We start from the raw sequence: 72,089 nt of genomic DNA on the forward strand, positions 1-72,089 counted from the left end.
GCAGGGATCTCCCCCATCACAGGAGCAAAAGAGATCAGGTCTTGAGTCAGCTACCTAGTGTTTGCATGAATCAGTTCCACCCCCACATATTTATTCATTAATCTCAGAAAATTATTTTTAAACAGTAGTTATTCAGAACGCTTAAGTATTAATCAACAGCCTGAAAATGTCACTGGTTTAAAAGTCCTGCACCTTTGAAACTTAAATACCCGATGCAGAAAAACAAGAGGACTCATGGGGTAAGTCAGTGGACATCTCAATTTACCTGGAAGTGAAAAGGAAGTTATTTTCCCCTCAGTGGGGTTCGGGTAATTATTTACTTGTAATACACATTTCTGTTAACATTTCTTGGGCGTGTCTCAAGAACCCAGCATGTTCCCAGGGCTAGGATGGTGTCAAATGACACATGCATTATCGTTGTTATCTATCCTGAGAAGATCCTTCAGTCGAGAAGCAGAGATGAAAAACCAGCGGTGAGGTGATGCCAAGTTTTGCTTTCAAATGCTTAGAGAAATGGTTGAGCAGGTTAAGCAGTTTTACACCAGGTTCTGGGAGAGAATGGGTAGGAAAGTTTATAATGAGCCTGAAACATAACGAGTGGAAGGAAGGTGTTATTCCTTTGAAAGAACAATGCAGATTGGAGTGTTTTTATGAATATGCAGCTGGTGGGTATTCCTTATTTGCTGATGGAAATTGGCAGTTTCATGCTGAACTAAATTCAAACTTATATGGCCCTTCATTTGAGTTTTGTGCACGTGTATCACAGAATACTATCAGCCCACAGGGGTCTTCGCTTACTGGACAGCAGCTCCAGAAACAAGAGAGAGAGAAAAAAAATGCAAAACAGATACTCAGATTATATAAAATGACTTTATTTCTAATTTTAGATCTGATACATTACAAATACATTTATACTCTGATATCAGCTTATGTAGCTTTAAAATCACAGCATGACTAGCAAAAAAAGAAATCGACTACCACCCATATATACTTTTATAAATATAGGAAAATCATTTACTGTGTCTGTACATAAACTAGACATCTGAATGGTATGTACTTTGACAAAATGTGAAATTACTGGATGGATAATAAAAAGCAGATGTCATTTATAGTCATTGCACCATTATTCTTGATCATCTACAATTATTTATTCAATTTGTGATTCTGCAGGTGAATAAACAGCCCATGTAATAATCTGAAGCATTAGAGCAATTCAATTCACATTAAAAGGCCAACTGGTTACATCCAAGACTTTCTAAAGTAAATTCCCCCTCTCCCCCCCCCAGCTTCTTTTTATATTAACTATTGAGTTTAAGTGTTGTGAAGTTGAAAGCTCATTAATGAGATAGTCAGCTCCAGGTAAACACATTCATGAACTGAGTGCAGAATTCCAAACGAATGAAGACTCCCCAATTAATGCTCAACCATAAAACATGAAGTAGCTATGTAATGGTGGCGTGCGTTAGGGCATCAACATGGAGCAACTGGGCAATGTAGGTTCATTCCGAGGCCAGGACTTCCTGACGTCTGACATTTTAGCGCAAGGAAACTGAGCAGAGGCCAGGATCCTCCACACAGAGGGCAGGAAGCAATGGCCAAGCGGAGGAAAGATGCTTATTGCTGGGGTGCTTCATGTGGCTGCTCACAGCTTGGCTAATGGTAGAGGCCTGGGAGCAGGTCACAACCCACCCTCAGGCGAATCAGTTACAGGTGGCGTGGAGCTTGGAGGGCAGGAGGAAATAAAGGATTCATAACGACACAAAATTACAAAATCCTGATTCAAGCATAAGATCCTCCAAACAACTCCGGTCAGTGAATACAATAGAATTCATGGTCACATTTTAGATATCCAAATAGTTTCACAACAACTGCTTTAGGGAAAATTGACTCAGCTGAGTTTTCTGCAGATGCTTAACATTCAGATTCCCATTTCAAATTGTAAAATTCTTTTGATATCCTCAACATATTTAGTTGCAGCTTCACAAGACGACTCTTTGAGTCACAAGCATCACTAGGGGCAAGCTACCTGCAGAACGCTGCCAGCAGGGGGCAGGGTGGGTGGAGGCAGAGCTTGCGTGTCCCGTCAATTTACCCCATAGATTTGGCACATAGACTAAAACACTTGTACTGTGGTTCAAAAGTATCGTTTGCACGTTGGAAATTTCTGCTTACACATCACTGTATTGAGACACTACTTAATCATGTGCCTGAGTCTGTTCCGGATCCTTTTTTTTTAAGCCCAGGCCGAACAATGGCTCCTGTAGTGGTTTATAGACAGTTAAGCGTCTGCACCGTTACAGTGGACACAGCAGTTTTCACAATGCCCATTTAATCCTTTCCCACATAGAAGTGGAAAGTGGAGAAGGTCCAAATGTTCTCTTACAAGGCATCACCTGTTCCCTCAAGGTTACTTGAGCTATGTCAGGTCTAACATGGTCTAATCAAGTAGGTTACCCCACCACCATTTTTCCATACACTTTAAAACCTTAAAATTGCTTCAGAAGCTTCTGAGTCATATTTGACTCGAGACACCAACTCTGTTTCTCCCTCCACAGATGCTGTCAGATCTGCTGAGTATTTTCATCATTGTTTTTTTTTCCAGAAGCTTCTGTTGTGTCTGGGATATGGCATTTTCCTACACATGCATATGGTTCTAGAAGAAAGTTCTGTTCAGGAAAGGAGGGAAGGGGCAGCAGGGAAATAAGGGAAGGCAGCATCACCTCTGCCCAAACATGGTTACAGGAGATCCAGGATAGCTTTAGTCAGGGATGCACACCCTTGCACATTTGTAACTTGGGATAAGGTCAGTGTTGTAAGGAATGGACATGCAGAGGCCCAGGCCGATGACCTCCTCCACTTCACTGATACCATCCCTCACTTCTCCTGAAATGGGACAAAATGGTGTCTTGATTTTTCTCTCTTGTATTTGGACTGCACATTGAACTCTGGTGGACCTCCTTAGTGACTCCAGTAACCCCAGAGAGTTATGGAGGCTAGATCCCTGAAAGTATTTAAAGAGGTATTTTTGAAATATCGGGGAGTTGAGGGCTATGAGGAGCTGGCACAAAAAAGGAGTTGAGGCCTGGGGCAGATCAGCCATGATCTTACTGAATGGCGGGGCAGGCTTGAGGGGCCAAATGGCCTACTCCTGCTCCTATTTCTTTTGTTATGTGCAGGCTACCAGAGAGGTAAAACCTACAGAAGCTGAACCTTGCCTTTGCTGAGTTTCAAGAAAATACCAAGCAAAGTTGTGCTGTCCTCAAGGGATTTAGTTTCCAAAGTGCATCTACCTAATCCATTGTCTCCTTGCATACTAGGAATTCAACCTGCTGCTGAATATATATTAATTTGTGCTCCATGGAGGATTTAAAAGTAGAGCATTTCATATAAAAGTACACAGAAAATAACATCTAAATTTACATGTATGTTTGAACCAAAACAGTACACATGCCTTTTTGTGACTCTGATGTCGAACATGCACTTTTTGTAACCTAAACCGTATGGAAAAAAAACCTCAGGAAAACAGAGCTGTGGGGTAGGGTGGGGTTCAGGTTTGGAGGTGGGAGCATGTAGGCAGACATCGAATTTTATAGGCACGGTGGAGGAAGATCACTTGTTTCTGGCTCAAGATCTTTTATAGGAGATTGGCACACCTTTGACTATCCCAGGCCTACAGTTTGCCTTACTCCAAGTATTAAAGGAGTGAACTGTTACAGGGCAAAGGCAGTCAAATTGGTCATCCATAGCTGTGGCTTTGAGGAATACAAATGGAACCCTAAATCCTATCCGAGTGTCAAGTTCCCTGGTGAGCAGGTCCTACGTTCATCAGAGCTCAACTGGACTGAGGCTGCTGACTTCTCATTATTACCAGGGAGAACAATCTTGTTGGCACAGAATGAAAATTAATTTTTAAAACGTTTGCTATGAAACAATACACACCGTGTGGGACAGCACACGTCTAATCTCCAACACATTATCAACCCTAACAGCGAGGCTATGACCAGTGAATCGCTTTCTTACAAAGATGAGAGTTTAAAGTTTTAAAAAGCCTCGATACTTCCAACAACTTAACAGGGAAAGGAGGAAAGAGAGGGAAATCCCATGTGCAAATTCCAACAATCCCTCTTTTTAAGCTATTAATAAAAACAATGAAAGCCAAATGTACAACACATAACACTCTCATGGTCTACGTCAATGTTACAGGACATGTTGCTAAAAGCAAACTATTCTTTCAAGATCCACATTAATGTATGATTTTCTATTCACCCTCACTGGGTTTTTAACTATTTTGTATTTAAACAAAGAATTAAAATGAGTTCAAGTACATGAAGTAAAAATGACTGCAGAGAGGCTGTGACTGTAAAAAGGCACTTGGGTTTCACGTCAGTAAAATACTGAAAAGCAATGTCAATGATGCATGAAGTATGGGTGATGCTTCATTTTCTAGCACAGAGAATATTGTTTGGAGACAAATGAGGGTGATTACCATTCACTTTTAGTGTTTAAATGGGAAGGGGGCGGGAGGGGAAGAAAATAAATTCCACAATGCTCTGAACTAAGCCTTCGACGGTCATTTTTCATTCCACTCACTCCTGACGTGTTTTCATTTCGCCTCTGCTTTTCACAGCCACCTCACTTGTTCCTGAAGGAGAAAAGAATATCAATTAAAAATAAATTTTTAGCAAAGCTCTGGATGTGTTGGAAACATAGAACCGATTTCACTTAGACGAATACCCAATAACTGAAGACAGTTGAACGTATAGTAGAGAAAATGTGTGTTTCCATCTGTGGCCATTATATTCAAACAACAGAATCTGTTTATTCTAAACTTAAGAACATGACTGAAATTACTGCTGAGTAATGTGATACTTAGATTGGTCTAGAAAGTGCTTACGCATTTAATGAAAAAAGGTAAATCCTTTAAGGACAAACTTTTTATTTATTCATTCACGGGATGTGGGCATCACTGGCAAGGCCAACACATTTACTGCCCATCTCAGATTGTCCTTAAGAAAGTGATGGTGAACCACATTCTTGAATACAACCAAGTAGCTTGCTAGGCCATTTCAGAGGATAGTTAAGAGTCAACCACATTGCTGTGGGCCTGGAGTCACATATTAAACAGACCATACAACAACATTAGATTTGCTTCTCTAAAGGCATTAGTGAGTCATTTCATATTCACTATTACCGATTCTAGCTTTTTGTTTCAGATTTAATTGAATTACTGAATCGAAATTCCCCGTGCTGTAGTGGAATTTGAACTAGTGGCTCAGGGTCATTGGTCCAGGCCTCTGGACTACTAAACCAATAACATAGCCATTATTTTAACATACTCCTATAATATTGCCAGGATCACAGTTTTGGGATCTGGAGTTCTAACTGTCTAACCCTATCAGGTAGTTCTTATTACATTGCAGTTAGCACCTTTAGAAAACAAAATCAATTTGTGAAATTGCTGAGAAGAATCATTCCTGTGGCTGGAAAATACGGTGAGATCGTAATGAAGCAAACAGCTTCTATTATTTCATCAATGATTTCCCCCTCCTGGTTAGGTCTCCTGACAAACATCACCCCTCCCACCCAACTTGCAAATCTGCCCCCACAACCCCCTCACCAAAACTGAATTGGAGCTCTGCTCCATCCCCACAAATTCCTCTTGTTAGCTGGGGATACATAACAGCAGCCCAGCTCGATCACCCTAAACAGTCACCACATACCACCAGCTGTGATCATAAGCAAATGAGGAAATTCTAACTTCCTTGCTTCAAAACTCAATGTTAATGAAAATATACCAGTAACAATGTAAACTTCAATATGCTAGTGTAGAGATACAATGTAAACAGGCTTTAAAAATCATTTATGATTCCTTGTTGGTTTAGTAAGTGGCCTGGTACTGAACCCTATAGAACAGAAAGACGTCTAGGTTTCGTTTTCACCATGTTAAGAACGCAAGGTTTTATATGATGACTATGTTTTGGGTCAGTCTCTTTAATTCAGGGTAAAACAAAGGAGTGAAGGTGGTCATGTGATCTGCTTAGAATTCTGCCCAACAAGATGTTATGAGGACAGGGAGGTCCAGGTTGTGACTTACTGAGAGCAAAGTGTAAAACATTCACACCTGAAAATAAAGGCAAAAGTAGCTGGGCTGACTGTGGATAGACTTTCAGTCTCTAAGATTTAGACAGAAAAGGAGAGACAGAAGACTGGTGTGGTCAGCAGGGAGAAGTTGAGAGTTCTCATGAGCTATCTGGGCAGAATGCGAGAGGAACGACAGTCTCTGGTTGAAGAGATGCATCTTGTGGCAATCTAAAGACTCAGAGAGTTGCCCTGGCAAGGCCGGGCGGAAAAAAATCACCACAGTGGATTTTATTGCCAGTAGTTGGTTTGGAAATTCTCTGAAAACTGAGGGAAGTGCTTTTCAACAGTCACTCACAAAGTGGGGAGACATGAACCCATTGGAAGCTGGGAGCGGCTTTGGAATATTCCATATAAAGCGTATAATCCTGTGGACAGTGCTTTGGTTCTAATGCCTATGTATGTGGTGTGGGTTATTGGTTGTGTTAAAGCATTAACGAAGATCAACTTTTCTGTGGTTTAGAGTTGCTTAATAGGTAATGTTTTGTTGATGTTTTTAGTTGGTTGGTAGGTACAGTAAAAGTCTTCAAACTTGAAAATTTTGTTATGTGATTCCTTTAAGTTTGTCATTGGGAACTGAATTCTCTTCTTTAAAGTTATTGGTCTCTACAGGGATCGTAACAACTGCTCTCAACTAAATAGTGACTAGAGTCTTATAACTGATCCCTGGATTAGAAAGGGAGAAAACAGAGAAGGTTCCTGCTCCATATCAGTTTCCAGTAACACCTTTTAGAAAAAGCTCATATGTGGTCACCAGAACACACAGCAATGGGGTTAGGTTTGATGTCCAACACCATGGGAAGAGTGGCAGAGAGGTGATCAGTGGCTTGCCGTGCCCGAGGATCTGGAGTCCAGTTAAGAGTCAGTACCTTCTGAAGGAAGAAAGCATTTTCACACAGCAAAATTTGAAAGTTTCATATGCCATTGTACCCCTTACCCCATCTTAGGGGCGCCCACTCCAGAAGGTTTGAAAGACAAGCTCACATACATTATTTTATTTGACAGGGGAGATAAAAAGTATAAATCTTACCTTTCTATTCTGTTCCGAACACTGGCATTATCTCATCTATGGCCCTTTTGCGCCTGCATTAAGCCAACATTTTCATAGATCCGGCCACCCTCATCTTTCATTCTGTATCAGAAGACAGTGTTGAGTAAAATGTGTTCACTACTGAATGTTTATAAATCACCACTATAACAAGACTTTGCTGCTCCACTCCCTGCTATAGCTTCAACACAAACATTTATGACCCATCTCCCTCTGAACAAAGGAATCACTTACTCCACACCCCAACACTAAAATAATTATCTGTCAGCTCCAGCCTTGCCTGGATTGGTAGCAACAGATTAGTCGTAATTGTGGTGGGTACCTGCACTGCATTCAGGAGTGCACTTTATCCCAGAGAAAACAATTACATAATCACTAGTAACACAGCACGGCATAATCATCACATACAGCAGATATCATCTGTAACATGTGGCATCCTTTGGAGAAAACTGTGTGCTCCCCTGCGAGTGGGGGAAATTTAAAACAGAAGAATGTCACAAGAGCAGCTAACATTTTGATTGCTTCTTTCGCTGCACCATACATTTGGGAATTCCTCATTCAATTTCACCATGTGGTTACAAACTGGAAAGCTAACTCATTACCACCATATCACAAGATAAACCATTAATGCATTCCTGACCGCCGGTGATATTAATCTTCATTCTGTACTCCTGTGGTATTAAACGCAAAGCCATTTTGCACAGTAATATTTCAAAGTAGCCATCTTAAAACCATTGTGGCACTGAATCACTGAATAATTATAGCAATAGTATTTACTTTGTACAGGTGTTATTATCACAGTTCTCATAACAATAACACTGTTTTAGTTTGGGATTATCTTACTTATTTCTTAAGAGCTACAGCATGTTGCTAGGAAGAGAACACAACCAGGTATCATTTCTAATCATTCTCAAACAATATTGCACTGTGTTAACAAATGAAATTATGATACCAAACATTTCTATTAAAAAAGCAATCCAATTTCACTCCAAACATTTTCCCTAAATTGATCATTATGAGATTAATCCAGTGAGTAAATTCTGCACCACAATTTGCTACTTTACACTGACTTTACCCCAACTCACATCAGTGAGTCTATCAGCAGGAAAGTGCTGTTTATGTGATGGGAATTTCTCATCTCATGAGAACTCTCATTATGAGCAATGAATTAGTACAGTCCCTGTAGAGTCATAGGATTATTTGCATGTTTGAACTGCATACAAGCTATTACCCTTCACCCACATGCTACGGGAAATCAACCTAAATAAGGCATTTAAAACCAAGTACAGGACCTAAAGTAATCAAATAAAAGCTGTCTCACCCCAAGTGATACAGTAGTCTAGTGATATTTGAGTTCCAATAAATTACATGTACTGCAGCATCATTACTCACCCCCAGCACCATGTCCACTTTCAGTGCAGGCAACGATTTTAAAGCTTAAACAAACCTAAAATCAATTTCTATTTTAATACATGCCAAGGATATAAAGGGTCAAAATTTGCTGTAATAGGGCACCTGCTGGAATCTGCCATTTGTCAGACTTGCCACGGCACGTTTCAGCTTTAAATATTTTTGCCCACAAGGCTGCTGGAAGTGTGAGCTGATAATGGTGCAAAGGAAATAGGAAATCTAGAACTTCAACCAACAGGGTGTCTCCCTAACCAATGAGATTTAAGGATTGGGGTATAAACACAGGAAAGACTGAGGAGGAGGGTGAACTCAACAATCAATCAATCAGTTACAGAAAGAGAAAGAGAGGGAAAGAAAGATTGGATTGGGAGAAAGAAAGACAATAAAGAAAAAAAAATTAATGACATTTTTACAATCCTCCCGAAAAATTCAAAATCTGAAGGAATGAGACTCCACACTTGTTAGTTTATTTTTAGTGCCAAAGATGTTACTTGGCTGCTAATAACACTTATCATGTTATTAAAAAGGATAATTACTTATAAGGACCAAACCTAGGTTTCTACTGCAAGTTTAATGGGCAAATAAAACAAGTTTCAGAAAAAAAAACAAGGTTGAGAGCAAGATGTTGTTTTCACAAAGCTAACAGTTCAGCAGTACAACTCAGCAGCGACTTTTAGATATTCACAATTGACTCTGCATCTGCTCCTTGCCTGAAGGTGCTATACCATTTACTCATAAACAACAGTGAGAGCCATTAACCATGCTGTTATTTTGACAGATATTATGGCCCAATATATTTCATTGTGTGAGATTTGAATGGGCATGAATGGTAGAACCAACAGGTCCCCAGTGTTTCATCCCCATTAAATAATAAGACTGTTATAATCAGAGATGGATTGGTGGGGCTCATAGAAGCACACATACTTCCAGTTTTGAGAAAGGCCAGATACAGATACCAGTGCTAAGCAGCCTAATGGCAGTGACAATCACACATTAATACTTGGGTTTTGCAGCTGTGGAGACTTGTTCTAACTTATCTGCTAACATTACTTGAATGAAGTAATTACTGGTCACAGGTATTCCTCACCTACAGCACCAAAGACTTTTGTTTACATATGCTGTGATGAACAAACCAAATCCCTCAGGCTCTTCCAAAATGAACAGCAAGGTCTTGGTGTCTGGTTGCCCATCTCTAAACTCAGTTCAGCATAAAGCTCCTTTCCAGAATTACATAAATCCACTGATACCATCTTAGGTTTCTGCCTCTCTCAATCAAATACTGCAGGTAAGATCACTTCAATCAAAATCATTCACTTCTACTGTGTGCCTTTTATATATTCCATTGTCCAACTTTCTTTTCATTTACTGCACCTTTCTTACAATTTACAGGTTACGTTTCAGGTGTCTCTCATTTAAAACATTTCTCTTTTCTTTCTCCCATTTATAATCTTACTGATGCAACATACAATTACTTTAGTGGAGACTTGAACTGAACTTGTCCATTGCAAGAGAGCCCTTCACTGTTTACAGGCGATGTGGTGCATTCCTTTGAAATGTGTGATCTTAATGCTTATACCTCGGGGGGTGGGGGGAGCCCATAAGGTGAGGGGAAGTTTTGTCTACAATGAGACTATAATCTACAATCAGCTATGAGACCAGTTTGGGCAACAGCAATGGTCTTTGGAAGCTAGGACAGAAAATCTTTAGGATTGTGCCAACATTTGCAGATGGTCTTCACTCAGAAATATTTCAATATCATTGGTTTAAATTGATTGGATTTACATATACTTATCTATGTGCTACCAGGCTACTAGAGTACCAGGCATTCAGCATTGAAAACAACGCAGACTAAGGCTATAGTCTGACTTTTACACTCTCCTGCCAGAGATGGGGAGGGCCCATAAAATTCCATCGGATGTCCTTCCCACCACCCGCCCTGATCTGTCCACAATTTTACAATGGGATGGGCGAAGCCTAGGCTGCCTCACCCTCCCTTGCTCCAACTGAAGCCCTTAAGTGGGCAGTCAATGATCACTTAAAGGTAATTTCGCGCCCAACCTCAATTTTCAGGCTGGCGGGAAGAGTTCAGGAGAGTGAAGAACTCTCCTTTAATGGCCTCCATTCTACATCGGCAACCCCCATATCTGCTTGCCGTCCCCCTATGGGTGCTCCCTCCCTGCCGGCCTCTTTATCAAGACCCCCACACTCTTCCCACACCCCTTGGGCCTCACCTCCCCAACTCAATCAGATCGGCCAGCAGCTCTCAAAGGTGGGACCGTCCTCCCGAATGAGGGATGCAAGTCCTGTCTCCGGCCAATTGGGTGCGTTATTGCAGGGGATGCATTCCCCGCTGACTCTTTCAGTGGCAGGGTGAGAAACTCTGCTATCTGAAAAACCCCGCCCATAGAATAAAGCTCCTTTTGTTTTGTCTCAACTTCATAAGAGCACCTCTTACTACACCATGTGACATTACGTTTCTCCAACTTTCATTGTGGCTTGTGACCTCAAAGTCATTTCCCTATGGGTTCCTGCAGCCAGTACAAAGGAAACATTTCCATCTCATTAGCCTGTGCTGCATTCAAACTCAAGTCAGCGTTAAAATAAACCATCTGCTTCAACCACTAGTCAATTTTATTTAACTAGTGGGAGCAAAGAGTTAAGACAGCATGAATCACACCCTTACAGCAAGATTGGAAGTATTGCAAAATCATGCAAAATGGATATACTTACTCTGTACACGCTGGATTGGGTGTGCAGGGTGGGAAAGGACTCTGATCTCCTCCACACGTCAGGTCTGATAAGGAATATTTGATGTTTGTGTATTCACGGCCTTTTATCTTGCTTTTCTGAAAGAGTCAAGGACCTCATTAGAATGCTTATGCCTGACACAAGAATTCATTCAAATACAGAAATTCAAATTCAAATTATTTTGGGGAAAAAAAATCATTCTGATCTTTTTCCTTAAAAAAAAAACTGAACAAGCCTCTCCTCCCTTTGCTCACAAACCCACAGTGTACTCTACACACTCCCTGCCACACAATTATGGAGTGGAGCACCTCAAATATACTAAACCCACCTTAGAAACAGGGGTAGGCCATTTAGTTAGTACCTGTTCCACAATTCAATTAAATCATGGCTGATCTGTGCTTCAATGCCCCAGAGTGCAACATGATATATGTAGAAAAATTGAATATCATTGCACTAGAATGGCCATTTTGAAATGTTCTTTTAGATATTTTATGAATAAGGTATATATTTCTACAAAAAAAAAACATGGCTGATCTGTGATTGACTCCATATAACCAACTTTGTTCTATATCCCTTAACACCTCTGGTTAACAAAGAGCTATCTATCTCAGATTTAAAATTAACAATTGATCCAGCATCAATTGCTGCTTGCATAGTTCCAAACCTCTGCTACCCTGTGTGTAGAAGTGTTTCCTAACTTCACTCCTGAAAGGCCTGGCTCTAATTTTTAAGACTATGCCCCCAGGTCCTAGACTCCCCAACCAATGGAAATGGTTTCTCTTTATCTATCAGCTTTCTGTAATATCTTGAACTTATCAAATCACCTCTTAACTTTCAAATTCCAGAGAACACGACCTTATTTTGGGTAATCTTCCCTCGTAATTTAACCTTTGGAATCCAGGTATTAATCTGATAAATCTACCCTGCAAAGCCTCCAAGGCCAATATATCCTTCTCAAGGTACGGTGCCCAGAAATGTTCAGGCATGGCCTAAGACTTGTATAGCTATAGCACAACTTCTATCCCCTTGTATTCTGGTCCTCTGGATCGAAAGACCAACACTCTGTTAGCCTTGATTATTTTCTGTACCTTATCATGACAATTTAATGATCTATGTACCTGGACCTTCAAATTGCTTTGAGCCTCCACTGTTTCCTGCTGTTCACTATTTAGAAATTACCATGCTCTATTCTTGTTAGATTCAAAGTGGATGACTCATTTGCTTACATTTTCCAGTTTTATTTATTCATATAACCTATTAGTATCTCTCTGTAATGTTACCAATATGCTTCCATCTATACCACTTACAATACCACCTATCTCTGTCATCACCAAGCTTTAATATGTGGACTTTTATCCCTTATCTAGGTTGTTAATAAATACAGCTCTCGAGTCTCGTCTCTGGAGAACATCTCTGTGGAGGTACACACACTACCAGCCTAATGCCAGAGCACCCAGTCTTCATTAAAAAATACATTAAATGGCAAGTCTTACAGCCTATACCCATTAAGAGTTTAGAAGAATGAGAGGTGATCTTATTGAAACATATAAGATCTTGAGCGACTTGACAGGGTGGATTGCTGAAGACATTTCCCCCTTGTGAGGGGAGTCTGGAACTAGGTGGGGGGGCACAGCTTAAAAATTAAGGGTTTCCCAGTTAAGGCTGAGATGAGTAATTTTTTTCTTTCAGAAGGTCGTTAGTCTTTGGGATTCTCTTTCCCAGTGAGAATGGAGGCTGGGTCATTGAATATATTCAAGTCCAAGTTGGACAGATTTTTGATTGATAAGGGAGTCGGAGGATATGGGGACAGGCAGGAAAGTGGAGTTAAGGCCATAATCAGATTAGCCATGACCTCATTAAATGGCAAAATAATTTCGATGGGCGAAATGGCCTATTCCTGCTCTTATTACTTATGATCTTATCACAATTTCAGCACACAAGGCTCTATGCGGCTAACAAATAATTTGGATCTGTTATAAGGACAGGGGTGTGGAAATTTTTGCAATTTTTCTGTCTGGTGGGGAAGTCCAATATACCCTGTTGGCAAACCAAGAAGATAGCATTTACTGAGCTACCTGGCTATCACTCCAGATGCTACTGTCAATATAAAATGATTCCATTATTTTATCTACTCAATCTACAAAATCATAACAAATAATTAGAGTGGTTCTTTTGTGTGCTGTGGGCCATATATTGTTGTGCCCACCAATGTCTACAGGTGTGAGATGGAAAATAAACTCAGCTATTTCCTCTGTTGGATATTAGGTGCATCTTCCTTCGCCTTGACTCTGTGATCTCAGTTTAACACAGCCCTGTGTTTTTTTTTCATGATGTGGTTGCGCCAAAATGAGTCCATTAAATTTGTTTGCACTCAACAAGCTAATTCAGTATATATACCAGAGACGCCTATATAAAACCGCACATGAATTTGTAGTGTTCATTTCTTTTTTAACTCCTCTTCTCATAAAATCACTGACTCTTGCTGGGATACAGCTTCTAGATACTTCATTCAAGAGGCTATTACCCAGCCATGACAACGCAAGAAATTGGAAAAGTTGAGGCCACTCAGCCCTTCGAGCCAGTTCGACCATTCAATGTGATCCTGGCTGATCTTCTACCTCAATTGTACTCCTGCGCTATCCCCATATCCCTTGGCATCCAAAATCTATTGATCTCTTTCCTGAACATATTTTAACAATTGCACATCCACAGCCCTCTAGGTTAAAGAATTCTAAAGACCCACAACCCTTTGAATGAAGAAATTTCTCTTCATCCCAATCTTAAATGGCCAACCCCATATTTTGAGACTGTGACCACTCGTTCTTGACTCTTCAGTCAGGGGAAACATCCTCCTCACATCCGCCCTATCAAATATGAAAATCAGCCTGAACCATTCTTCACCACAGATCCATATGCACATTTCTCACCAGGAGTCACTGCAGAACAAACAGCAGCAGAAGCTCTGGCTGAATTTTCCTCTAATAGTTCAGGAATGCTGAAATATATTAACATAGGAACTAGGAGCAGGAGTAGGCCACTTGGCCCTTCAAGCCTACTCCACCATTCATTAAAATAAATTGTAATATTCTTTCTGCCATCACAAAGATCAGGTAGCTCAGGAGCTCTAATGCAGAATATTATTGGCGCATTTTGTTCAATTCCATACTGGGATATGTATTGACCAACAGCGTGGAGGTGAGCAGTCAACTGATATATTTTTGCATCCAATGCAAGTTTATAATCTTTAACAATGTTAATTGAAGAATGACAGCAAATGTTTCTCAGCTGCTCGTAACAGTCAAGATCCTCCTATGAAGATATATGTAATTTATTCATACTTTTAACATTCAACAAGAGACGATCAAAACAAATTACCCACTCAATCTCCCTCTCTAAGCACTAGTTGGTAGAATGGCTCTTTCCCATTCTCAGTCATATACCTGTCTGAATCTACACAATTTGCTGTTGTAATGGACAACTAGCTATAAACAGGACAGTGAAAATACAATTGTTTGTGGAACAGGTCATATTAAATGGGAGGTGGTGGCATGATGGTATTGTCGCTGGACTAGTATTCCAGAGACCCAGTGTAATCCCCTGGGGAGCCGGGTTTGAATTCCACACTGGATGGTGAAATTTGAATCCAACAAAGATCTGGAGTTAAAAGTCTGATGATGACCATGCAACCATTGCCGATTGTCATAAAACCCATCTGGTTCATTAATGGCCTTCAGGGAAGGAAATCTGCCATCCTTAGCTGGTCTGGCCTACATGTGACTCCAGGCCCACAGCAATGTAGTTGACTCTTAAAAATGCCCTCTGAACAAGGGCAATTAGGAATGGGCAATAAATGCTGGCCTAGCCAGCAATGCCCACATCCCATGAACAAGTAAAAAAATTTATATATATAACAAGTGTTAACATTTCTGCTCAATGAATGTGCCGTACCTGTTCCTCTTCGATCCGACGCTGCAGTGTTTCAATATAGTGCTGAACAGCCATGTAAATGAATCTGTACTGAGCCTCCGTCTGAACCATCCCAGAACGCTGTGACCGCACCATCTGAATACTCTTTGGAACATCGATGTCGCAGTCCACACCTACAGTGGAGAATCCCACATTACACATCATAGCCCCACTAAAGGATTTACATATCAACCCGCTTCCAAAAACCTAACTTACAAAGCATAATAGATCAGACCCATACAATATTCACACTAACATGTGATTCATACACAACCATTATTTAAGAGTTGTCTCACAAACAGCTCCAAGTACTTATATGCCAAAAAGTGTTAATCCCTACCACCCACACAAGGCATGGGTTAAGAGAAATTTAGAAGTGTTGAATTTAAAATGTGTGCCATACAGGCCCTATTCATGACGCAGACTGCACACAGGTACAGGAAATGAGACCAAGTGTTCAATAGCTAAAGCTCTTTTTATTTAGCACAATTCAAAATGTCTGGGTTTCTACAATAGCTGGAAAAAAATCCCTCCTTTTGTGGAAAAATAATTGGCTGAAGCCTGCTGTGAATGAACAGCAGGTTCATACCCACCTTTCTCCCTGATGATGTCAATTAGGATGTCGATCACAATAAAGGTTCCTGTGCGCCCAATCCCTGCACTGTTGGAAGAAAAAGATTACTTCAAAATGCATTACTTCAAAATGATGAAGTTACAACTTCAACCAGAGATGAAAATTGACAATTAAATGTGCATTGATAGGGAGCATTCTGTTGGTATCAGGGCTAAGGCACTGGAGTAATGCAGGAACAGTTTTACACTTAATGCATTATGTCTGACATGAGTGATTAATGCTGACAATGAATACATAAAGTAGGAACTCTAATATCTCAATGCCAACTTTCTGTGTTCAACGAGCAAAGAGATTTTTTACCATTTAGGAGAGAAACAGCAAGTGAGCAGGGAAGGGTGGGGTGAATGGAAGGGAGGGCAAGAAAGATAAAAGAAGAAAAGGAGTGGGTTCCTATTGTTAACTCTGTTGGAAAGAGTGTGGATAAGCAAGGACAGAGCTGGACTCAGATGTGATGCCCATCTAGTTTCATAACCTGCTGACACAGTTTAAAAAAACTGCTCACTTCAGATACCATTGGGTCAATGGCTTCAGTACCCCAGTGAGTCAGCATCCACAGGAGAGGAGAAAATTGCAAGAAAAAAATAGGTTTTAAAAAATAAATTCAATCATCCATCCTCTCTCTACAAAGGGTGTTGCTGCAGAATCGTTATTCTGGAGGATCTGTAAAGATTCTTAAGATGTGCAGTGACTTTTTTTTTGTCTTGTTTTCCTTTTCAATGGGGGAAAATAATTAAAACATTAAAATGCACCATTAACTCCATTAGCCTTGTCACAATGTTTCAGCTTTCCCTTTTTAGCTGATTTGAAGGTTAAAGCTGTTTACACTGTGCTCAAAGGATTGCCGTCAGTATTTAAGTAGCTGTTTGAATCAAAAACCCTGCATCGACCAGACTCAAGCATGGTCCAGTGACAAGCTTCTGCCAGAGGATCAGATCTCGCTTCTTCACCCACAACATAGAAATTTAAGTTACGACCAGCTCTGCATTGAAACAATGAAATTAAAGTCATTTCGATCAGGGTGTTAACAGATTCCATCCCTAGTCTTTGTTGGGTTCACTCATCTTTGCTCTGGTGGCATTAAGGAAGCTACGGTAGTCTCAGTGTTGGCACATTTTAGAAGCCCCCAACTGGAAAGATGTGGATACCAGCTGAAGATAGGATTGGTTGTGATTTCTTCGGTCGAACAGCACATTTTTTGAAAAAAACATTGACACTTCGGTGATCTACTGGATTCCCCCCAGCTTTAGGATAGGGTAGCTGAGGGGAGAGATATATATATATAAAAAAAAACTCAGAGCAGAAAAATGTCATTCACTTTGCATGCTCAAAAACAAATCCCAAATGTCTGCGAATAAAAAGTAACATTTCATATGAATATCCAAGTTAAGACAAAGGGACTTCCTCCCAGCTGTTTGCCTGTGATACTTTGTAAGTTGGCTGTTATAGTATGCAAGTGCACCTCCTTGGTGGATCTGGGAATATGAAAAGGGTGTGTGGACATACATATCTTGTTCTGCTGCTGTCTCACCGAGAATGTTTAAATTGTTGGGCTAAGTTCTGCACCCTTCTGACAACACAGATGGCATTATTTTAAACCTAATGAATTAGCAGATGAAACAAGACTTTTGGAAACCATTCTTCAGGATATTTAAATTTAAGTTTTGCAAATCAGGCAGCAGTGGAACGGCTACTGGAATGTTACATGCCATAAAGCAGCCATCTGCTTCACACTGGGATCGTTCAAGCTTCAAACCAATTACGGGTAGCCAATTCTACAATAGTTGCTATGCTACTTATTGTAATAGGGGCTTGATATAAAGACATCACAAAATTACAAATCAAAACAGGAAACAATTAAATCAAAGAGAATTTCTTCTTTAAACTTTTTAAAAAAAAGATTGTGTTCTGGTTATATGATGCACTTTCACATTGTCACAGTATTTACAGTAGAGTACACGGTCAGTATGCTTTGCATGTCTGTATAGAGAGAGAATAAATTTGTGTAGGTGCGGAGTGACTAACTCAAGGTGTTGTTGGGTTGGGTCAACTTCTTGGGACAGGGAGCAGCTTATGGTGTGCTCCCATTGCACATGTACAAGAGCTGATTGGTCTACTGCCTCTGTAGGGCAGTATTGTGGAGTTGGTGAGGGGGGGAAGCATGCCACTGTTTTTAAGAAAATAGCACACATAACTGAACTTAAACTGGATTCCATTTTAAACTAACTTTTTAAATATAATTTATTCACAAGATGTGGGTGCCACTGGCAAGGCCAGCATTTATTGTCCATCCCTTATTGGCCTAGAAAAGGTGCCTCCTTGAACTCCTGCAGTCCATGTTAGGTGGGGAGATCTAGGATTTTGATCTTGTGATGAAGGAGTGATGATATATTTTCAAGGCTTGGAGGTGGTGCTGTGTACATGTGGCAGCTGCCCTTGGCCTTCTAGGTGTTCGAGGTAGCAGATTTGGGAGATGCTGTTGAAGAAGCCAGTGTATTTCTGCAGGGAATTTTTGTAGGTGGTGCACACTGCAGGCACGTTGTGTTGGTGGTGGAGGGAGTAAATGCAGAAGGCGCTGGATGGGGTGCTAGTCAAGCAGGCTTTTTTTATTCATTCATGGAATGTGGGCGCTGCTGGCTAAGCCAGGATTTATTGCCCATCCCGGATTATCCTCGAGAAGGTGATGGTGAGCTGCCTTCTTGAACCGCTGCAGTCCATGTGGTGTAGGTAAACCCACAGTGCTGTTAGGGAGGGAGTTCCAGGATTTTGACCCAGCAACTGTGAAGAAATGGCAATATATTTCCAAGTCAGAATGGTGAGTGGCTTGAAGGGGAACATCCAGGTGGTGGTGTTCCCATCTACCTGCTGCCCTTGTCCTTCAAGATGGTAGCAGTCGTGGATTTGGAAGGTGCTGTCTAAGGAGCCTTGATGAGTTCCTGCAGTGCATCTTGTAGATGGTACACACTGATGCCACTGTGCATCAGTGGTGGAGGGAGTAAATGTTTGTGGATGGGGTGCCAATCAAGTAGGCTGCTTTGTCCTGGATGGTGTCAAGCTTCAGGGAGTGTTGCTATCATCCAGGCAAGTAGAGAGCATTCCATCACACTTCTGATTTGTACCTTGTAGATGGTGGACTAGATTTTGGGGAGTCAGGGGGTGAGCTAGTTTCCTCAGGATTTTCAGCCTCTGACCTGCTCTTGTAGCCACAGTATTTATAAGGCTGGTCCAGTTCAGTTTCTGGTTAATGATAACCCCCAGGATGTTGATAAGTGGGGGATTCAGCAATGGTAATGCCATTCAGTGTCATGGGGTGGTGGCTAGATTCTCTCTTGTTGGAGATGATCATTGACTAACACTTGTGTGGTGCGAATGTTACTTGCCACTTGTCAGCCAAAACCTGAATATCATCCAGGTCTTGCTTCATTTGGACATGGACTGCTTCAGTATCCGAGGAGTCACAAATGCTGAGCATTGTGCAATCATCAGCGAACATCCCCACCCCTGACCTCATGATGGAAGGAAGGTCATTGATGAAGCAGCTGAGGATGGTTGGGCCTAGGACACTGCCTTGAGGAACTCCTGCAGTGATGTCCTGGAATGGAGATGATTGACCTCCAACATCCACAATCATCTTCCTTTATGCTAGGTATAATGCCAACCAGGAGAGTGTTTTCCCATTGATTTCCATTGTCTCCAGTTGTGCTAGGGTTCCCTGATGCCACACTCGGTCAAGTGAGGCCTTGATGTCAAGGGCAGTCACTCTCACCTCACTTCAGGAGTTCAGCTCTTTAAGTCCATGTTTGAACCAAGGCTGTAATGAGGTCAAGAGCTGAGTGACCCTGGCGGAACCCCCAAACTGAGCATCAGTAAGCAGGTTATTGCTAAGCAAATGCCATTTGATAGCACTGTTGATAACCCCTTCCTTCACTTTACTGATGATCGAGAGTGGACTGTTAGGGCAGTGATTGACTGGGTTGGATTTGTCCTGCTTTGTGTACAGTCCATACTTGAGCAATTTTCCACATTGCTAGGTAGACGCCAGTGTTGTAGCTGTACTGGAACAGCTTGGCTGACTTGGCACAGCAAGTTCTGGAGCACAAGTCTTCAATGCTACTGCCAGAATATTGTCAGGGTCCATAGCCTTTGCACTATCCAATGCTTTCAGCCGTTTTGGATATCATGTGGAGTGAATCGAACTTGCTGAAGACTGGCATCTGTAAACGCTGGGGACCTCCGGAGGATGTCAAGATAGATCATCCACTCTGCACTTCAGGCTGAAGAGACTGTAGCAAATGCTTCAGCCTTATCTTTTACACTGATGTGCTGGGCTCCCCCATCATTGAGGATGGGGATATTTGTAGAGCCTCCTCCTCCAGTGAGTTGCTTAGTCATCCACCACCATTCACGACTGGATGTGGCAGGGCTGCAGAGCTTAGATCTAATCCATTGGTTGTGGAATCACTTAGCTCTGTTTGACGCTTGCTGCTTATGCTGTTTGGCACGCAAGTAGTCCTTTGTTGTAGCTTCACCAAGTTGACACCTCATTGTTAGGTGTGCCTGGTGTTGTTCCTGGCATGCTCTCCTGCACTCTTCATTGATTCCTGGTCGATCCCCTGGCTTGGTGGTAATGGTAGAGTGGGGGATATTCTGGGCCATGAAGTTACAGATTGTGGTTGAGTACAATTCTGCTGATGATGGTCCACATGGTTGCCAGTCGAATTGCTAGATCTATTCGAAATCTATCACAATTAGCACACTGGCAGTGCCATACAACATGATGGAGGGCATCCTCAATGTGAAGACGGGACTTCGTCTCCAAAAGGTGGTCACTCCTACTGATACCGTCATGGATAGATGTATCTGTGGCAGGCAGGCTGGTGAGAATGAGGTTAAGTATGTTTTTCCCCTCTTGCTAGTTCCCGCACCACCTGCTACAGACCCAGTCTAGCAACTTTGTCCTTGGTCCTTACAACTTGGCTTGGTCTGTAGCGGTGATACCAAGTCACTTGGTGACAGACATTGAAGTCCCCCACCCAGAGTACATTCTGCACCCTTGCCACCCTCAGTGTTTCCTTCAAGTGGCGCTCAGCATGGATTCTGATTCATCAACTGGGTTGGGGGGCGGGGGGGAACGGACGGCGGTACGTGGTAATCAGCAGGAGGTTTCCTTGCCCATTTTTGACCTGGTGCCATGAGACTTCATGGGTCCAGAGACGACGTTGAGGACTCCCAGGGCAAGTTCCTCCCGACTATATATCACTGGTACTGGGTGATGGAGGTGTCTGGAACATGATCTGTAAGATATGATTCCGTGAATATGGCTATGTCAGGCTGTTGCTTGACTAGTCTGTGAGACAGCTCTCCCAATTTTGGCATGAGCCCCCAGACGTTGGTAAGGAGGACTTTGCAGGGTCAACAGGGCTGAGTTTGCCTTTATCTTTTCTGGTGCCTAGGTCGATGCTGGGTGGTCCATCTGGTTTAATTCCTCATTGACTTGTTTTTAGCGGTTTGATACAACTGAGTGGCTTGCTAGGCCATTTCAGAAGGCATGTAAGAGTCAATCATGTGCAGTCACATGTAGACCAGAGCCAGTTAAGGACAGCAGTTTTCCTTCACTAAAGGACATTAGTGAACCAGATGAGTTTTTTTATGACAATCAACACGGTTTCATGGTCATTAGGCTTTTAATTCCAAATATTTTGTTGAATCCCGCCATGTTGGGATTCGAACCCGGGTCCCCAGAGCATTACTCTGGTTCTCTGGATTACTAGTCTATGCCACTGCTGCTTTGTCCTGAATGATGTCAAGCTTCTTGACTATCGTTGCAGCTGCATCATACACTGGCTACAAGAGCAGGTCAGAGACTGGGAATCCTGCAGTGAGTGACTCACCACCTGATTCCCCAAAGTCTTTCCACCATTTACAAGGTGCAAGTCAGGATGGAATACTGCAATTATATTCTGGGGTTGAGATGATTGGCCTACAACAACCACATCATCTTCCTTTGTGCTAGATATGATTTCAGCCAGTGGAGAGTTTTCTCTCATCCCCATTGACTTCAATGTTTCTAGTGCTCCTTGATGCTATACTTGGTCAAATGCTGCTTTGATATCAAGGGCAGTCATTCTCACCTCACTTCTGCTGTTCAGTTCTTTTGTTTATGTCTCGACCAAGGCTATAATAAGGTCTGGAACTGAGTGATCCTGGCAGAACCCAAACTAAACACTGGCCAGCAGATTATTTTAAATGTTGCTTGATAGAAGGCGCTGTCCACAGTGCTATCCCTTTGCTGATGACTGAAAGTAAGCTGATGGAGCAGTAATTGACCAGACTGGATTTGTCCAGCCCTTTTTCTTTGGTGTACAGGACATATTTGGGCAAGCTTCTACATTGTCAGGTAGGTGCCAGTGTTGTAGCTGTACTGGAACTGCTTGACTAGAGGTGTAGTTAGTTCTGGAGTCTTTAGCCCTAAAGATAGGATGTTGTTAGGACCCACAGCCTTTGCATTATCCAGTGCATTCAGCCATTTCTTGATATTATGTGGAGCAATTTGAGTTGGCTGAAGGCTGGCATGTGATTCAGCACTTGTCTGCTCCATTAGGACTTACAAAGTTACCCTGACTTGGACTCACCTTAGCAGCTGAGTTAGATTAGCAGGCTGATTGCTCTCTATTGAGGAGCACAGAAATGGAAGGAAAGGTGTGCGAGGGCCAATTTCATAAAAGCACTTTAAGATTGATAAATGATTTGAAATGGCTCAAATCAGGAAAGCAGTGAGTAATACTAAAGTTTCATTCTCTTGATAGATAAAAGAATAAAAAGCAGCTGTACATTAAATATAACAAAGTAATCTAACAAGGTGTTCTGATAAATTGTAAGAAAAACAAATATTTTATCCATTCAGCTCAGCCTTCCACAGCAGCCGACAATCTTCCCTCATACTATCTTGTCTCTAGAATGATTCCAGAGTTTCTGCCCCAGCTATTCTTCCAGAAGACCATGTGGGTATTAATCACTGAGTGAAGAAGTGTTTCCTGTTATCAATTTTGAACTTGCCTTATCAAATTTCACATCTGTTCCCTTGTCTTGCAGTTGTGCAATTTAAAGTTGTGCTCTGGATTAACTGGTTAATTCCAATTAGTATCCTATACACAAGTGAAAGGCCCCCTCATTAACCACCTCTCAAAGTTTAAGAGTCCAAATTTTCCTACCCGTTTCTGATTATTTTTGGTCCAAGAGATCGGTCTTTACTGGACTACTTTCAGGGCTTGAATATTTTTCTTGTGCTTTACTGCCCAAAACTGAAGTAAAAAAATTATTTCGAGTTATCAACAGTCACAGATTGCAACTCTTTTGAGTACAATCACAGTTCTTGGTTTCCAGGAGTGGGACATGAACCCACAACCTTCTGATTCAAAGGCGAGGGTGCTATGGACTGAGCCACAGCTGACACCTCTAAAAAATGTGTGACTTGTGCATGCTAAAGAGGGTCAGCATGACAGCGTCAGATTTATACTCTGATTTGGCAATTCAGCTCAGCATTGTTTGTTTTGTTGATTGCTGCTTTGTAATAATTGAACATGGCATGTGTTGGGTTTACTACCACCCCCAGATCTCCCCTTAGCCTCTCCCCTAGCCAGTCCAGCACCATTAAGCTTAAATAATGAGTACTTGGTAGTGGAATCTACAGCAAGGGTCCAACTGAGTTGTTGAAAGATCAACACAAAAAAATCTCAAGTTTATATTCACTGTGAGTTGTTCCTTTATACAGAAATATGTTTACTGTTGTAGCTATTCATTTGACAGGGAAGGTTTCCAACATTAAAACAATTTTTCAAAAGTAGTACTGCTTTGGATTTTGAGAGCAAGGCCACAAGATAATTAGATTTCAGGTCAGGAACTGCACTTTAAAAAGCAAACAAAAAAAATCTAACTTTGCATTGCACACTACGGCAATGGTATGCAGTCTTCCACAGCCATTTTTTCACTGTATTCGACCATTGCTTATCCACAAGCTTAAACCAGACCAGACCAAACCCTCAGGGCAGAGCCAAGAAGATTTGATTTCTGACTTGCGTTGAATTAGCTGGAGTGGCAGTAGGAGTGTTCCACCTGGCTTCAGAGACCTCAGATAGTGGGGTTGGGGTGGGGTTGGGGTGGGGGTGGGTGAGGAGAGTGTGAAAAAAACGAACAAGAAGAAAAAAATTTCCGTCAGGATTTGAGCTCCAGTATTGGGCACATATGGAATTAGTGAGGATAGGCTCTTATGATAAAGCAAAATAGGGTTGCTTCAGTGTTAAGGCTCCCATGTGAATTGCAACAACTTGGCAGGATGGGATACTGAAGACAACTTGTACCTGTGGGATTGTATCTCATGAGCACTTAAATGGAGTTTGGTTGGGGGGGAAAATAGAGTAAAACCCAGATTCAAGTAATTAGTCTCAATGAAGAGACATGCTTTCTAATTGCAGCATCTCTCGTGTTAGGGAGTGGACAACAAATTGTTTCTCTATCAGGTGCATCTCGAGTTCTTTTAGACCAGGATTTCCTCCACTCCATCAATCCACTAGCCAAACCTCAAATTCTGTTCAATGGCAACAGGTGAGGCATACCAATTTCCTAAATCAGTCACCTTAGTGAGGGGTCTACAATAGACACTTCCAATTTAGTGCCAAAAAGAGGAGTGGACTAACACACATCATGAACAGAGTTGCAATTTCCCTATTTCGTGTCAAAGGCTTACATTTAACAGAAAAAAGGACATTTCATCCCAACTACAGGTGAAAAGGGTGTCGTAACTGACCAAATGACCTAATTTCCAGAGGGAGTCTTTGCTTGAAGTTTGGCGTACCTTACAGATAATCAATCAGTAACAATTAAATCAATTCCTTTTCAAACACAGCAAAGTAACCGTATAAGATTATTGGTGCCGTTTCAGACAGGACTGTCAAAAATATCAGGATTCACTCATTACTTGAGTTAAATCCTCTCGTCCAAACCCAATCTTTTCTTGTACCTGCAGTGAACAACGATTGGCCCCGTTTCTGGGATGTTCTCCTGTTTGATATTTACTTCTTCCAGAAAATCCAGCACACCACCCGGATCACTAGGAACACCATGATCTGGCCATGTTTTGAAATGATATTGCCACACAGTCCTTTCAGTGCTCCCCTAAAACAGAGATTTACATTTATATCAGAAACTGGGAAATACTCTCGCCCCCTCCAATAATGAAAATTAATACATCAAGGATGGGGGCGGGGAGAAACACATGTGCCTCCTCCACCTTTAGCAGTTCCTACACCCACTCTTACCTGTCCTACTTTAGAAAGTTTGAGCTCCCTTAAGATATAATCGTGGGCTGGGCACTCTCGAACATTCCTGACACGCATACCTCCATATTCCTTCAAGGACATTTCATCTGGCCAGTATTTCACACATTTGCTCTGAAACAGATGCATTAGTATAAAGAAGTTTACTTCAAACATTAGGATGTACAAACTCAGCAGGTGTTATTGAGAAGAGTTGTGCTGTTAGGCAGAACATTCAGCCAACTTCACTCTCAAGCTCAGATTTACATTCAAGGCTTAGCCCATTTTTGCGTCCCTGTGATACACCATAGCCTGTGCATTTTTACTGCCATAGTCTTTACTTACCCCTTTAAATATTTATCTAACTTTTCCCTGAAAGCAACGGTCTCTTCATCAATAACCCCCTGGTGCAAAGGATTCCATGCACCAACAACTCTCTGTGCAAAGACATTTCTCCCAATTTCCTTTCTTACTCTGGGTGTTGCATTTAAATGAACAATTTTTCATCATTGACTTCCCAGAGAAAATAGTCTTTTCCTTTTCACTATCCAAATTCTTATGCTAAATCTTTTAAATCTCCTCTTTATCTTCTCTGCCCCAGTGGAAACAACATGCACTTCTAACACATTAAATTTAGCAAAACATCAAGGTGCTCACTGAGGCATAATAAAACAAAAGGTCGGTGAAGAAAATAGTCCCTACATTTCACGCCTCTCCTTGCAATTCACAAGGCTTATAAAATTATCGAGCACAAGAGTTTGTCATTCAGCTTCTCATGCTTGCGTCAGAGCAATCCAAAACAAAATGTCAATAAAAGGTAACCTTCAGTACAAAGTTGTACTGGAGGTTTCTAAATTTAAAAACTCTGGAATTGCGTAAGTCAATGAACACCTAATGGTTAACGTTTGGTAGGGCCTGATAAGGTGAATCTTCTGAAATATTATCTATTTTTCTCTGAGATGTTGACTGGCCTGCTGTACATATACAGCATCCTCAGACTGGGTAATCTTTCAGCTGATCGTTCATGGGTAGTCTGAGGTGGTGTAGATGTAACTTTTAAGATGGCTATGCTGAGTCTGGGATTGGGTCACAGTGGAAAAGAGGTCAAGAAGCAACGAACAGAAGAAAGAAAATGGACTTGGAGCAAAGCACAGCAGGAGAGAGGAAAAGGAGGAGAAAGAAGACAGCAAGTATAGCACAGCATTGCATGAAGATGCAGGAAATGCAGAACAGATATTGATAGAAAGGTATGGAGTAGAAAGAGACTACAGCAGTGTATGAGGATAACCAACAAGATGCATTGCAGTGGTGGTGCACTTGGTGGGGATGGGAAATAATACAAGTGCAGCACATTATGCATAGGGTCAGGAAGCACAGAGCTAGATGGTACATGGCAGCTTGGAAAGCATAGCATTTTAAAATTAAGGGCATTGAGACCTCAGGAGAAGTTAGCTCACCATTTTAATAGCACTGAGAATCTGGTGAACTTTGATAGCAGCTGTCAGAAGAATTTATATCCTTCTGGATCTAGTTTTCAATCAGAAGGCAGTATGGTAGGTCAAATGTATTAGCTTGTCCAATTACATGTTGTGTCTTTAAAGCAGAAAAATATGTCAGAGAAATCTGCAGCCTTAACTGCATCATGGGCATTATAATCGATCAGTTAATACATACTTTGATACACTGCATTCAGAAAGGGATAATTCATTCATGTGACAGAGACAATGGGGCTTTCTGGGATCTTGCTGCTTCAGATCTTTGGCATGTAGCAGTACTTAAGTCCCAGCCTTCAGAGGCTTCAAATGGAAATGCTCATGGAGACTATTAAAACACAGAAAAAAAGAACTTCTGCTTTTAAGGAAAAATTACATAAACATTTGAAGGGGAAAGTAAAGACTATGGCAGTGAAAATGTACAGGCTAAGGTGTACCACAGGGACACAAAAACGGGCTGAGCCCGGAATGTAAACCTGAATTTGAGAGTGAAGTTGGCTGAATGTTCTGCCTAACAGCTCTTCCTCATACCTTATGTCTCAATGACACCCGAGGTAAATTTAACGATGCTTTTGAATTCTACAATTTTCTGTGTTAGAAACATCTTAATTCCCTGCCTTCTGCTACTTACTTTGGAACCTGGACTGATTTTGCAGGTTCTCTTTTGCCTTTCTATTTGTTTTATTAACTGCTGTTTTCTAGCTTCTGACGCTTGATTGGCTGTTTTCCTTCTCATTTCCTTCCATTAGAACCATGCTACCTGTTCATTTGCAAGTGGCTGAATTATCTAAGTTATGGTTATGCCAGTGAAATGCAAACTTGATTTATACTGAAATGCAATGCGCTGATCTGTTGCAAAGCCAAATGACAACAGTGTGAGAGAGCAAAGAAACTCAAACGTGTTTTCGGAAAAGAACATACTACATTTCTGACTCAGTGGCATAATTTATTCAAAAAGCGAGTGAAACAGAAAGCAGGAAACTACAGGCCAGTTATCATCCATCATAGGGAAAATGTTAGAAGCTATTATTAAAGGTGTTAAAGCAGGGCACTTAGAAAAGTCTAAGGCAATCAGGCAGAGTCAACATGGCTTTGTGAAAGGGAAATCATGTTTAACCAATTTATTGGAGTTCTTTGAAGGAGTCACATGTGCTGTGGATAAAAGGGAACCGGTGGATGTACTGTACTTAGGCATTTGATAGCGTGCCATATCAAAGGTTATTTCAGAAAATAAAAGCTCATGGTGTAGGGGGTAATATATTGGCATGGATAGAAGATTGGCGAACTAACAGGAAACAAAGGGTAGCCATAAATGGGTCTTTTTCTAGTTGGCAAGATGTAACGAGTAGTGTGCCACAAGGATTAGTGCTGGGGCCTCAATTTTTTACAATTTATATAAATGACTTGGGAGGGACAGATGGTATGGTTGTTAATTTGCTGATGACACAAATGTAGGTAGGAAAGTAAGTTGCGAGGAGGATGTAAAGAGGCTACAAAGTGACATAGATAGGTTAAGTGAGTGGGCAAAGACCTGGCAAGTGGAGTATAATGTGGGCAAATGTGAAATTCCCCATTTTGGCAGGAAGGATAAAAAGCATATTATTTAAATGGTGAGAGATTGCAGAGCTCTGAGATTCAGAGGGATCTGAGTGTTCTAGTGCATGAATCACAAAAGGCTAGTATGCAGGTACAGCAAGTAATTAGGAAAGCTAAAAGAGTGGGCAGAATTTTGCCCTTGATGGGCGGGCAGGCAGGCAGCCGATTGCTGCCGGCGCCGAAACGGGCCCTGCCGCCATTTTAAGTGGCCGGTCAATTAAGGCTCGCCCAGCGGACCTCCCGACAGGAAGTGCTGTGCGCTTCCTGTGCGGGGGGGATTCCCCAACTCTCATAGTGCGCTCTTTTGCGCACGTGAGCGAAAGAGCACACATCTCCATGAGACTAAGTGCTGCCTCAGGGAGAGCGCTGACAGTGTTTGAAACTTTAAAAATAGAAAAATAAAAAAATTATTAACACGTCCCCCTCATGTGACAATGTCACATGAGATGGGACATGTTAATAAATATCACAAAAACTTTATTAAACTTTTTTAAAACAGACATGAAACCTCATCCCGGCGGTGGATGAGGTTTCATGTTTTTTCAGAAGCCCGCTGGGGCTCTTGGCCTGCCCGCCAGCCTTAAGGTTGGACAGGCAGGGCCTTTAATTGGTTTAACTACCATGTCTGCCCGCCTTCCTGAATATTTAAATGGGGCGGGATGGTGTCAGGGGTTCCTCCCGACGTCATCCCGTGTCATTTTCCCGTCGGCGAGCCCCTGCCCCCAAATCGCCGATGGAAAAATTTTGCCCAATGTTATTGTTTATTGCAAGGGGAATTGAAGACAGAAGTAGGGAGGTTGTGCTTCAGTTGTATAGGGCATTGGTGAGACCACATCTGGAGTACTGTGTTTAGTACTGGTCTCCTTATTTAAGGAAAGGTATAGATGCATTAGCAGTTCAGAGGTGGTTTACTAGGCTAATACCGGGAATGGGCAGGTTGTCTTTTGAGGAAAAGTTGTACAGGTTAGCATGTGTCCACTGGAGTTTAGAAGAGTATGAGGTGACTTGATCGAAACCTTTAAGATCCTGAGGGGACTTGACAGAATGGATGTGGAGAGGATGCTTCCTCTTGTGGGAGAATTTAGAACTAGGGGTCACTGTTTAAAAATAAGGGGTCGCTCATTTAAAACCGAGATGAGGAGAAATGTTTTCTCTGAGGGTTGAGAGTCTTTGAAACTCTCTTCCTCAAAAGGCAGTGGAAGCAGAATATTCTTGAGGCAGAGCAAGATAGATTCTTGATTAACAAGGAGGTGAAAGGTTATTGGGGGTAGGCAGGTTACAATCAGATCAGTCATAATCCTATTAAATAGCAGAGCAGGCTTGAAGGGCTGAGTGGCCTACTCCTGCTCCTAGTTCAGATGTATGTAATGAGACATGAAAATTACAAATTTTCTACATTTAAGTTGAATTCAATTAATTTTGTAGGGAGCAAACTGTGATCTGCCCTTATTCCCCGTCTCCCATCACCAACAATGCAGCTGTACAGGAGACACTGACACCAGCTGAATATATATTAGCAAAAAGCTCGGGTGATATAAACAAATGATTTGGGTTGCTTTCAGTTCTGTTTGCACCATTTAGAATTCTAAGTATCAAATCCATTTCATTCTGCATCTAGTGATGTTTATAAAGTAACACTGAGCCAGGCAATAAATCTCAAAAGAGGAGAAAAATTTTACATCAATTGATTTTTTCTCTGGCAGCTGTATTGTCAATTAATCACCATCACTCGCTGCCAATAAGGAGACACCTTTACCATGCAAGAAGGTATTACAATTTATTGGTAGATGCTTGGAGTTCACAAATTTCCTATTAAAAAGGCAGCAATACTGTGTTCTGCAAGGACAACAGCTTTAGTTAGAAGTAATATACAGGTTTTAAGGTATTTTGAACAAGCACAGTTATACCCACAGAAACAATGCATGTTCCTGTAAATGCAATTCAAAAGAATCAACGTGCAAGCCACTTGATTTTTCTATCAATGAAAATAGCTTTGCCAATTGTAGTTTACCCACCCCCAGGTGATACAGGACAACGATCATAGCACTGAACTCTTCGGGAAAAATATTTGGGCACCCCGTGTACACACCCACCCCCCCCGCCCCAAACCCTTCAAATCATCAGTTACCCCATGACCCAAAGTTTCCCCAAAACCAACATTTATCCATAAATTAATTAAGATCTTTGCTGGTCTTAAGTGAGATCGATTGGTACTGAATGGCAGCAGTAGCCATAATGCCACATAGTCTGGGATCAGTTTATTACTGAATAATTTGCCAGGTTATCATAGCAGAGGGAAAAACATTAGGGACTTTCAAAACGCAGCTTGATTTCATATCAAAAAGGGATCTTTTGGCATTTTCTTGATATTTCTTTTGTTCTTATGTACCAGGCCAGTTTAAGAATCTGAGGAGAGTTGGGATAACTTCATGTTACAAGTGCATTCCTGACTCCTATATACAGTTCCATATTGGTGAGCCAGAGATATAATTCCCACACAGGGGTTAAGGAAGGACTGAAGCTTTCCATCAGATGTTTTAAATCTTCATTATCAAATTTCTCCACAGATACTCGATACAGAGGAGACACATTGGAACTATACACATCAGGATACATTTGAACCATTTATTTTACAAAATGGGTCTTAGCGTGAACTTTCCTGCTTCAAATCTTCCTTGATTACTGGGAGTTGGAGGAGGAAAGAGGCATGGGGCTCAGAGTTCCTACACATTGGACATACAGAACCATCCATTAATTGAGCATATACCCAACTTCATTCACGCAAAATGGAGTCGCCATCTTGGATTCCACTGGAAAGAAACTAGGTTCCAGTGGGAAAAATTGGTCAACAAATTATCTGCAATCTAATGTCATAAACAAGCAATAGGTGTAAATAATCCATGAGATATATTGCGCTTCTTAAAGATTAATTAAAGGGACTTGATGAGCTTTTAGATGGGAGTCTTCTAGCAGATGCACTTACAAAGTCATTTTGCACTGCAAACTACTTTAGCTCAGCCAGCAAGATTGGTATGTGGTACGTTTTGCTTGAAATTATGTAGAGGCTGATTAAGATAAATTCAAGGTTGGCTGCAATTTTTTTTTTATTACATGTTCTACCTGCAATTACCCTACACCCAGCCACCTCCCAAATTGTTAATATTCACCACAGTACCAGAGGATGACTGATAACCCCTTACTCGAGCTAGCTGAGTCAATGCCTTCAGGAGAGAAAAGTGGTAAGAGAATCAATATAATAGATATGAAAAATGCAGCAGCTAATGTAGAGACAGTTCAAGTGGCACTTAAAACAGATTATCTGCCCCGCCAGGAGAGAACATACATCAAATGGTGATTATCATGTCCCCAAATCCTCACCACTGATCTGGTCCCAAAGTCAATCTCTACAATTATAAAAAAATCATTCTTGGGTTCATTTAAGACTTACTTTTCCTCGTTCCACTTCTTTTGTAGTCATGACAATTACACTCGAGTTTTCTTGAAAAACCATCCTCCAGAAGTCATTCACCGTGTTCTGCAGACAGCCCTGCGTAGCAATGTAGCTCTTCTTTGTCTTTGTGGTGGTTCGATTGCTTTCAATGTCATGCTGAGTTAAACAGATGAATACGATGTATTAACGAGTCAGTCCTGATTTACAGCTCTGTTTGATTAAAGGGCAAGAGTCACCAGCAAGATTCTATTATTTTTGAAGATCAGTTACAAAATTAAGATTTTGTTTAATGGGTTTCTATTCTATGTTGTGCACCTCCACCTGAGGAGGCAGCAATCTTGCTTCAAAAACTTTCTGACAATGCAGATCTATGCCCAAGTAAAGCAACAGGGGAGTGAGAATTTTTACATTAATTGATTGCTGTAAAAATTCATTCCAATGGGAAAAAGATCTTATAACTAATATATTTAATATTTTACATGCATTAAGATGCAACTACAATTGTCATGTTTGCATAGAAGAGGATTAATGTTTAAAGTACACTTTAAAGTGCTCTCATTTATATACTGTAGTTCCTTATACCCTTAGGAAGTGCAGTCATTTAGGTAAACAAATGTGAATTTTTACACAACAAACAGCCAATGAGATAAATAGTGAATCGATTGTTGTAGTGTTGGTTCAGGGAAACATCTGGCCAGGATACCAGTGCCATGGGATCTTTCTCCCCACAATAACTCCCCACATGACCCCTCCATTAAAAAACTCCCTTTGCCTCATTGTCAGCGATATAGCCCCATACCCTGGCATGCCATCCTTAAACGCCTCTCCATTTCTCTCAAAATCTATCCTTCTGGCCACCCCTCCATCTCTCCCGCTTTGGCTCATCAACCATTTTCTTGCACCTCTATGAAGTGTTTTGAGATATTTTTCTAAGTTAGCGGTGCTAGAATTTAAATTTGCTGTTGTATAATGGAAAACTAAAGTGGGCCACCAATGGCCCTTGGCGTACATCATTGCAACCCATCTTCAATGTAAACAGGCATTGATCTTAACTCTGTTACTTCACCATTGGCCATTATTCTATCTATGCTGCTATATTTCTTCATACACCAAATATCTGAATTTTTCTAACAAGCCTCATGAGACATTAACAATTGCTCTTCACATTAAGGCAGCATTTGACAGCGTGTGGCATCAAGGATCCTTAATAAAATTGAAGTCAATAGGAATTGGGGGTGGTGGGGTCCAACTCTCTACTGACTGGAATCGTAACATCATACCTAACACAAAGCAAGGTGGCTGTGGTTGTTGGAGGTCAATCATCTCAGCTCCAAAACATCACTGCAGGAATTCCTCAGGGTAGTGTCCTAGGCCCAACCATCTTCAGCTGCTTCATCAATGGCCTTCCCTCCATCAGAAGGTCAGGAGTGGGATTGTTTGCTGTTGATTGCACAGTGTTCAGCACCATTCACAATTTCTCAGACAAAGAAACAGCCTGTGTCCATATACAGCAAGACCTAGAGAACATTCAGGCTAAACTGATAAGTGGCAAGTAACACTTGAGCCACACAAGTGTCAGGCAATGGCCACCGCAAGTGGGTCTAACCACCTCCCCTTGACATACACTGGCATTACCATCAACAAATCCCTCACCATTAACATCTTGGAGATCACTACTGACCAGAAACTTAACCGGATCATCCACATAAATAAAGTAGCTACAATGACAGGCCAGAGGTTCAGTAATCTGTGGTGAGTGAGTCACCTCCTGACTCCCCAAAGGCTTTCTACCAATTACAAGGTGTAACTAAGGTGTTTGATGTAATACTTGCCACTTGCCTGGATGACTGCAGCTTCAGTAACACTCAAGATCATCAACCAGGACAAAGCAACCTGCTTCCCATCCATCACCATAAACATTCACCCCCTCCATCACTGATGCACCTTGGCTGCAATGTCTACCATCTACAAAATGCACTAGAAAAACTTTCTAAGGATTTTTTGACAGCACCTCCAAGATCTGCAACCTCCAAACCCTAGAAGGACAAGGCAGCAGGCACACAGAAACATCACCAGCTGCAGTTCCCCACCAAGCCACACACCATGCTGACTTGAAAATATATCACCATTCCTTCATCACTCAGTCAAAATCCTGGAATTTCCTACCTAAAAGCACTTCAGAGTACCTTCACCACACAGACCGCAGCATTTCAAGCTCACCACCACCTTCTCAATGGCAATTAGGTTGGCCAATGAATGCTGGCCTTGTCAGTGACACCCAAATCCCATGAATGGATAAAAAAGAAAAAATTATATTGAACACCTTTTGAAAATGCAAATACATCATCATTAGGACTCAGTGACTTATCTACTGATTTCTACATTTTTCTCAAACCAAATCTTTTTCCAGTGAACTATAACAACACCCCCACCTCTTCCTTTACTATGCCCACATTCTCACTTCCACCATTTATAAACACTGATGTAAAAAAAAAGTATCTCCCTTCAGCCCAATGATGGTCTACCTGCCCTTCAAGCTTTTTATTTAATTTTAATGTTCCACGTAAATTCTATGTTGAGCTATATATCACACTAAATAGTTACCGTAATGAAGTTGGCATTGATGTAATCAGAACCAGATTCATTCACATCTCCATCATGTAGGACTACTCGAGTGTGATCAACTAGAAGGAAGAAATCATTGCTATTAGGTGTCAAACTACTTAATACAATGAATGTTGTAAATGCTTATTAGGCAATTTCCTCTTCTGAGAGAATTAAAAAGGAATCAGTATTCTTCTAGGCAAGGCATACTCAGGGAATGCAGCTAACAACCCCTCACTCACATCTGCTGTGTCCTGAAAAGCCTAATAATCAAACTGTTAGCCGCAAAGATAACTAGCAAAAAAGGAATTTTGAGCAAGGCAGTTTACTACTGAAAACCAGCTGGTTTAGGACTGGCAACTAGTCTATGGTAGACAAAGTCAGTAGTCACAAGATAAGTCACCAATGCAACAAACACAAGTGGTAGGGGAAGAAAGCACTACATGATGGATTAAGTCAGTCTATACTTACAGGGCAGGATATTCTTGTAGCGATTCTTGTTTTTGTTTTCTGACCGCTGTCCTTCCTTTCGACTGTAGAGAAGCTTACACTCTTGCTGTTGTAGTGTCTGCAACAGAATAGGTTCGGGTTGAACAGTCAAAAATTTAAATAATTACAGAACAGAACCACAATTGACTGCAGCTCCCTTCGGTGTGCAGGGATTGAAAAAATAAAACAGGCAGCCACAGTTTCCATTAATTATACAGGAATCCTGCATGTGTTGGAATGCCAGGTGGTGCCAAGTTTAGACATGACTGTGATTCTCCACATTAAATTGGACTGCACAGAGATGCTCACTTGGGTGATGCAGTGCATGACAACTGGCACCAATGGAGCCATACCCAGAAATAAAGGGGAGGAAAAAAAATCAAACCATAAAATGTATTATGGTTTTAAAATTATCGCATTTTAGAGTTTGCGACCACGAACTCATTTCAGCAAAATCATTAAAAATGGCAGGGAGTTTGATGGCAGTCAGGCACAGGGAAATGGTTTGGCAGGAATGTAGATAATTTGACAGAGGGTAACAGCTGGCTGTCATTCACAAATCACTCCAAGGATTGTTGAACTGATAGAACATTGATGATCTTGAACTCAAAACATCTGCGTTCTCCGTAATGTCATCCAAAAGGCATATTAAAAAAACTGAACTTTAAAAAAAAAATGCACACACAGCAGTATGGATCTGAAAGTATGCAACATTGCTCAGTGTATTAAATAAAGAGAAAATGCTGGAAATATACAGTAGTCAGCCAGCACCTGCAAAACAGGAAAATTGAGTGAAAGGTCCTTACTCAGAATCAGGGACGATCTTACACCCAAAATGTTCATCTATCGTTTCTCTTTACAGGTGATGACACACTTTGCAATTCCAGCAATTTCTGTTTTTATTTCAGAATTCCAGGAATTGCAATTTTTCTTAATGTTCAGTTATTTAATGACAAAGCTGAAGGAATAAGTATTTGCTCGCCGGTGAATAATTAGGAAACAAACTACGCTGTACATTGAAAAAGATAGTTGTTAATTTTACCTGATACTTATTCATGTGGGGGATTTGCCTCGTCACTTAATAATGCTCCTTATAAAATGGACTGAGTAGAAAGAATTATTAACATTCTACTTTTCTCCCCTTTTCCATTTGTCTTTTTCTATTCCCTTTTTAAAACAATAGACTGAAAGTATTAGTGAATGACTTGGAGGATTTACTGATGCTGACAGGTCAAGGATGCTGAATTAACAAGGGACATTAAAATAGCAAAAATTGCAATCACAGACCAGCGGGTGGCTTTAACTGGCAATTCATTTCCCAACACTGATGAATTCAGTGACTCCTAATCAGCTCCTAAAGCCATCTATTAGAGAATACTATTTAAGCATTTACAGAAAAAAAATAAAATCACAAATAAACAGTCATACTTCTCTAACACACTGATCTTTGACAGCAATCTGAACATTCATTAAAATTCCTATCTAAGCAAGCAAAGTTCAATTTTAATTCACCCCTGATCCTACAGAATAGTTGTCATTTCATCAGCTGTAGTAGAATGAAACCCAGGTTTGAATGGGCAGTCCAATAATTCAATACATCACTAGTTTCAGGTCCAATTTACCTTCAATCTCCCACGAGTGAATAGAAATATGTACCTCAAACTCTTCCCAGAATCCTTGCTTCACCTTATCCATCATCTCAGCTGGTTTGCTCAGTTCCCTCACACGGCTTTCAATTTCGGCTGCATTAATTCGTGTTGTGTTTAGTGGCTGCAGGGGCAAAAAGAAAGACAAAAATCCATTAGTGAATAGATCATTCCCACCTTCTGTATTCTACAGCTCCCCAATGTACCCACCTTTCCTCCCCTCTTCTACAGCTCCCTGACCCATGATCCAGTTCAATGCTACACCAATAGAAATTTACAGGCTGTTCAGATACATTGGATGGGGAGGCGGTCAGGGGAGGTTGGAAGGAGGGGGCCAGGAAAGGTGCCTTTTTCCAAAATGCACTACCCCAAGTCACTGCCTCAAACACATTCTCGTCCACATCAGTGGAGAATTGGAATGGATTTCCATAATTTATCACAATGCAAATTCCTCTCAGTGCAAGACCAATAACTAGTTCATTCAGGCTCAAGCCACATTTTAATTTAAATGTAGAAACATAGATAATGCACTGCAGTGACCTAATGGCCACAACACTAATCCTCGTGTTTCGAACAATATGATATTAATAAAACCTTCACCCGAATACAATCTAATCATAGCCCATCATAGTGAGGACACAGACTGGCTTATTAGGAATCAATCTGTATAAAGTCCCTGAAGCATTGTGCTCATTATACTAAATCCAAGCTTTAAATGGAAATCACTGTTGCCGCGGAACACATCTATTCAATTAGACATCGAGTGCATTGAGAAAAACATAGTAACAAAAAATTTGTTACTACAAATCATTATTTGTTGATGGGCATGACATGTGCAGAGTCTGCTAATGCAATTAACACCAACTGGGAATTTAACTTGTTGCACCCTCTCCACGCCCCAGTTTTTTTTCCTTTCATCTGCTGCCACAAGCTTTTTAAAAATTCTTTCATGGGATGTGGGCATTGCTGGCAAGGCCAGCATTTGTTATCCATCCTTAATTGTCCTCGAAAAGGGGGTGGTGAGCCGCCTTCTTGAACCGCTGCAGTCTACCTCGTTTGACTTTCTGTAGCAGTTTTGGTACAACGGAGTTGCTTGCTAGGCCATTTCAGAGGGCAACTAAGAGACAACCACATTGCTGTGGGTCTAGAGTCACATGCAGGCTAGACCAGGTTAAGGACAGCCTTAAAGTACATAAGTGAATGAGGAGTTTTAAAGACAATAGTTTCACGGTTACCATAAATCAGACTAGCTTTCAATCTCAGATTTATTAATTAACTGAATTTTTAAGTTGAATTTAAGTTCCACCAGCTGTCATGGTGGGATTTGAACCCTTGTTCCCAGAGTATTAGTCTGGGCAACTGGATTACTAGCCAAGTGGCATTGCCACTATGCCACCATCTCACACAAGAACACAATAAATAGGAGTGGACCATATGGATCGACGAGCCTAATCCACCATTCAGTACAATCATGACTGATCTTGAGCTTCAATTCTACTTTCCTGCCTGCTCCCCATATCCCTCAATTGATTGAGACTCCAAAAATCTGTCTATCCCAGCCTTAAAAGCACTCAATGGTAAAGCATCCACTACCCTTTGGGGTAGAGAATTCCAAAGATTCACAACCCTTCGCGAAGCAATTTCTTCTCATCTCAGTCCTGAGAGAGAGAATGCAGACAGCTAGCTCATAGAGCTCTGTCAAAGATACCCACAGATGACCACGAACTTGGGAGAGAACGTAGGTGGGGCCAACTGTGTCGAGTTACGCTGTAATAATTGCGATTCCTGATATTCCATTGGGAAAGTAAAATGAATTTGCTTCCATTTAGGTGCCTACTCCACTAGGAGAGTTTACAGATCAGAAAATCAGGATTAAGCTGGGCTGGGAGCCTTACAGGCTTCATTGTTAGTACAAGTAACATAGCAAAACCTCATCAGTGCCTCTACCATTGAAGCAAGTTTTTATTAACAATTAGTGCCCTCTAGTGCCGCAATAAAGCAACGCTGAGCAACACATTAAGTGAGACAAATAATGCGGTTCAGCCTCTTGTTCCTTGGTGTGAAAGTATAATAATTTTCATAATATTATTATGATTTGTTGTAAAAGTAGGTTAATAGTGGGATTTATTTAAATTAGAGACAGCTGGTCTGGAGATTTGGCAGTATTAAAAGACATTACATCCCCACCCCGTTTCTTCCCCCTCCCTTTTATTTTTTTCAATAATTTATATAGATTTTTCTTTTCCCACCTATTTCCATTATTTTTAAATCTACAACTAATACCTTGTCAGTCTTTCCACCCCACCCCCACTAGAGCTGTACCTTGAGTATCCTGCCATCCATTCTTAATTAGCACTTTTCTTAGATAATATCACCACCTTCAATACCTCTTTGATCCTTTTGTCTGTGACATCTTTTGATTATCTGCTCCTATCACTGCTTGCTTGTCCCTACAACCACTCCCCCTCAACTTCTCTCCCCACACCACCTTAAACCAGCTTATATTTCACCCCTCTCCTAACTATACTCAGTTCTGCTGAAGGGTCACGAGGACTCGAAACGTTGACTCTTTTCTTCTCCGCCGATGCTGCCAGACCTGCTGAGGTTTTCCAGGTAATTCTGTTTTTGTTTTAAGTAGAGAGGGGTTTGAAATGCTAAATACGTAAACATGGTTGAAGTCTTAGAATGTAAGGCGTGAGAATTTGCATTTTTAGATAAATCAGGGAAGTTTGAATTTCAAAGAGATAGTAGGATGTTTACACCTAGCCAGTTAAGCTAGGCCAAGCAGTGTGCTTATTTTTCCCAAAGGTTACTGACAATATTAGCACCATGAAAAGTTTATATTATGGGAAAGTACATTTTCAAAAACATATGGGGCAATGGAATGTACAGATTAATAGGGGAAAAAGTATATAAGGGAGAATGTAAAGCTATGGAGAGAGGCCCTGTATATATCTAACAGAAGCTGGTGAAACATCCTCAGAAAAGCCTCCAGCCATGTCTGCACAATTCTGTTGCATCCAGGCCTTAAAGGTGATAACTGTGCTGGCCTATTTTTTTGGACTGTTACCTTACAAGCGGGTGTATTTGGAAGCCAGGTTAGGTAGAAATTTTAGTATTTGCTGTAGTGTTAAGTAACTGGAATCTTATGTGCATGTTTGACATCTTTTCTTTTGTTAATAAACATTTCAATTTAGTTAAAAAAAATCTCTAAAGGTCTCGGTGGACTTATTACTTGAGTTCAATGCATACACCTTGAAATAAATACAAACTGCATAACTGTTGTGGATTTGATGCGCCTGGTATACATCATCTGTCACGTCATAACATCTTAAATACAGGGAGTGTTTGTTTCAGTGTGATACTGCTTTCTTTGCAAATCGCAGCACCTTATTTGCCCCTCTCTTACTCAGGGTGCCTTATTACCTGTTTGAGCTGCAAGACGGTGCCCAAGGTTTCCACCATCGGGTTCTTTTTGTAGTGTTCCACCAGGTCCGTCAAGGAATCAAACTTTTCCCCTCCACCAACATCGTATTTCCCATCCTGGATGAAGCAGGAGAGAGAATAAACACAAATTGTGGGGATGCTGAACATTTCATGCGATCAACCTTTTGGTTAGGGCTTAAGACCAATGTTGAACTGGTAATAGCAGATGCAGAAGCTAATCACTTAGAACATGAATGGGGGAAGATTCAACCCCTTAAAAGTACAGTAAGACCAAACAGCATGGTCAGTCCCATATCCCTTCCATTTGAAGGTGTTTTCTTTGATTAGACACTCAAGACTGGTCTCTTCATTTTTAAAAACAAAAAAGCACTTATCAAACATATCTCACTTCCAGCTTTGCTCTCAGGTTTTTGCTCTAATCCCAGAGCCGCTATTCCCTGGTATTCATTAATAACAATATCAAAATAAGGTAACAATGCAGTGATGCCCATGAGATTTCTTGCATTAAATTGTGGTGGTGTTGTTCATATTTTAAAACACACACTTGTGCGAGTCAAACCATGCACAGAAGTCATGAGTTTAGTGATGTGACATTTTTGGCAGAGTGGGGAGACAAGGACCCCCACAACACATTATAACGATATCCGCATAACAAGTATGTCACTTCAGGCAATACACTTGTGCCAGTGAGTGCATGCAGACTTCATACAGAGCCCACTTCATCATTCAGATCATGTCCTTAAGGAGACTGGAAGTGCTGTTGCATGGAAAAAAAATAAATGCTTCAAGTTAAATTAGCAAATGTGCTTGCCCGCTGTTCTGGCAGTAATCCAAGCACTAAATATCAATTTATTTTGCGAACATGCCATTGAGCAGCTGGATAATACCAGGCTTTAACAGACAATCGGCCCGAAAAGGATGATGCGAATGAGCAGGATTCATGTCTGTCCTGCACTCATCGATGCAGAGTGTCACTCTACGTCTGCAGTTTATACCTAATTGGGTTTATTAAATGTGACTAACAGGTGCACCTAGGGATGCTGTAAAGCTGCCTGTTCATTGGCACTAGTAATTATATTGATACAACTCATCTACATAATTATACAGATCCCACTGCTTGTGATTATCAATTCAAAGTAACTGGAGAATGCATGTTGGTGGGTGAAGTACAAAAGGGCATATTTATGTTTTTGAGAACAAGGGTAATGAAGACAAACTCCTCCAATATCAACAAGAGAAAAGAGCTATGTTGGATGACTCCAATTCAAATCTTCTACCAGGACATGGATGTGATCTTTAGCTGTTAATCATTTTATTTTGCTGCTCTTAGTAGTCCTTATAGAAATCCATACAACTGTTGTGGAGGTGGATTACTTGCAAATTTTAGGTTCTAGGACAGGCAGCCATTCGGTCCATCATGCCTATGCCAGTCTTCGGTAGAGCTATCCAATTAGTCCCATTTCCCCTGCTCTTTCCTCATTGCCCTATAAACCTTTTCCTTTCAATTCTCTTTTGAATGTTAAAATCGAGTCTGCTTCCGCCACTCTTTCAGGCAGTACATCCCAGATTACCAACAACTCTCTTTGTAAAAAAAAGTTTCCTCATGTCACCTTTGGTCCTTTTCCAATCACCTTAAATCTATGTTACCAACCCTTCTGGAAAGAGTTTATCCTTATTTATTCAAAACCCTTCAGAAACGTTAAACAACTCTATCAAATTTCCTCTCAACCTTCTCTGCTCTAAGGAGAACTATGCCAGCTTTTCCAGTTTCTCCAACTAGCCAAAGTCCTTGATGTTATTCTAGTAAATCTCTCTGCACCCTCTCCAAGGCCTTGGCATCCTTATTAAAATGTGTTTAGAATTAAACACAATATTCCAGTTGAGGCTTAACCAGTGTTTCATGAAGGTTTCGCATAATTTCTTTGCTGTTGCACTCCATTCCTCTATTAATAAAGCCAACATCCTACACGTCTTTTTGAAAAAAAGCAGTCTTCTCAACTTGTACTGCCACTTTCAAAGAGTTGTGCACTTACACCCCCGGGTCTCTCTGCTCCTGCACCACCCCCAGCTTTAAAATTGTATCATTTAATTTATATTGCCTCTCCTCATTCTAAAAAGCATGACTTCACACTTGGCTGTGTCAAATTTCATCTGGCATCTGTCAAGGCCATTTTACCTGTCAATGCCCTCCTGAAGTCTGTTTCACTACTCCTCAGTGCTTTCTGCATTTGGTGAGATTTGCAACTTTGAAATTATACCCTATATATCCAAGTTCTAATCATTAATATTTTTGATATATGCAAGCATATTCTGAAATCATTGTATGATTAATTATTAGATATATGTAATTATAGGTGTACAATCACATATTTTAGGAGATGAGTACACCCTTAGATCTTATTAAATCACTGGACATCCTGATTGCATGAGGAAACATGTTACAAATGAAAATGCCGGGAACCATCCAAGCTTCTTGATGAGGCTGTTACTTCCATGTTTCCATTATAATCTACAATTAAGGTTGAGCAATTTTTCAAGCTGTGCCCTGCAAGCACTGGCAAAGGTTTGCAGCTGGGTGTTTCAGAAATTCTATCGGACACAATGTAGATTTGTTCTGTGAAGTTTCATTATGCTTATCCATTTTTTTATTCATTTACAGGATGTGGGCGTCGCCAGCTAGGCCAGCATTTATTGCCCATCCCTAATTGCTCTCGAGAAGGTGGTGGTGAGCTGCCTTCTTGAACCGCTGCAGTCCACGTGATGTAGGTACACCCACAGTGAGATTACAAGTCATAAACCTGGTTAAGTATTTGCTAGATGCCAAATTTATGGTCCTCTATCTCAGTATCATTAGTCTCAACAAAGAGTATTTTTTTTTTTGAAGAGATTACTGTCTTCTTTGCCAGGGCCTGCCTGCTCCACATAACATTAATGGCCATGAGCAAATAGTACATGCAATCTAAATTAAACTCACCTAGATGACTGGAACTTTTACAGATTTTTAGCAGTTCCAGTCGTCATGCAACTAAGTTACAGTCAAAATTTTTACTCCATTAATGCTGTACAATTGCTCATTGAGGTTAAAACAGACTTTGCGCCATGAATAAATATATTAGAATTTTAAGCATTTAGCAATTTCACATTTGATACACAAATACATGAATCTTAATTGCATAGGGCAATATCCAGATATCAAAAAGAGCCCCAATAATGTTTGTTGTATGATGTCATTGTGCTAAGTTTCACCTACCTGGCATCGGATCATTACGTGAGTGACTTTCGGTTTCCCCTCACTGCTCTCTCCTTTGTCATCACCAGTCCTCACAGATAGAACAAAGTCTCCTGGGTGGCTTTGGCTCTCTCGCACAAGGAAACTTCCTGGCTTCCCTTTCTCTGTAAGCAGCTTCTCTGCCTCTTTTCCCGAGAGGTGTCCATGGAACCACCTTTTGCAAAAATAAGATGTTATTAGGCCAACTGAAGCAACATCAGTTTATAAACTAACCAATGATCTTACGAATTAGGAGCAGGAGTAGGCCACTCGGCCCCTCAAGCCTGCACCACCATTCAATAAGATCATGGTTGATCTGAACGTAACCTCAACCCTACATTTCTGCCTAACCCCCGATAACCTTTCACCGCCTTGTTAATCAAGGATCCATCTAGCTCTGCCTTAAAAATATTCAAAGACTCTGCTTCCACCACCTTTTGAGGAAGGGAGTTCCAAAGACTCAACCTTCAGAAAAAAATTCTCCTCATCTCTGTCTTAAAACAGTGATCCCTGGTCCTAGATTCTCCAACACATGGGGTAGAATTTTGCCGTCGGCGAGCAGGGGGCGGGGCCTGCTCGCCGACGTGTAAAATGACGCGGGATGATAACGGGGGGAACCCCTGACGTCACCCCGCCCCATTTAAATTTTCAGGAAGGCGGGGGCACAGCAAAATCAGCTGCGCGCCCACCGACCTGTCAATGGCCACTTGAGGCATTGACAGGATCATTTAACCAATTAAAGGACCTGCCCGTCCAACCTTAAGGTTGGCAGGTCAGCCAGGAGCTCCGGTGGAAAATATAGAAAACATGAAACCTTATCCAGCGGCAGGATGAGGTTTCATGTAGGGTTTTAAAAATTGTAATAAAGTTGTTCTGTAAATTATGAACATGTCCCAACTCATGTGACATTGTCACATGAGGGGACATGTAAGGGATTTTTCTTTTCTCTATTTTTAATAGTTTTAAAAGTCAAAGCGATCTCCCTGAGGCTGCACTTAGCCTCAGGGAGATGTGCGCTCTTTCGTGTGCATACGCAAAAAAGCGGACTTTCAATTTAGGGATTCCACCCCCCCACCCGCATAGCACTTCCCGCTGGACATCACGCCCATGTAAAATGGCGATGCGGCCCGCTTCACTGGCGGCAATCGGCTCCGCGCCCGCCGGCAATTGGGTTGGGCCCCATCCGCCCGACAGGCAGAAAATTCTGCCTGAAACATCCTCTCCACATCCACCCTGTCAAGACCCCTTAGGATCTTAAAAGTTTCAATTAAGTCACCTCTTACTCTTCCAAATTCCAGTGGATACAAGCCTAACCTGTCCAGCCTTTCCTCATGAGACAATCCGCCCATTCCTGGTATTAGTCTAGTAAACCTTCTCTGAACTGCTTCTTTCCTTAAATAAGGAGACCAGTACTGTACACAATACTCCAGATGTGGTCTCAGCAACACCCTGTACAACTAAAGCAAAACGTGTGGCAAGTTCAAGCCTCAGCAACAATTAAAACTCAATATTAAAGGCAGTCAAAGAGTCATTTCCCCCGAGCTCAAAAGTATTCTTATTCGAACTTAATTTCAGAAACTATCTTTCCAATCCAGTTTTTTCATATTACAGTAACAGGTGATTCCACAGTAGTGCGCGTCGAGATGTTGATCCTAAGCAATGCCACTCAGAGGAGGCATGAAGGATTGATTGCCTGAGTAGGCGTTGTTGCTTATTTCACGGTGACTAGCACAATAGCATTGGCAGATGACCTAGAGTAAGGCGGCTGTCCAGCTACACCTCAGTCAGGATACACTGTGCTAAATGAGAAGAGCAAAATGGAAAAAGTCATCTTTCTCTCCCAGTTTTGGTGGGGGGAGGTGTGGGAATTTTTAAAAAAAAGACGTGGAGAGGAGGCTAGAACGCATAATTGTTAGCCCATGGTCAGCCTTGGCCCAGCAGTAGCAGTCTCACCAGAGTCAAAGAATTCAAGACCCATGTAGAGACTCGAGAATATCACCTAGACTGGCACTTCAGTGCTGCACCGTCTGCAGGTTCTGTCACTATTTACTACATTGCCAAGTTTTCTATCGGCTGCAAGCTTCCGAATTGTACTCCCCATAGTCAAGTACAGATCACTGATACATAAACCAAGAAAAACAATGTTCTAACACTGACCACTGGGGGAACACCACTGCATACTCCCCTGTCCTTCCTTTAAACTGTGGCACTGTCTTGCTGAGCCCAAGAAACCCCATGGCACTATTTGGAGAAAAACAGGCGAGTTCTGAGTGTCCTAATCAACATCAATTAAAAAAATGATCTGGTCATTTATTTCACTCTTGTTTGAGAGACTAAGTTGTGCACAAATTGACTACTGTGTTTGCCTGCATTATAACAGACCAAACTTCAAAAGCACTTTGTTGGTTGTGAAATAGACTTTTGAAAGATACCACATAAATACAAGTTTTTCTTCTTCTCAGATCTGTTCAGCTGAGACTGAAGAGATAAAAGTCTACTCTATGTGCTAGCTACAATGTTCCTGCACAAATTAAGTTTGGATAGTTTCAAACCAGTGCAAGCCTAACTACAAACAAAAGTTGTCACCAATTAATAATTCCAGGCTGGAAGTAATGTTGTTTGGTGTGGGAAATGGGACAGTCATAATGTTACAGTGGGGTTCATTTTCAGAGGTTGATTGTTTAAGATGAATTGCTGATTAATATGAATTGTTGTGTGGAGCGCTTTATCTGCAGGTGGTTGTGTTATGCTTAAACTAGGAGTGCTTGATGCTGAAACCTGGTGATAAGATGGGAAGGCCACATTTCCTCATCCTTTATTTTAACACAAGGTGGGGGAGAAAACAAGCATATGTATTATCCTTTGCTAAAAAAAATTGAAGCATCACTCCTGTTTATCTGAGCTCCTGGCAAACTATGTGGGCTGGTGTGCTCTGCCACAGAGTGCCAAATGTAGGACAGCTCGCAATTCCCCACATAGTGCATTCCTAACTTTAGCAGATATCACAACCATTCTGTTGAAGGTAGGCATTTCTACACAGGGGTGTGCAATGAGGTCCCTTAATGCTCAACTGTGTTCTTACACTTAGGCTTCTACCCCAGTGACTGCAAAGATGTACTGTCTGACCCCAGTTGATCACAGATCCAGTTGGTATATTCAGTGCAGCAATATTTTATTTTTCTTTATCCACTTTTAAGATGTGTGGCCAGCATTTAGTGCCCTTCTCAAGTTGCCCTTGTACAAATAAATGGTTTGCTAGCAAATCAGACTATTTCAGGGGGCAGTGAAGAGTCACCTTTAGATCAGTTGAGGTAAAGACATCAGGTTTCCTTCCCATAGGACATTAACAAATGAGCTGGGTTTTTATGACAGCAGAACAGCTTCATGGTCACTTTTACTGATATCAGCCTTTTATTCCAGATTTAAATAAAAATAATTCATATTCTTAAATTGATTAGGTGAAATTTGAACTGAGGTTCTCTGGATGAGTAGCCCAAGAGCATAACCACTACACCACCACTTCTTCAACACAGGAATTAAAAGGATGAAGTAACAGTATTATTTTCCACACCCCTCCCACATCTAGATACAATAAATATAACAACTGTCCCCTGAAGTGAATGGGATGCTTCTTTGACTTTCCTGGAATCATTCTAATTTATTAAAATAGAAGTTATAAACAGAAAGCGGCATAAAAAAACTTCCCCGGAAATAACCACCCATTTTGTGTAGGCGCTATTTTTGGCTTAAACTGTTCGTGACAGAGCATAATTCATCCCCTTACAGCAGAAATAAAATGCAAATACAAGAGGGGAATTGCTGATTTCACAATGACAGAAGGATTCATGTAAGCACTCCAGACTGAAACGCATTTGGTGCCAAACTGCAACCTTCAAAGGCACACCCAAGATGGCTCAAAAGTCTTCGTCGTCAACAACATTGATTTCATACAGGGTTCAGCATCAGACCTGGCTTACCTCTCAGAGGTAGGATCGGCACAGTTCAGCGGGTATTTCAGTTCAATGACATCGCCATTCTTCTCCTTGAGCTGCCCATGGTGCTCCATGTAGTACTGCACCAGCTCAGCCAGTGTAGCAAACTTCTCCCCTCCATACAAATCGTAGTAATCACCCGTATTCTGAATTTTAATGTGTGTAACTGCTCCATTTCGCCTGAGATCAAAACAAATGGATTATGGCAGGTCACAATGATATTTATTTAAAAGCTAAATTTTCTTCTCCACTCCCTCCACAGCATGGAAGGCTTTCTTTGTTTTCAAATCCATCCGTGACTTATCCTTCCCAATCTCTGTAACTTTCTTTAGACCTAGGACACTTCGAAATCTCTAGGCTCTTTCATTTCTGGCCTCTTGCACATCCTCGATTTAATAACTCTGCCGCTGATGGCCATGTCTTTAGCTTTCTGGGCCTTGAACTCTGGAACTCCCTCTGCAAGCCTCTCTACCTCTTTTCCCTCCATTAAAACATTCCTTAAAATTCAACCTCTTTGACCAAGCTTTTGGTTATCTTCCTATTATCATCTACGTGACTTGGTGTCAAATTTTACTTCATAACATTCCTGTGAAGCACCTTAGGATGTTTTACTATGTTAAGGATGCCAAATAAATACATGTTGCTGTTGAAAGAGAAGTAACCTGTTCGAGCTCTGCTTATACTGCCAGTCAGTCACTATAACGATCGGCATTTATGTCTTACGGTGTAATAAAACAGCAAGAGGGCTGAAGCACAATATGAATTACACTGGCACAGGTCAGACAACTCCAGCCCATCCCGTGATGATGTCAGCTTCAATACTACAAGGACGCTTCAGGCAAGTCATGTGCACATGTTCTAACTCCAGATCTTCCTTCCTGAATACATAACTAAAACCAGCACCACAAGACTCAAAGTGAATTAACCCATTCAAAATGATACCAGAAATCTCTAAGATACATGAATATGGAGATAAATTGGTTAAGTTAAATTAACCAAGGACAATAAAAGCTGCATTTCTCATTTCTATTTAAATACCCTGTCTTGCAGGCATATTCTGAATTTCAGTTTTCCATGTTGAGATCTGCTTTTATTTCTTGAAAAGGTGACCAAAGTAGCGAACAAGAGAATGTCTATGGACGTTTTATATAAATGGGCTTCCCGAAAGCATTTGATAAAATCTCTCATAAGAAACTGTTAGCTAAAGTTGAAGCCTATGGAATTGAAGGCATATTATTGATCTGATTGGGAAGTTGGCTGAGTGGCATGAGATTGAGTAGCAGTGATAGTGGACAGGTTCTCTAACTGGCAGAATGTGACTAGTGGTGTGCTGAAAAGGATCTGCATTGAAGCCTCAACTTTTTTGCCATATTTTTAAGTGCCTTAGGTGATGGGCAGCAGTGATTCACGCATTCCTATATGCTTTGAAGACATGGACAACCTACAGCAGGCACATCAAAGCACTGGAGAAGTAACATTGATGAAGTGCCTTCGCAAGATCCTCAAGGTCTGGTGGCAAGAAAGGAGGTCCAACAGCAGCATCCTCTTCCAAGCTAACATGCCCAGTATCAAGGTGCTAATCGCTCAAAACCAGATCCGGTGAACAGGACATGTCTTTTGTACGGCTGGCACCAGGCTCCCGACCCAACTGCTCTACTCAGAATTTGGTGGTGGCAGGAGACTCCAAGGAGGACAGTGGAAATGCTTTAGGGATGTCCTCAAGAGGTCAAACATACCCATCCAACTCATGGGAGTCCATGGCTTGTGACTGCCAAAACAGAGAAGTTTCGTTCAGGAAGGCATCAAACACAGAGACTTCGCTGGGAACATGCAGAGGTGAAGTTGAGATGCCAGAGAGAGCTCACAAACTCCCAAATAACTCATCTACACGACCATCCAAGCACCACCTGCCCCATGTGGCAGAGTCTGCAAATCACACATTGGGTTCTGAGATGACCGATAAATCCATCCAACCAGAGTGGAAGCAAGGCATCCTCGAGGGCTTGCCTAAGGAGGTGATGGGATAGAAACTCTCATATCCAAATTTGCAGATGACACAAAGGCAAGTGACATTGTCAACAAGTCTTTCTTAATTGTAAGTAGCATAGATGGAAGCATAAAATGAGATATTAATTGATTCAGTGAATGGGCAAAACTATGCTGCATGGATTTCAATGTAGGCAAATATAAGGCCATCCAATTTGGACCTAAAAAGAATTGAACAGAGTACTTTCTAAATGGTGAAAAGCTAGAAACAGTGGAAGTCCAAAGAAGCTTGGGAGTCTAGGTACATAGAACATTAAAATGTCATAAACAGGTACAAAAACTAATCAAAAATTCTAATGGAATGTTGGCCTTTAAAGCTCGAGGACTAGAATATATGAAGTTATGCTTCAGCTATACAAAGCCCTGGTCAGAGAACACTTAGGCTACTTTGAAAAATTCTGGGCACTACACCTTAGGAAGGATATATTGTCCTTTCAGGAAGCGGAGAGCAGATTTACCAGAATGATACTAGGCTTCAAAGGTTCGAATACGAGGAAAGATTGCACAAACTAAGATGGTATCCTCTGGAATTTACAAGGTTAATAAGTGATTTGAATGGAGTATTTAAGATATTAAGGGGAGCACATAGGGTAGATAGAGAGAAACGAGTTCCTCTGGCTGGGAAGCCTAGGGCTAGGGGCACAGAGCCAGGTCTTTCAGAAGTGAAATCAGGAAATACTTCCACACACAAAGTGGGGTAGAAGTTTGAACTCTAAGGGAAAATTGATGCTAGATCAATTGCTAATTTTAGATCCGAGATTGATAAATTTTTGTTAAACTAAGGTATTAAGGGATCTGGGGAAAAGGTGGGTATAGAGTTATGTCACAGATCAGCCTTGATCCTCAAGGGGTTAAATAGTTAACTCCTGGTTCTAGGGATCAATCCATGTTTCTTTCTTGTAGTGAACGTTACATCGTGGAAAATTAGTCTTAAGAGGTTGCAAAAAAAAGGGAGGGGAAAGTGCCAAAAATTTCCACATGACCCTAAATATCGAGGCATATAATTTCTGTACCTCTTGCACAATACAGACTGAAATCTTAATGAGAAGGAAAGCATTAGAAATTGCAACAGATTACAAATAATTGTTGCAGAATTTAGTAGATCCATGAGATATAAAAGGATACTGCAGGTTTAGAAACAGAATCTCAATATTGCACTGAGGGATCTCAGTTTTTGCTCTCAGTCAATATGTAATTGGTGAACTTCAGTCAGGCAGCAGTGGTGACAGTGTTCCAATATTTTAAATTGGGAAACATGGAAAAAACATGTATGACAGGACACAACCAAAGTTGGAAGAGAGTGAAATGAAGTAAAATAAGGAGCAGTCTCAATGGAATGAAAAAAAATGGCTGCTCCTACAGTCTAAGGAAGTAAATTAAACAGGCAGGGTTTCAGCTAGAGATCATTAACTCACACACATGGATAGATGCCATGCGATGCCAGAATGAGACTCAATAATATTGATCTCAATGGGAGAGAAACCTACTTATCATTTACATGCAGAAGAAAATGGTCTTTAGGCAAGCTGCTTCTTCACGTAGCCAAAATCCAGCAAAGGCTACCAGCTTCAGGAGATCGGTGATAAGCTGTGAAAACTAAGGAGGGGTTGGGGTTGGGTGGGCGGAAGAGAACCAATCCAATTTATGACAAATGGATTGATGGCTGTCCTTGTATTAGAATACATTCAGAAACAAATATTATTGTTGAACATGACTATTTCAGAGTCCTTGCCAGAGTTAGTGTAAGCTTAGCTTAGTGGTACTCTTTCACCTCAGACTGAAAGCCAAGTGCTCATGCCCCATTACAGGAACACACACCTCTAGCACTTCAGTAGTGCTGACAGATGCTATGTTGTTGGAGGTGATGTCCTTTGGGCGAGACACCAAACCATGATTTCATTTGTCTGCTTAAGTGGATGTCGAAGGTCCCATGGAACCAACTGTAAAGTAGGGATGTTCTTCCTGTGCCCTGACCAACATTCAACCTCAACCATCATCAAAATATTAACTGGATATACGTCACAATGCTGTTTGTGGGATCTTGATATGTATAAATTGACTGTCACATTTCTTTGCATAATAGCATTAACTGCTAACTGCACCTTAAAGCTTTGCATTTGTGATTGTGCAACTGTGAAAAGGTTGCGGTAGATTTCCTTTAAAAATGCAATATGCACGTAAGCATACAGGGAAGGAATTTCAGGTATGTCAAAAAGGAAAATCTTTTATTTTGATGTATAGTTCTGCCTGTGTGAATATGCTCTACAAAGTATATAAAATCAACTAAGAATAGATTCTCACCATTGGGAGGGCCACATTTGTTGCTCACCCCTAGTTGCTTTGGAGATTTTTTATAGAAATGTCGCCTGCTATGTCCCTGCAGAGGAAACTAAAGTCATATGTAAGACGGTCCAGGCATGGGTAGTTATGTTTCCACCACACAACCCCCCCCCCAACCCCCCACAATCACTGAAGTATATTAGTGCACTAACTTTCATTATTATTTTTCTTGGCGCTAGTTACAAATAACCAGGTTTATTGAATTTAATTCCACAACCTCTAAGTTGCTGGTCCTGAACTACTACCCTACTGTAACCAAAATCCCTTAGATGGCCAAAACCAGATGCCCATTTGGCACCAATCTTGTGGCTTTCTTGTGCCACTTCAGGCAACACATACATCTGGATCTGCATTTATTGACACTGGCCTTCGTCAATTAGCAGTGCAACTACGCAAGCTCCCCATCAAAGAATAGTATGTGGTATAAATCAGGAAAATAATGAGCTTCAGGGTTTTATTTTGTATCTTAATTTTGCTACCAAGAAATGGCGGGACACTGGACAAGAACCTGGATTTGACTTAAATGCCGATTGCTGAGATGCAAACCTTCTTTCTGTGCAACCAGTATTTAAAAAACCATTCTGAAAATTTATACAAATCAAGATAAATCCCTTGATGCAGCAACGTCAAGTTTATGCAACTTCAGGGCTACCCCACCATGGCTACAGAATCTGTTTGGTAAACCAATAACTTTACTCTTACCTCACTGAAAGCGTGAAGTCACCGGGATTGCTCTTACTTGGTCGGGCCAAGAAACTCCCATCGACCCCTCTAGTTAGCAGCAAGTTCTCTGCCTCCACTCCAGTGATATTGGGGTGAAACCACCTGGGGGAAAAAAAAAACAAAGAGACATTTGGAAACCATTTCTGTCTTGATAAATATGTTGCGCTGTACAGCTGGCCCTAATCAAGCTAGTAATTGAAGAAAATTTCAGATACACGAGCATTTGTTCTCTTCCTCCAGACAGGTTTCACATTACACAGATAATTCAATGGAAATGGTACAGTTAGATAATCTAACACTGCAACCACTATCCCTGACTGATCATATTTCCCAGATGGATCTTGCATCTTCCTATAATCATCGTCAATCAACCAATTATTTGGTTACCTCTTCACAAAAAAAACAAATTCAACATATCCTCGATTTATTTTGAAAGGAGAACAAAAAATCTTTAGTCTTGCTTGAGTGAGTCTTATAACTGTGCTCGCTACTGCTCCAATCATAGTTTAGGTTAAATAAACCGCATACTGAAAGACATTAGTTAATGTGGATGTATGTCAAAACCCACACCATGCCTCATTCAAACCAATTTCCGCAGCAAGCACCAGTTCCATTCGATTGATGTGTTAAGAGCTGTCTTGAAAGGAACTCCAATGGCCCAGTGAATTTATCCAGAGTGGAACTGAGTGTATACACCTACAGGTCCCAGATTTGATCAGTCATCGGCACAAAGTTAACCGATCTTAACTGCATTAGTGGAGATAAAATTGGCCTCAATATCCCTGGGTAAGGAAGCTGAAATCTAGCAGAGTTCAAATGCCATCATTATTAGTGACTACTCCTGGAAGTATTTGGCTGTAAGGCTCCCCCTCTTTGACTATCAAGAGCATATTTAAATATCAAAGTACACACATGAAAACTGGCCACTGTGGCATCAGTGCGCAGGTTGCTCATCTACTCTCTCTATTGTAACCTAAGCTATCACATCTATTTGTGCACTCTTATTGTTGTGCAATTATTGTTTCTGTTCAATGGTGCTGCTGTCTGTCCTTTTATCCCAATGGTATAGTCTTTGGTCTTCCATTCACTGTTCTATTCCTGCAGCTACAAATTTGTTCAACCACACCCTCACCTTTGATGCCCCATTAAAACCATTATACTCTCTCTCACCCTCACCAATTCCCTGATACAGCCCTCATCACTGGTCCCTTTAAGTCCAAGACCTAGAGACTTGAATGGATATGGCAGACAACTGGTTCAGCCATTCATCGCCAGATCTGGCTGGAATCACAAAGTATTACTGGATACTACTCTCGTCTGCCAAAACCACTCATCACTCCAGGATCTCCTGCAATACAAAGATGATTCAGCTTCTCTCTATTGCAAACTATCTCTTTACACCTCTCTCCCTGCCTCCTCCATCCTCACCTTCCAACAAGTGCGAGGAGATCATGGAAATCTTTCTCACCAAGAGTAAGGCCATCCAATCAGGAACTGCTTCCCTCCCTTCCCACAGCCCACTAGATCAAACGTTAAGGTACCCAATTCACCCACTTGCCCTTGCCTTACACACACACACCTTCAGCTTCTTCCCACTGTCATTCAACTGGGTGGAACTGGATTCCTCTGGTTCCATTCTTATCTGTCCAATCATAGCCAGGAATTTACTTAAAATGGCTTCTCTTTTCATTTCCACATCATTACCTATGGTGTCCTTGAAAGGTCTGTCTTTGCCTCCCTCCATCGACATCATCCAAAAACACATCATTCACTTCCCAGTGCTCCAGTTTTACCCCCATCACCACTTCTGTCAACCTGTCCACTGTTTCTAAACTGCCACACTGGTTTTCCGACATCCAGTATTGGATGAGGAGAAATTTTCTCCAATTAAATAGCGGAAGGACCGAAGCCATTGTCTTTGATCACTGCCAGCAGCTCCATGTCCTAGCCACTGATTCCACCCCTCTCCCTGACAACTGCCTGATGTTGAACCAGGCTGTCTTCAACCTTGGTGTTGTATTTGATCCTATGATGTGCTTGTGACCGCGTATCTACATTATCACTAACACCGCTCAATTCCGCCTCCCATAACTTTGCCTAGCTCTGCTCTAGCCCCAATTCAACTGCTGCTGAATCTCTCATTTATACACTATTACATGCAAACCTGACTTATTTCAATGCACCACTGGCTGCCTTCCCACATTCTAATCTCTGTAAATTTGAGGTCATCCAAAACTCTCCTGCCCATGTCCTAACTCACACCAAGTCCAATTCATCCATCACCTCTGAGCTCACTAATATACACTGGGCCCTTGACAAAATTCTCACCCTTGTTTTCAAATCCCTATATCTGTAATCTTCTCAAACCCTACAACCCTCTGACATAAGCGTGCTTCTCCAGTTCTGGCCTCTTGACATGCCCGATTTTAACACCATCATTGATGGTGGTGACTTCAGTAGCCAAAGCCCATGAATTCCCTTCCTAAATCTCTGTCTCACTTTCCTACTTCTTTGACTAAGTTTTTGGTCACCTACGCTAATACCTCCTTATAAGGCATGGTGTCACATTTTGCATGAAGGACCATGGGACATTTTACTACTTTTTTCTTTATTCTTTCATGGGATGTGGGTGTCGCTGGCAAGGCCAGCATTTGTTGCCCATCCCTAACTGCCCTTGAACTGAGTGGCTTGTTAGGCCATTGCAGAGGGCAGTTAAGAATCAGCCACACTGCTGTGGGTCTAGAGCCACTAGTAGGCCAGACCAGGTGAGGATGGCAAATTTCTTTCCCTCAAGGACAAGGTGCTTAAAGGCGCTTTATAAAATTGCAAGTTGTTTTGTTTACATGCAGTAATGTGACCATTCTTTCTGCTCAGTGCTGTATCTCTTCCTTCTCTACAACATCGTGCCCTATCTCTTCCTTCTCTACAACATTGTGTAGACATCATTCCTTCAGTGCTCTTGCCCTCTTTGCAGGACCTACTGAATGCTATCCCTTAACAATAACCTGAATTTTGCATTTGCTCAGTCATGTTTTTCTATATACAACATGCAATGTCATTTCCTTTCACTGCTGTCCTCTTCTCTGCCTACCAACATTTGGGTATCAGATCTCAGTAAACAGGGGTGGGTCTGCTTCGTAACATATTCACAGAAATGTGCAAATGCAAAAGCTGAATCAACCTACCACTTCCACATGAATTGTGCTGTCAAGGCTCTGTCTAATTGAAGTTCCTGTGGCAGTTCAATATAACCACAGGCAATATTTCCAAGAAATAAAAACTGAAATTTCATCCTGATGCCCAAGGCAATGGAGCAAAATATCAAGAGTTGAATGGAAAATTATTTTACTCAGAAGGCCACACTCCATAAAGAACATCCCCACAGCCTGAAGTTTAAGTTTTTTGCAGAGTGCATAATTATCCTTGTCTCTACTTATTCCAATAACTCTTCATACTCAAATCTTCAACTAGTCTGTTTTCAAAACAATTCAGGTGGCATGGTAATGATGGCTTTTAATTGGAGTCTACAACATATATCTACTGACTGGCTAGGGCATAGGAGCTCTTTTAAACCACTGGTCTCACTAATGCCTTTGCTTTCTAGTCCTAGGTTAAACTATATAAGCCACTGACAATCCAAACAATCCACAACCTCTATTTGTATATAAAGATCCTTTTCATATCTCATTTCAATCTTCTTTCTCCACCGCTAATTTTGTTGCATTCATCTAATCCTGCAATTTAAGCCCAGGAATTGTTCTTGTTCCTCTTCCCTACAATCCATCCAGTTAACCAATGTCCTTTGCCAAAAACTATATACAATGAACTAACCATGCTGCAAAAAAAGCAGGCATTTCAGTTTTCAGACTAAACAGAATGACCAAAATTCCAAGCAGACACAATGATTGGATATGCTCATTGAATTCTGAAATTCACAAATAAAATTCATTGTCCTTTCTTATATTAGCCCTGAAGTTTACACATTAATTGTAACACACATTTCCCTGTATCAAGAATAATTTTACATTAATTAAATTATATTCAATTTACCATATAAATTCAGATCCCTCAATGTTATGAATCTTACCTGATCACATGGTTTGTCTGAGGAAGTTTCATAAACTGCTAAAACCCTCCTCCACATAATTTAGTTAATGTTAAACTCTGGAACAAAAATAACCCCAGCATATTTTCACACCATGACCCACTATCCATCAAACAAGCACACTTCCTCTAATTCACATCTCTTATCATCTCTGGATATCAGAACAACATTGGATTTTCTCCTACCCTTGGGAACAACTGTATTTGCCTTAAGGCACCATAAGGACAACAAGCTTCCAGATCAGCATTTCCAGCTGCTTAGCTGCTGGGATAGTCTCACCCACCCTCAGCTTTACTGTTCTGGGTGTACATCTTGCACATTTACCAACAGTGCAGGATGTCTGTCTTCAACACAGCACATCTGTCTTTGGCAGACAATTTGCAGCTACAGGTAGACATAGTTGAGGTCAATGAAGGGCAAGCAGCAAGGATTGGACCCAGATATTACACTCCTGTTGCTGCCTCTCTGCTCAGTGCCTGGCCAGAGTCTGTTATTGATATTTCCCTCCCTTCCCTCAGGCTCCCCAAGTCCAGGCCAGGTTATCACTGAGTGTCAGTGCACCCTGTCAGGAAGAGGGGGTAGAGCTGTTCCCCTTTTCTCTGTCTCCCTCTCAGGGATTCCCCTGTAGCAGTGCGGCCTCCATCTCCATCTCCATCTCCCTCCTCTTCCTACCTTCGGGATGTCATGGTGACAGACGGAGGGCACTCCCTCCCGCGCCGGCCTCCGGTCGCGCTCTCCTTCCGCCGGGGGGGGAGGGGGGGGGTGGAAGACTCTCTAACGGCCGCTGCTCAATCACTCGCTCCTGTTCCGAGGCCCGGACTCGAGCTCAGGCCGCTCCCGCCCAAGCGCTTCCCTCGGGCTGGGGAACTAACACCGACCGCAACGCTGCGGCGCGGGGGGAAAGACGTCATCGCCGCCCGACCCCGGCAACGGCGCAGGGAATGCGCGTCATCGCCGCCCGACCGCGCACTGAGGTGACGTCATCGCCGGACTCCTCTTCCTCTTCCCACCCTCCACAAGGCTAGGCATAGTAACCAAATAGCAATAACCATATAAATAACAGAAAGGAAAAGTACTTTCATTCTAAGTCAGAACAAAGAAGGTTAAGAGGAAGTCTGATAGAGGTGTTCAAAGGGATAATTAATTATAATAAATCAGGAGAAACTATCTTCACTTGTTTGAAGGTAATATTTAGGGGACTATGAATTCAATACCACCAACCACCAGAACAATGTGAGAGACAGAAGGTTAGCACATTGAATTCTTTGCCAGAAACATTAGTGGACGCAGAATCAATAATAACTTTTAAGTGACAGTGGTAAAATAACAAATGTAAAGGATATGAAAAAAGCACAGGGAAGTGAGAATAAATGGCAGCTTTAAATAACTCAGAGCGAGGTCACAAGGCAGTGTATCATGACTAGAATTCCTACCAGGAGCTCTGGTAGTGATGCTGAGAGGAGGGAGGGACTGGGTCAGTTGCAGTATTCGCTAGACTTGGGTAGATTTTTTTTTAAAGAAAAATGTTTTCACCTGAGTGCTGTAACTTTCAGCACAGACACATGACAGGTTTTTCTCGTAATGTCTTCTGGTTCTTAAAAGTTTGAAATAATCTCACTTTAGAAAGAAAGTTGTAAAAGAAAGGAAAATGTTTATGGTTTAATACCCAAACATATCCACACACACACACACATACGTACAGATATATGCAGTCAGCTAAAGATTGTGATTACAAAAGTAGCATGCATTTAGGTCTTAGGATTTCAAGAGTTCTCTGTTATACTTGCTTTTCCCCAGGCTGAAGACATGAAACAATGATGGCCTGTAATCCTTTTTTGTCCACTGAAGATAAAAGCTGTGGTAGTTTAAGACAGATTTGCTCTTGATTTATGTTCGGAGTAGCAGATTTCTGTTCTTTCACTCCAGTCAAGGCGCAATAGCGAAGCCCTGATACAGTTCCTTGGGTAGAGTGTTCACAGCCAACATGAGTCTCGGCCTATATGTGGCTTAAAGTTGGTGATCTTAGGTTCTCTTTGCTGGCATAGATGTTTCTGTCTGTCTGTTCGGAATCTACGTTTTTAAATCTCTTATTTTCTGTCATGTGACCAGAGCATCTCTTTCCATTGTCCTCGTAAATAGCTTCTGATGGTTAGGCCATTGTCAGACAATGGAGTTCAGATATAATTCATCCACATACCATCTTGATGGGGTGGAGCTTTTTACACTCATTTTCTGGATTTTGATTTTCGAGTCAAACAGTCTGCACCAGTATTGTGAAACCAGTCTTTTTAATTGGTTGGAGAAGCGCAGCCATTAACCGCAGGAAGGGTGGTTTGCATTTTAATGTCTTCTCAAAGATGTGCCTCTCTCTCTCTCTGGCACTATATCAAGTTGATTTTTTTCTGAATTTGAGTGAAAATTAGATCTTTTAAAATGTTTGCCTTACTCACAGACATCTGCTGCCACCATGTTATGTCTTCTGGTTCTTGTTTGAAATAATCTCACTTTAGACTCAGAATGCTGAAGCTTCATCATGTTTATTTCTTGTATCTCTCCATGTGGCTGGTGGAGTGATACATTATTGCTCGGTACTTGACTACGGGGCAGCAATAAATGTGGTACAAGTAATATAACAGAGGTGAACTATCAGAAAAGGAGGAAATTGAATGGAAAGGATGAATGGCAATGAAAAGGGAATTCCTTTGCTATAGGATGGAAGGTAACAAAGAACAGAGGGGAGGGGCAGAAACTTGGAGCAGTGCTTAAGAGAAATGTGAAGGAGTGCTAGTGGGAGAGGAAGCAGAGTACCAGCATTCATTAAGAGGGAGTTGGGAAGGAGAGCATCAGTTTCAAGTTGGGGAGTGAGCATAAATTAGAGGGAGGGAAGAGTGCTAATTGAATTGGCTGAATGTCCATAGATAATTACATAGGATATATGGTACAGAAACAGACCATTCAGCTCAACCAAATCATGCCGGTGTTTATATTCCACTCAAATTTCCTCCCATCTTTTCTTATCTAAATATACCATAGTACCTCTATTCCCTTCTCCCTCATATGCTTGTTTAGTTTTTCCTTAAACGTATCTATACTATTCACTTCAACCACTTCATGTGGTAGTGAGTTCTACAACCTCACCACTCTTTGGTTGAAGATGTTTCTTCAGAATTCTCTATTGGATTTCTTGGTGACTAGTTTATATTCCACACTTGCCTCTTCTGGGCAGATCTCCAACAACCTTTTGTGCTTGGAAAACATCTCTGTTCTCACCACACCAGCAAATGGATTCCTGTTCCTCTTCGTTCACCTGCTCACCCTTCAAGCTGCCTTCCTGCTGAATATGTAAATCCTCCAGGGTGGATGTCCCTATTTTGGTGAGTTTTTAAAAATTCGTTCACGGGGCATCACTGGCTGGGCCAGCATTTATTGCCTATGCCTAATTGCCCTTGAGAAGGTGGTGGTGAGCCGCCTTCTTGAACCGATACAGTCCATGTGCAGATACACCCACAGTGCTGTTAGGAGGGAGTTACAGGATTTTGACTCAGTGACAATGAAGGAACAGTGATATAATTCCAAATCAGGATGGTGTGTGACTTGGAGGGGAACTTCTAGGTGGTTGTTTTCCCATGTATCTGCTACCCTTATTCTTCTAGCTGGTAAAGGTTGTGGGTTTGGAAGGTGCTGTCGAAGGAACCTTGGTGAATTGTTGCAGTACATATTGTAGGTTGTACACACTGCTGCTATTGTGCATGTGTGGCGGAGGGAGTGGATGTTGAAGGTGGTGGATGGGGTGCCAATCAAACAGGCTGCTTTGTCTTGGATTTGCTGTTGAGCTTCTTGAGTGTTGTTGGAACTGCACTCATCCAGGCAAGTGCAGAGTATTCCATTACACTTCTGACTTGTGCCTTGTAAATAGTAGGCAGGCTTTAGGGAGTCAGGAGGTGAGTTACTCATCGCAGGATTCCTAGCCTCTGACCTGCTTTTATAGCCACAGTATTGATATGGCTGGTCCAGTTCAGCTTCTGGTCAATGGTAACCCTCAGGATGTTGATAGTGGGGGATTCAGCGATGGTAATGCCATTGAATGTCAAGGGGAGATGGTTTGATTCTCTCTTCTTGGAGGTGGTCCTTGCTTGGCATTTGTGTGGCATGAATGTTACTTCCCATTTACCAGCCAAAGTCTGAATTTTGTCCAGACCTTGCTGCATATGGACACTGAGTGCTTCAGTATCTGAGAAATCATGAATGGTGCTGAACATTGTGCAATCATCAGTGAACATCCCCACTTCTAACCTTATGATGAGGGGATGGTAATTCATGAAGCAGCTAAAGATGGTTGGTCAGGGTTAGTTGTGGTGATGTGACGCTGAAAGGACTGTCACCCTTTTCTAAGGTGCTGTATGATGGCAAGCCCTGGAAAGGATTTAGCCCTTGTGCTTTGAAATAATTGAGTTGATAGTACTCCTAAGCTGTGATGGAATCTATGGTTTCAAAGCTTGCATTTTTTGAGGCAGACCCTAATTAGAACTGAAATGGAAACTTTGGCTAATTGAAAGGGAAACTGAACCTTCAGGTTTCCAGGAAAACTGACACTAGTTGAATCTGGATAAAAAGACACAGTGCTATCCAAGCCCAGATCCCAGTGGTTCAGAACAGGCAAGTTGAAGAAGACAGAGGCTGGATCCATGAGCTGGGAATAGGCAAATACAAAGTTGCTGCAGCTATTTCTATTATGTGAACATAACATAGGTTGATTCATGCCATCAAGATTGTCGTGAGCACAGTTGAGGAGTTTCTGCAGACATGTGCCATTTTGGTGAAGACCCGTGCCCATGGCACTCCAGTTGGTTGGGTGCTGCTGAGGGTCAGATGCTGAGCCCTTGAAGAAAAGGGAGCTTGAATTCTACCTGAGGAGGTTCAGTGCTTTGAAGGACTTTGTGGCTGAAATTAGTGCCATATATGATAAATGAACAGCAAAATAAATCCATGAGATCTGTCCTTGTGTATCTGCTATTTAATGTGTAATTTATGGTTTATATCGACCACAATTTCCCATTGATTCATGTTTAATTTATGTTGCTTTTGATTTGCTTGTTAAAGTAAAAGCTATAAAAAGCAAAATCTTGTCCATTGGCTTTCTTATTGGGGTCGTTCGATAAATTTGGTTCTTTTGGTTTGTTTTTCTCCATGAGGATCACAATAGTTGGCCTAGGCAAGCACATGGCATAGTGCAGCAATCTTTGCAAGTTAGAAAGCACTGTGTAAGAAGGATCCTTGAGATACTTTGGCATCTCCAGCTACCTGTGATTGTGGACACTGAGTGTTGAGGGCCTTCTCCTCACTGAGCTTCTCCACCTCCCACCACAGTCAGATTCTTCCAATTTTTGTGATACTTTCTCCTGTAAGTTATGAAGCACTTGTGAGAATCTGCCCATGTGAGAAAGGGATTGTGTAGAAGGAGATGTGAATCAGTTGAGGTTTCTTATCAGTATGTTCCACTGGGCATGCTTGACCTAGCGGAAGGAATACAGTGTAAGGAAGGTAATGAAAAGTGATGTCTGGAGCATTAGTAGACATGTACAAAGAGAAAGAGATTGTGAGGGACAGCATGCATAGTACTTCAGAGATCCAGCATCTACTCTGTAATAGAGAATTTTCAGCCAGTGACATACCTTACCCCTACTGGCAAGATTGTGGAACTTTTTCCCACATTGTATGTGCTGCACAGTAATACTTGAAGTAACACACTTGGTGACCACCTGTCACACTTTCCAGCCCACTGCTTTAGTTACCTTCTTTAATTTACAGGAAACAACATTGCTGTTGTACTGTCTGCTGGGACAGATTGATTCTGTCAACATCAACACAAGGTGCCCTGCTTTTTCATTGGAATTCTGTTGCCACCTCAGCTTTGTAGAGTAGCAGAAACAGTCATGGCAGAAACACATTAAAAGGAAGAAAATGCATAGCAAAGAATTTGCATTTATTCCATAGGATGTCTTAAAATGTTTTACAGCTAAGGAAGTATTTCTGAAGTGTAGTCACTGTTATAATGCACCTAATTTGTGCACAACAAGGTCCCACAAACAACAACAAGATAAACGGCTAGACAACCTGCTTTAATGATGTTGCTTGAGGGAACTCACCTGCTCTTCTTTAAATAGATCATATATGTCCATCCGAGAGGACAGAGGAGACCTTGGTTTAATGTCTCAGCTGAAAACTGCTCTTTGTACAGCATACACTCCCACAGTACTGAAGTGCTTACCAATGGTTTGTGCTGAAATATCTGATATGGGGCTTAAACCCGTAACCTTCTCAGAGACGAGAGTCACTGACCCAAGGCTGACACATAATAGCAAATGGTGAAGCTTCATGCAGCAAGCACTGAGTCTCCAAATGATTCCAATTCTCTCCTGGGGATCCTAATTTACCTTCCTTCTTAATTGAGCCTGAAAGGACTCACAGACACCTGGATTTCCTCCCCTTTTGGACATATGCCTGCATGAGTCCCTAGCAGTAATTGGGGTGCAAAGTTTAATCTTTTGGCAGAGCAGACTTCTGATACACTCTGACATCTCTACATTCTGAATGCCCATAGAGGAGCATGCACCCCAGAAAAGCTGGTGAGGAGATTGGGAAGATGCGGTATCTCTGGGTCCAAAGAGCTAGACTGCCTTTGTAAACTGGAGGATCGATGTGGGAGAAGTGACTATTGAGGTAACTTTCTAGGAAGTGATAATATGGTTGATATTTTGAAAATCCAGATGTTGAGTTCATTTCCCCACTTTAGATTAAAAATCGATTACTCCTGAAGTATGAAAGTACTTAAAAAATGAACTTGAGTCCATCATTTTTCATGTAAAAGATCAAATCTCTCAGCAGGACCATTGCTCAGTGCCTTAGAAACATGCCAGCAATCTTTTGCCTTCGATATTTGGATTTCCTCTTCAATCTTTCATGTCCTTTTTTCCGCCCTTCAATATGCTGCACATAATTATTGCTTAAACTAAAATCCCCAATTTTCACATTAAACCAGTTCTTAAATTGTTGGCTTTTTTAAACTATTAGTCAGCTTTTACTAATTTTCTAGATTTGTATGTATGTATGGCCATATATAACATTTATGATTTAAGAAACCATGAGAAAAATTGTAATGATTTTTTGAAAAGCTCCTAAATTTATGCATAAAATCCTCCATTTCACGTTTGCGATGCCTCAGAGAAGTTTGTACAACTCTTCTGCCTCCAAAGACTGGGGTTTCAGTTCTTGCCCATTTTCCCTGGTTCATGAGTGAAGCAACTCAACCAAGTGCAGTGGGAAAGCAAAATATTGTAGCTGCTGGAAACCTGAATTCAACTGTGTGGTAGACTTGTGAAGTGTGCCATGGATTTTAATTCTTAGAGAGCACAAATCTCAATGGATATATAATAGAACCATACAGCAGAGAAGGAGGTCATTTGGCACATCATGCCTGTGCCAGCCCTTTGAAAGAGTTATCCATTTAGCCCCACTCCGTCGGTCTTTCCCCATAGAAAATCTCTGCTTTTCAAGTACATATTCAATTCCCTTTTGAATGTTGATAATAAGGAAACTCCCTCTTTAAACACACATCGTAATTTCCTAATTGGACAAAGAAATGCTCCTTTACCTGCACTCTCCTGATTGGAAAGCAAACATAAGGATAGAAAAGTTCCCTCATAACACCTGCCCAGTTCACCCCACCCCCAGAGCGATTAAACAGGCAAGCCTTATGTCTCTCACAGTTCGGTGTGGATTTCATTTTGAAATGCTATACTCAGTTAAATTTTCTCTGCAATCCAGGCCCCAGCTCCATCTATACTCCACGTCCAATTTGAAATTGGACCATCACAACTGTACTCCAGATTACCCACATGTTAAGGCCACAGCGTTTAAATATTTTCAAAATATGACTTCTGGTGTGTGGTTAACATTTTTAAAATTTCCAGTTATATAAAACACCTGGCTATCCCATTTAGAGCACTATGTTCAGTTCTGGGCACCACGTCTCAGGAAAATTATATTGACCTTGGTGGGGATGCTGCGGAGATTCTCCAAATTGATACTGGAGAGGAAAGGGTTAAATTGTGAGGGCAGGTTGCATAGTTCCCTGAGTGTAGAAGATTCATGGGTGATCTAACTGAAGTGTCTAAAATTATCACAAAGTATTTTGTAGCATAAATCGAGAGAAATAGTTTTCCCTGTGGGGGAATCCAGAACAAAACGTATAACCTTAAAATTAGAGCTAAGCAATTCAGGAGTGATGTCAGGAAAACTCCTTCGCACAAAGGGTGGTTAAGTCTGGAACTCTTTTCCACCTAAACAATTGAGTGGTGGGAGACAATCTAAAGAAAATTTCAAAACTGAGATTGATAGATTTTTGTTAGGCAATGGTATTCTGGGTTCCTGAACCCAGGTGGATAGATGCTGTTTAGGTACAGTTGAGCCATGAAATAATCAAATGGTGGAACAGACTTGAGGGGGAGAATAGCCTATTCCCATTCCTATGTAAATTTCACATTAAATAAAAACAGAATCTCAGGTTGCAACAAAACATGAGTACCCCCTTGCCTCATCCTGTCTCTAATAGTTGACTTGCTGCCAGGCTGTTACCATTAAAACTTCAAAATCAAGTCATTAGAAGGTATGTTCCAATTTTGAATCCTGTCTCCAACTTTCCTTCCTTTCCTATATCTGGTCCCTGATAGCATCAGAGGTAAATCTGGGAACTTAATATGCAGAGCGTCATTGGTGTGAATGTTCAATCTACTACTGCATACTACCTATGGCTTACTGGATCTCGAAGTTCCACTACGTCATAGAATGCAGCTTTGTTTTACAAAAAAATTACAGGAGGCAATGGACAAGTGGAAGTTGCGCTCATCTGGGATTATTCTTCTTGGAGCTCAGAAAATTAAGGTAAGATTTAATAGAAGTGCTTCAAATCATGAAGGCTTTTGATAGAGTAAATAAGGAGAAACTGTTTCCATGGCAGAAGGATTGGTAACCAGAGGACATCAGAGATTTAAGATAAATGGCAGAAGAACCACAGGGGAGATGAGGAGAAATATTTTTTGTTCAGGAAGTTGTTATGATCTGGGACACACTGCCTGAAAGGGTGGTGGATGCAGATTCAATAAAAACTTTCAAAAGTGAATTGGATAAATATTTAAAGTGGAAAAATTGTCAGGGTTATGGGGAAAGGAACTGTTGGCTAGCTGTTTCAAAGAGCCAGCAGGGACAGACACAGGGAGCCAAATGGTCCCCTGCACTGTATCATTCTATTTGGTTTGTTTTGAGTAACATGTAGGCTGAAATTCCTCATTTGGCCTGAGGGTGGAGATGAAGCTTTTCTTATAGTCTTGAAGTCTTCTGGGTATATTAGAGAAGGGCTGACCTGGAAAGAAGTGGCACAAAGGCTTATGCCATTTTGCAAAGACTCCAGCAAATCATGAAATAGAAAACTGTTTTCCAGTCACTGAATACAAGGTCTGCATACTGATGAGTTTTAAAGGGGAACCTCCAGCCTCAAAAAAGTTTTTGAGCAATTTATTTTTATTTAAAAGGGAAATAATTCTGCTTGGGGAAGTACTTTCAAAGTGAAGAACTTCCCCGGACACTCTAAAGTATGCAGATTAATAAAATACTAGGGGAAAATTTGACCTCGAGTGACAGTAAAACGGGTAATATTGCATCATCCTCCCAACAAGAGTGTTATATAACATACAAATTAATTCAAGACAGGTAATGTTTGTTTAATGCTGTCACTCAAAGTCCAAATTACCACACAGTCTTTGATCTGCTTGAAAATATATATACTTTTGGAGCCTAGTTTCGTGCTCACTTGACGGTTTTGCCATTTAGAAGCACTGATTCCGGCTTAGCTGGCATCAGGAACATTGCTGAACTCATAATACAGAGATTTCCTTTTGATCTTGGATGCTAATCTCCTTGAACATGCTTTTGCCTCTCAAATCTGTGACCATCTTTACTGTTATTCAAGATCTTAATCCCTAAAATCAGGTTTCTGTCTCTGCCACTGTACCAAAATGACTCTTCTCAAAGGCACAAATGACATCCCATGTGACTGTGACAAAGGTAAACTTTCCCTACTCATCCAGCTTTTGACATGGTTGACCACACCATCCTCCTTCAAAGCCTCTCCACCCATCATCCAGTTGGGTGTGACTACACTCACCTGGTTCGGAGCTATGACTCACTTGCAATAGCTTCCCTTCCCAGTCCTTCACCATTACCTCTGGTGTCCCCCAAGGATCTGTCCTTGGCCCCCTCCTATTTCTCACCTACATGCTGCCCCTCAGCGACTTCATCCAAAAACACAGCATCAGTTTCCACTTCTATTTTATTCATTCGTGGGATGTGGACATCTCTGGCTAAGCCAGCGTTTATTGCCCATCCCTAAATGTCCTTGAGTAGGTGCTGTTGAGCCACTTTCTTGAACTGCTGCAGTCCATGTGGTATAGGTACACCCACAGTGCTGTTAGGAAGGGAGTTCCAGGATTTTGACCCAGCGACAGTGAAGGAATGGCAATATAGTTCCAAGTGAGGATGGTGTGTGGCTTAGAGGGGAACTTGTAGGTGGTGATGTTCCCATGCATCTGCTGCCCTTATCCTTCTAGGTGGTAGAGGTCACAAGTTTGGAAGGCGTTGTTAAAGGAAGAAGGTGTTGGCGACACCCACCTCTATCTCAGCACCGCCCCTCTTGACCCCTGCATTGTCTCTAAATTGTCAGATTGCTTGTCCTACATCTAGTACAGATGAGAAGAAATTTCCTCCAACTAAATATTGGGAAGGCCAAAATCATTGTGTTCCATCCCCACCCCAAATTCCATTCCACAGCTCCCAAATCCATCCCTCTCCCTGGCAATTTTCTGAGACTAAACCAGATTGTTTGCAACCTTGGTATTGTATTTGACCCCAAAATGAGCTTCTGACCAAATAACCACACCATCACCAAAACCACCTATCTTCATCACCTTAGCATCATCCAACTTCACTCCTGCCTCAGCTCATTTGCAACTAAAAACCCCATCCATGACTTTGTTATCCCTGGACCTGACTATTCTCACACAGTTCTGGAACCTCCCATCTTTCACTCTCTGTAAACTTGAGGTCATCCAAAACCATGCTGCTCATACTCTAACTTACACCAAGCCCCATTTTAAAGTTTACAATGTAGTTTTCAAATCGCTCCATTGCCCCACCACTCCCTATCTCTATAATCAACCTTATGAGATAGTGGCACTCCTCTAATTCTGGCCTCTTGAGCATCCCTGATTTTCATTGCTTCACCGTTGCCGGCCATGCCCTCCATTGCCTAGGCCCTAAAATCTGGAATTCCTTCCCTAATCCTCTCCACCTCCTTGCTCTCCTTCTTTAAAATGGTCCTAAATACCCATCTCTTTGGCCAAGCTTTGGTCATTCCGCCCTAATATCTTATGTGGCATATAACTTGTTTGATAATGCTACTATTAAGCACTTTGAGAACTCTTACTATGTTAAAGGCAAGAAATAGATGCAAGTGCTGCTGGACATGTTTGTTGCTAATATGGGAAGGAGATTTATTCCCTCATCTATGCCTTTTTGATGAATTGGTCTGTACAAGCTGTGAGTACCACTGCACCAATACATGTAGGTCTTTCTCTCTGAAATATAAAGCTTTAATTCAGGATTTAAATGCTATTTATCATACCTGTCAAACTCAAAAACAGCATGGTCTGGCAGCATCGGCGGAGAAGAAATCAGTTAACATTTCGAGCCTTCATGGCCCTTCGGCAGAACTGAAGCATAGTTAGAAGAAGGGAGAAATATAAATTGGTTTAAGGTGGGTTGGGGGGTGGGGGGGGGGTGGCGGGAGAGAGACATTGAGGGTGTGGTGATTGTGGAAATGAGCAGATAATCAAAAGATGTCACAGACAAAAGGATCAAAGAGGTGTTGAAGGTGGTGATAGACAGTCACTGAGAAAGGAGATATGGCTGTGAAAGCGGGTTTTAGTAAACACCTTGTCAAACACCAGGAGAGAAATGGAAAGCAATGAAGGTGAGCAGGGCAGAAGAGACAGTCGGAAATCCTGTCGGAGGACAGAACCGTACTTCTTCAAAGAGGGCATTTCTTGAAGAGGGGTGGCAGTCAATTAAACACAAAGATAAAAACAAAAAGCTAAAAGCTACTGCGGATGCTGGAAATCCAAAACAAAAACAGAATTACCTGGAAAAACTCAGCAGGTCTGGCAGCATCGGCGGAGAAGAAATCAGTTAACGTTTCGAGCCTTCATGGCCCTTCGGCAGAACTGAAGCATAGTTAGAAGAAGGGAGAAATATAAATTGGTTTAAGGTGGGTGGGGTGGGGGGGGGGGAGAGAGAGAGAGAGAGAGAGAGACATTGAGGGTGTGGTGATTGTGGAGATGAGCAGATAATCAAAAGATGTCACAGACAAAAGGGTCAAAGAGGTGTTGAAGGTGGTGATAGACAGTCACTGAGAAAGGAGATATGGCTGTGAAAGCGGGTTTTAGTAAACACCTTGTCAAACACCAGGAGAGAAATGGAAAGCAATGAAGGTGAGCAGGGCAGAAGAGAAAGTCGGAAATCCTGTCGGAGGACAGAACCGTACTTCTTCAAAGAGGGCATTTCTTGAAGAGGGGTGGCAGTCAATTAATTCTGTTTTTGTTTTGGATTTCCAGCATCCGCAGTAGCTTTTAGCTTTTTGTTTTTATCAAAAACAGCATGTTATGTAACTGTATCCATAATACATTATCCTCTTCATTCTTCATTTCTAGATTAGTAATCCAGGGGCCCAGGCTAATGCTCTGTTCAAATCCCACTTTGGGCAACTGGTGGAATTTCAATTCAATTAATTTAATTAATAAAAATCTGGAATTGAAAGATAGTCTTAGTTAATGGCTACCATCGCAACTATCATCGATTCACTATCTGGTGAATTATCACCACTTTGGTTCATTAATGCCCTTTATGGAAGGAACATGCGACTCCAGGCCCATCAGCAATCTGGTTGACTCTTAACTGCCCTCTGAAATGGCTAGCAAGGACATTTAGGGATGGACAACAAATGCTGCCCACAGCCCATGAAAGAATTTTTAAAAACCCTCTCTGCAGTCTTTGACATAGTCACCCACCGTTTCCTCCCCCAATGACTTTCCTCCATTTTCCAGCTTGGTGGGACCATCTTAATTTGGTTACACTCTTGCCTTTCCAAACATAGCCGGAATATCTCCAGCACTGGCACTGTTTCGTCTGGAGTCCCTCAAAGATCTACCCTTTGTCCCATCCTTTTCCTTATTTGCATGCTGCCTGCTTGGCATCAATTGCAGTCAGCTTCCACATGCACACTAACTGCACCCAGATCTACCTCTCCACTATCTTTTTGACATCCTCAATGTTGTATGTTGTATGCTTTGTTCAGTAGGTCACACAAAAAGGTTCTGAGGCTTGTAGGGTTGAATATTAACTGTTTAATAGTAACACATAACTATATACATATAAACAGGGTATAGCCCGAACTTTGAACTAACTCCATGCTTACTTCTACACAGGTCTCTGTCCAGTCCCCAACTGGCCCTAGTCTCAGGTCATGTGTCTCTTACCATCACACTGTGGGTGGTACTGTTTCCAGTTCCACATTAACCTTTGCTATGCCAGATGCCCTTGCACTACACCCCCCCCCAAGTCCTTACCCAACAGATTTACATTACTATCATGCTTACCCAATGTATTTACATTACAATCATGCTACCTCTTCTCCCACCGCCCCCACCCTTCACCATCAAGTCTCTGACTTTATAAGTTCAGGTGGTCTGGAAGCTTGACAGTTCTTCCACAGTTCTGGTCACATTCGGAGGAGTGGTAGGCTCTATTGATTTGGGCAAACTTTGTTAATTCGGAGTTTGGGTTGTAGCCTGTCTTTCTGGCACTTGGTTGTCTTCTTATTTGCCTTTTCTGCTCTTTGGAGTTAAACTTCTCTCTGTCATCTTCCCATGTGCTCTGTTCAATGGCCACCGGCTTATCCCGTTCTTTCTGGAGAGAATGCTCACTCTGTTTGTCCGTGGTACAAACCCGGTTTTTCTTTTTCTGTGTAGTCCGCCGTGATCTTTGTGGGAGTTGTAGGTATCTCTCCCTGCCATTTGGATGTTTCCCATCCGTGAGCTTACCTTACAGTTTGGCCATTTTCGTGACTGTATTTTTTGTGTGCTTCCTCGCCTCACTGAGGTGTGCTCTGCGAGTTAATGGCTGTTCCCTTGCCCCAGCATCATCTTGCCATTGTGCGCATTGTCTGGAGGTTGCGGCATCTTTGCCGTGGTGATTAAAGGTAGTGCGACAACAATCGTTGGGGCGTGGGGTTGGGGCTCACCCTTCAGTTGCTGGTCATTTTCCTGTGTGTCGTCCACTTGGGGTACAGTGGGAATAATCTGAAGGTTTGCCTGGTCTGACCAAAGAGGAGCTTCTGGCACCTGCAAAGAAATTGGACAAATTGGCTCTGTAAAGAGTGAAGATAATTCAGAGCTGAAGTCCCAGTCAAGAGTCTCTCTACTGGTGGGTCTCTCGGGAAGTTGCAGTTCCATGTAGTTGACGACAGAGGTTGTTTGCCCTCCTTGGCCTGGAGTCTCTCTGCCCCTTTGCTGCTTTACTAGCCGGACAGTTAGGGTTGCCCTGTACAATGGCTTGTTTTCGCCATGTGAATTGAATCGGTGCTGTTGGCAGGTTTCAGACTGTCTGACAATTTGGATGGCCTTTTCTCAAGTCAGATCTTCCTTGGCCTTGAAAAGGTATCATCAGCCACTCTGACAACAATTCTGTCCCTTATGAGTTCTGACTTAAGGCCACCGTAGTCACAGTCTTCAACCAATCTGTATAGTTCATTATTAAAAAAAAGAGACAACTGGTTCTCCTGGCTGCTAGACGTGTTGAATTTTGCTCTCTCTAAAATTTTGTTGCATCTTAGATTAAAATATGTATTGCAGGATTTCAGAACATCTTCACATTTATCTGAAGATTCATTTATCCCTTGTCTGCAACAATATCATCAGCTATTGGACCTACTGAATAAAGTAGTGTGTTCACTTGTTCAGTTTCTGTCTTTTTATCTAATCCTGAAGCTATCATACATCTTAAGAATATTTTTAGCCAAAGTCCCCAACATTCTGTCTGGCCTGGCCCTTGGATCTGTCCAAATTGGTCTGGTAATGTTGATTCGGAGTTTGAATTGTAGCCTGTCTTTCTGGCACTTGGTTGCCTTCTTCTAATTCGCCTTTTCTGCTCTTTGGAATTAAACTTCTCTCCGTCAACTCCCCATGTGCTCTGTTCAATGGCCACCGGCTTATTTCGTTCTTTCCGGAGAGAGTGTTCACTTCGTTTGTTCGTGGTACAAACCCAGTTTTTCTTTTTCTGTGTAGTCCGCTGTGATCTTTGTGGGAGTTGTAGGTACCTCTCCCTGTCATTTGGATGTTTCTCATCAGTGAGATTACCTTACAGTTTGGCTATTTTTGTGACTCTGTGTTTTGGTGACTGTTTTAAAGTTCAGGTGAGAACAGCTTTAAATGCTGTGCAGATTATAAAGATGGCGCCGCAGTAACCATTTTTC

At 41.6% G+C, this 72,089-nt stretch overlaps 1 protein-coding gene across 1 annotated transcript; it reads right to left on the reverse strand.

Annotated features, from left to right (window-relative positions):
- Window positions 1–851: 851 nt before the first annotated feature.
- Window positions 852–57,366, reverse strand: ptpn11a (protein tyrosine phosphatase non-receptor type 11a). The gene is made up of 16 exons (XM_078554381.1): window positions 57,125–57,366; window positions 52,327–52,449; window positions 47,224–47,418; window positions 43,229–43,421; window positions 39,958–40,074; window positions 36,542–36,655; window positions 34,868–34,964; window positions 34,397–34,476; window positions 31,790–31,948; window positions 25,256–25,387; window positions 24,958–25,112; window positions 15,904–15,971; window positions 15,293–15,444; window positions 11,327–11,442; window positions 7,169–7,270; window positions 852–4,642 (listed from the first exon to the last, which is right to left on the reverse strand). Exons 1-15 carry the CDS (start codon window positions 57,136–57,138, stop codon window positions 7,201–7,203), a joined length of 1,785 nt encoding a protein of 594 aa, XP_078410507.1. The 5' UTR covers window positions 57,139–57,366; the 3' UTR covers window positions 852–4,642; window positions 7,169–7,200.
- Window positions 57,367–72,089: the final 14,723 nt, after the last annotated feature.

The sequence above is a fragment of the Cetorhinus maximus genome, chromosome 12, assembly GCF_964194155.1.
Source record: "Cetorhinus maximus chromosome 12, sCetMax3.hap1.1, whole genome shotgun sequence".
NCBI classification, from domain to species: Eukaryota; Metazoa; Chordata; class Chondrichthyes; order Lamniformes; family Cetorhinidae; genus Cetorhinus; species Cetorhinus maximus.

Coding starts and splice junctions, on each gene's coding strand:
- ptpn11a (XM_078554381.1), bottom strand. Junction 40,075..43,228: donor ACGTAATGATCCGATGCCAG/GTAGGTGAAACT, acceptor TGCTTCATCCAG/GATGGGAAATACGATGTTGG. Junction 25,113..25,255: donor AACTTTCTAAAGTAGGACAG/GTAAGAGTGGGT, acceptor TCTCTGTTTTAG/GGGAGCACTGAAAGGACTGT.